The sequence below is a fragment of the Bidens hawaiensis genome, unplaced genomic scaffold (assembly GCF_021521415.1).
Source record: "Bidens hawaiensis isolate Kalapana, Puna unplaced genomic scaffold, B.hawaiensis_p1.1 tig00040114_1, whole genome shotgun sequence".
In the NCBI taxonomy this organism is placed as follows: domain Eukaryota; kingdom Viridiplantae; phylum Streptophyta; class Magnoliopsida; order Asterales; family Asteraceae; genus Bidens; species Bidens hawaiensis.
This window is the reverse complement of record NW_027505650.1, coordinates 93,055-165,143: the sequence shown is the minus strand read 5'-3', so window position 1 is coordinate 165,143 and position 72,089 is coordinate 93,055. Positions and strand designations below refer to the sequence as shown.

The 72,089-nt window shown below is 36.8% G+C and overlaps 1 protein-coding gene and 1 pseudogene across 2 annotated transcripts; one reads left to right on the top strand and one right to left on the bottom strand.

Moving 5' to 3' along the window:
• Nucleotides 1-42,840: 42,840 nt before the first annotated feature.
• On the top strand, nucleotides 42,841-50,758 carry LOC143614511 (uncharacterized; annotated as a pseudogene). The gene is made up of 20 exons (XR_013150301.1): nucleotides 42,841-43,173; nucleotides 44,316-44,555; nucleotides 44,701-44,720; nucleotides 44,887-44,910; nucleotides 45,065-45,096; nucleotides 45,289-45,418; nucleotides 45,570-45,711; nucleotides 46,291-46,532; nucleotides 46,631-46,715; nucleotides 47,475-47,577; nucleotides 47,683-47,808; nucleotides 48,162-48,275; nucleotides 48,366-48,484; nucleotides 48,567-48,648; nucleotides 48,729-48,821; nucleotides 49,636-49,725; nucleotides 49,817-49,936; nucleotides 50,173-50,264; nucleotides 50,510-50,567; nucleotides 50,640-50,758. The product of XR_013150301.1 is annotated as an uncharacterized LOC143614511 (transcript).
• A 5,632-nt stretch (nucleotides 50,759-56,390) lies between these two features.
• LOC143614513 (protein tesmin/TSO1-like CXC 2) lies at nucleotides 56,391-61,381 on the bottom strand. Its single transcript, XM_077087929.1, has 10 exons — nucleotides 61,188-61,381; nucleotides 60,229-60,389; nucleotides 59,200-59,785; nucleotides 58,406-58,851; nucleotides 58,218-58,289; nucleotides 57,946-58,120; nucleotides 57,774-57,869; nucleotides 57,042-57,108; nucleotides 56,825-56,951; nucleotides 56,391-56,759 (listed from the first exon to the last, which is right to left on the bottom strand). Exons 1-10 carry the CDS (start codon nucleotides 61,278-61,280, stop codon nucleotides 56,429-56,431), a joined length of 2,154 nt encoding a protein of 717 aa, XP_076944044.1. The 5' UTR covers nucleotides 61,281-61,381; the 3' UTR covers nucleotides 56,391-56,428.
• Between the last annotated feature and the right edge of the window lie 10,708 nt (nucleotides 61,382-72,089).

Here is a 72,089-nt window from a genome sequence, read left to right as displayed (position 1 = left end):
CACTAATCTAATCTAATCGAATCACAATTCTAATCGAATCGATTCTGAAATTGTAATCAAATCAACTCTCAGTTCAGTTGGATTTGTTTCCATTTGATTCAAATCTTTTTCATTAGATTCGATTCAATTCATTTCTCTAGAACCCGATTCAAACTTGGTTTATTTGTATATTTTCTTCCTAATCACATCTTTTCATCCCGTTATGCCTGTTTTAATGATCAAACGAGTTTTGAGCCATAACAAGTGTGTTTTTGTAATTTAACTTGGTCCAAACGTCACCCGTATTACCCTTTTTCATTCCAAACAACTTGTTTATGCTCAAGTTTAAAGTTTTCTCACATAATAAGGTCCGATTTACTATCCTACCAAGTTTCATGAAAATCCGCCTTCGTTTACCCGTCCTTTTCACGAACCGAACACTACTCGTTTTACACGAAACGAATCAACTAACCCGTTTACTAGAAAGTTAATTACTTTATCGATAATGTGGCCTGTTCTATAATTCTGCCACTTTTCAAGCAAATCCTTACACGAAAAGCAAAAACATTTTTAACAAAAATGTACATTTGAGGTTTATGTTTGAAATCACTCGAATAGACCAAAACCATATCAAATGAACTCGGAATTGAGTAATTCAAGCGGCCACAGAACCGTCTCACCTCGATCTAAAAATCCATCAGCTCTCCGTGGCCAAAAAATGCTGCTACAATGGCCATAGAAGCTTAACAGTTTCCAGAAAATTCCATTTTCCACTATTATGATTTGCTTGATAAAAAACTGGAATTCCCGACCTTTGATCAAGGATCTGATTAGTGGGAATCTTCGTTTCCATGTCATGAACACCCGGTAAAAATTTGAGATCGATCTGATAGTTAGATCTACGGGAATTGTCGGGTCTTTGTGGGTGGTTTTCTCAAAAAAGGGAATTGGGTTAAGAATGAAGAAGTGTGTGTTTCCTTGGGGTGTGGAGGCTATGATGGAAATGAAATGAGATGGTGGCTATTCTTATAAGATAGGTTTAGGGTTTCATGTTTAACTTTCCATCTAATGACGCTTATTACTCTCATACTTTAGATAATGACATTTATCCTTTATAATTCATTTAAACCTCGATTTATTTAAAATTTCAAACGAAATTTGGGATGTTACAGTGTCTAATACTACCTTGTATCAAAACGTTTTAGAGGATTTGAACAAACCCTCATGTAGATACTTTTCTAACTCTTTGCATATGGATAACCCTCCATAATCTAAAGAGTAAATACTTTTAATAAAAGATTGCACATATTCATGATATTAAAAAGATTAGGGGTATTCACGCTATTAAAAAGGTTGGGCGTATTCACATTTTAATAAGCTGTTCAACTTAAAGTTTCTCTGTGATAGATGAATGGTTACCTCAGACATATAGTTTGAGAATAATAGTTTAATAGTTTATCTAGATCAAATGATCTAGCTTTAGACTTTTACTGCAATTTATAGCTTTAAATCTTGATAAAAAATTTCTTTTGATATAAAAGTCATTTTTATTCAAAATGACTACTTTCTTTCGTATGACGTTTGGTGTGGCATACTTTAGCTTAATAGGTTTTTACACTTTCATCAAGCTCTCCAGGAAAGTAAGCGGGTCTCACGGTTGTTTGGACTTATATGAATTATTTTCCTTAGACAAAAGACTCGACTACCGGTATTGTCATCCTTCCGGTTATAAGATGCCCGTCATTATTTATAAATATCTTTTATGTAAAAAAAAATTAATGTCTCTTCCTTTAAAAGAAAGTCAATTGAAAATAACCTTTGTATGAAAAACTTTATGTTTCTTAATAATAAAGAAATGTTTACTTTTATAAACCAATAAAAAGCTAAAATACACCTATAAACTTTCCAAGGTTTAGGATATACTCGCGACTAAGATCTAACCTATGAATTGAATTATCTTAAACATAACTCTTACCTTAAAATGGGTATCACTCTTAAGGACGAACGAGGAATACTTTAACTGTACGTAGGGTGTCTGGTATAAAACGTCAAAACTCTAGAGTGGCGTAGGGACTCCAACTTGATGACACAACTTCGAGAAAGTTAGAAATGTTTGGTGTTCTGGATGCCATAAATAAGTAGCCCATGGCCCCTATTTATAGTCTTTTCATACACAGCCGGTCGGACCATCTCTCGCCACCATTCATTCTTGTGATGACACATGTTCTTTCATGTTAACATGTTGTGACACATGTCAATCCATTATATTAGTTGTTGGACACGTGTTAATTTAACCCGATTAGTTATTGGACACATGTCAATTTCATTTTATTAGTCATCAGACATGCGTCGCTTCATAAGAGTTATATATATATATATATATATATATATATATATATATATATAAATCTATATATATATATATATTAGCTAAATGACTAAAATTGGTCCCTCAAATTTTTAACTTGTCAAAATGGGTATGGAATTTTTTTTGGGATGTTACATCCTCCCTACCTTTAAATTTCTCGTCCTCAGGATTGATCGAATAGATACGGATATTTCTTCTTCATTTCTGACTCTAGTTCCCATGTAAACTCTGGACCACGTCGAGAGTTCCATCGAACCTTTACTAACTTGAGTCGTTTTCACATGAGAAATTTGGCCATACTATCTTCGATTTAAATTGGTTGTTCAACAAATTTGAGATTACTATTGATCTCAACAGAGGTTTGACACATGAAATACATTATGTATGCCTTTCATCTCTTCTAGTAGTTCTAGGCGGTATGCTACTGGTCTCTTGAAAGGTCCAACGAAACATGGACTTAACTTTCCTTTCTTACCAAACCGAACTACAACTTTCCAAGGTGACACCATTAGTAATACGTTATCTCCTTCTAGAAATTCTAATGGTTTGCGGCATAAATCTGCGTAACTCTTTTGCATGTCTGGAACTACTTTTAACCGTTCCCTAATCTGTGTCACGTGGTCAGTTGTTTTCTAAATAATTCCAGGTCCTGACAACTTATTATCTCTGATTTCAGACCAACATATGGGTGTTCAACACTTACGACCGTACAATGCTTCAAATGGTGCCATTTGGATACTTGCGTGATAACGGTTGTTATACGAGAATTCCATTAGGGATAGATGGGTATCCCAACTTCTTTATAGGTCTATTACACAGGCACGAAGCATGTCTTCCAAGGTTTAAATAGTTATTTCATTTTGTCCATCAGTTTGTGGATGATAAGCCGTATATATATTTAAGCGTGCACCCATAACTTTTGGAAACTTTTCCGAAACTTAGACGTGAAACGACAATCTCTGTCAGAAATGATGGATAACGTCACACCATGCATGGATACTATGTTATCAAAATATATATGTGCTAATCTATCCATACTGAATGACTCTTGTATCAGAATAAAATGGGCAGACTTAGTAAGTCTATCTATAATAACCAAGATTGCATCATTTTGACGAGAAGTTTTAGGTAACTTCATAATGAAATCCATGGTTATCATATCCCATTTCCATATTGGTACTTCAGGTTGATGCAACAAACCTGCTGGTTTTTGATGTTCTGCCTTGAATTTTGAGCAAGTCAAGCATTTAGCAATATAGGTGGCAATATCATTCTTCATGCCAATCCACCAATAACCATTTCTTAGGTTTTGGTACATCTTGTCGCTTCCTGGATGCATCAAGTACTTAGATTTATGAGCTTCCTCAAGTATCCTTTCACTTAAGTTTCCAACAATCGATACCCAGATTCTCCTCCCCATTCAGAGAATTCCATTGTTACCTTTGACTAGTTGGTCAATGGTACCATTTCTTTTCTCATTAGTAATTTTTTTTTTCAAGAACTTGTTTTTGAGCATTTTTCAGTTGGTCTATCAAATCAATATGAAGTTCTAACCTTAGAGCACACACTCTTTTAGGTTTCTCATGCTTCTATTGGCTTAATGCATCAGCTACAACGTTTGTCTTACCTTCATTATAAATTATCTCACAGTCATAATCACTTAAGACTTCCATCCAACGTCTTTATCTCATGTTTAGTTCTTTCTGACTAAAGATATACTTTAAGCTATTGGGGTCTGTATAAAGTATGAACCTGACTCCATAAAGATTGTCTCCATACCAACCTAACACACTCGGCCTTAGGGCCCTAGCCGTGTGACCCATAGTTAGTACCATTTGTGTTAATTTATAAAAGTTTGGTTACGCAGCGGAAAATTTTGAATAAAATATTTACTTTTATAACATATGGAATTAAATACACTTTTTAGTTTTACAAAATTACTTGCTTTAAAACAAGTTTTACATATGCCTCGTTTACAAAATTTAGCTGAGTCATTAGCTGTATTCTATGCCTAGTGATCTTCTATCTCCATCGTGCATATCCAGTTCTATACCTTACTCCTGGTTACTTGAAAAAACACTTTTAATAATATGTCAGATACATGCTGGTGAATAACGCCGACTCGATAAGAAGTTTTATAATTTGTTATGATACAATCACCAATAGTGTTCAACGACTCAGTGGGTCTCATTCCTATCTCATCGGAACTAAACATACGCACATACCACTTAGTGGACGGTTACATGCCCTAGAGACAGTTACTTGCCTCATGGTCAGTATGTCCGTAGTGTGCCCATTATAGATCATATATGCAAGGATCCAAACACATGTGTATTTTAGCCTGAGTCTTTAATACTACCTTGTATCAATACGTTTTAAAGGATTTGAACCAACTGTCATGTAAATACTTTTCTAAATCTTTACATGTAACCCTCCATATTCTTAATAAGTAAATACTTTTAAAAAAATATTGAACTATTCACGATATTAAAAATATTATGCGTATTCACGCTATTAAAAAGGTTGGATGTATTCACCTTTTGATAAGTTATTCAACTAATAGTTTCTCTGTGCTTGATGAATGATTACTTCGGACCTGTAGTTTAAGAATAATAGTTTAATAGTTTATTAATATCGAATGATCTGGCTTTAGAATTTTACTCCAATTTATAGCTTTAAACCTTGATAAAACATTTCTTTTGATATAAAAGTCATTTTTATTCAAAATGATTACTTTATGTCGTATGATGTTTGGTGTGGAATACTTTGGCCTAATAGGTTTGAGCAATCTCATCAAGCTCTCCAGGAAGGTAAACGGGTCCCACGGTTGATTGAGGTTTATACGAATTATTTTCCTTAGACAAGATATTCGACTACCGGTATTATCACCCCTCCAGTTATTACATGTCCGTCGTTATTTATAAATATCTTTTATGTAAAAAAAAGTTAATGTTTCTTCATTTAGAAGATAGTCAATTGACAATAACCTTTGTATGCAAAACTTTATGTTTCTTAATAATAAAGAAAAGTTTACTTTTATAAACCAATTAAAAGCTTAATTACATCTATAAACTTTCCAAGGTTTAGGCTATACCCTCGACCAAGTTATAAACTATGAATTGAAATATCGTAAACATAACTCTTACCTTAAAATGGTCATAACTCTTAAGGACGCACGTAGAGTACTTTGACTGTACATAGGGTGTCTGGTATGAAACGTCGAAACTCTAGAGTGACGTCATGACTCCAACTTGATGGCACAACTTCGAGAAAGTGAGAGTGTTTGGTGTTCAGGATGCCATAAATAAGTAGCTCATGGCTCCTATGTGTATTCGTTTCTTGCACCGCTAGTCGGACCGTCTCTCTCCACCATTCATTCTTATTCATTGAACACATGTCAATTTCATCTGATTAGTCATCGAACATGTGTCGCTTTATATATAGGGGTGGGATCAAGAGAGAAATCCTCTTAAAGAGATAACTATAGAACTTCATTATAACCATTGATCTTAAATGATCAAGGGCTTAAAAATAAAGAAGAAAAATTAAAAAAATAAGAGGTTTTTTAAAGAAAGGAGGACAATATTGGAATTTGAGAAAATTGATCTAGTACTAATCATTTCCTTATATCACTCAAATTTATACCGTCTCTCTCAATTCTCTCAATTGGCCATGGAGCAAAAACTAGGGTTTATGAAAATTGACAGTTTAATCTTCTAATTCATCTAATTGACTACAAAATCAAACAAAAATCTGAATAACACAAACATGTATACGATTGTAACCGTTGATTTTCTTATTTTCAGCATCAATTGAGTGTATTAAACACCAATCGATCACAAATCAGATGCAATCACGTTCGATGTGCTCTGTTTTTTTTTTTTTTTGGTTTAATCGAGTAACGATATACATGGTTGAACATTAGTTTGTAGAATGATGCATATATTGACTAATTAATATATTTTACATGATTTTTCAAATACTGCATATATGTATTACCGTTATACTACGTGTATATGCAGTGTTGATGCATTGCGTATATGCATTATATATACATAGTTCTCATTGTCGTTCAATTCACACATTAGCAGTGTTAATTAGGTGCCAGTAGTTCGATCATCGAATTTGTACAATCAATCACGATGAAATCAAGCAGGAAGTTGCAGAATACTAACATGTACGTACTCATAATCGTTGAATTCACACATTATAAGTGTCAATTAGGTGCATTACATGCATATAGTGTGGATGCACTGTTTTTTATGAAAGGTGTGAACGATCGTATATGTATTATCGAATTTTGATATTAGTTTAGATGTCTTACATGATTAGTCGAACATGATATATATGTAGTTCGTAATTGATGTATTTTACTGCACATTTCTAGTTATATTGCATGTATGTAGTGTTGAATGTAGTACTAGAGTGTCAGCGAACATTAATTTGTACATTGATTATGCTATAAACAATGCACATATTGATATCAGATTGATTATTTTACATGATTTGTTAAGTATTATGTATATGAAGAGCATACTCGATGCATCGTTTATCTATTAAGTACATATATTTACAGTTATATTACATATATACAGAACTTATATTATACCCATGCGTAGTCTGTTGTATTACATGTATACAATGCTTATCTATAAAATGCATATGTGGTATTACATATATGTAGCACTTGATATATTACATGTATGTAGTAGTTATCCGTTAAGTATATGTAACACTAATCTATTACCTAAATAACTCGTTTCAGTTATATTGCATATATGATTGTTCAATTTTGGTGCTTAAATGATCACTATAGGCTTAATTAATAATTTGATTCGGTATCCCCTCCAACTGTTCAATGAAATGTCTAAATGAACTCGTTATCATTGGTACTTGAATTATAGCATGTTGAAGGTCTAACAAGCTAATGGATTGAATGATCTCACGACACCGGTATTTAAAGATGACACAACTAAGGTTGCTCAAGAAAGTTAGATCACCTCTCGGTCTCACTAACAAACCATAACTTACACTTAATTGATTTTATGAACAAACCGGGAAACGAAAGCTAAGGTGTTCTAATGTCGACTCTCCTCTCGGTATCACCGACACACGAACCTAATGGAAACTAATACTACGCAACCAAAGACAGAGGAACAATTTGGTTTAACATAAACTAGATCAACTAATCGCTTACAAACCCAAACCCGATAAGAACCGAACCCGCTCTCGCGCAATCCTAATCCTAACAAGTATAAGCTATGAGACGACTTTACTTCCTATTACCTCTTGGTATCTAAGAAGGTGCTTACCCAATGACCTATTTCAATTAACAATCTCAACAAAACTCTACGGTGATCCTACCGTAATCAAATTCTAAACACAAAGTAAAGAATTGAACATACAACTATCAGTCAAAACCAATTCAATTAATCGAAGTATGAGATTATGAGATAAAATCAAAAATATCACAACCACTAAACAAAACCTAATTCAGCATTAAACCAAACTTTCAATAGCAATTCATGTCATATTGATCAAACAATCCATTAAACTCATCAAAACCTAACAATATTCATCTAACCTAGGTAGAACTAACAAGTTTAGCTACTCATAATTTTTAGAAAGCATCAAACACTTAATAAAAACATCATATTAATCACCACAAACATAATTAAAACCATCCAACAATCTATCAAGATCATACACAATTCAATCTTCAATACAATTGCAAAAGAATTCAATTTAAAGACCAAAATCAAAGAGTTATGAACCTTGAACAATAAGGCAAAGTTTATGGATGTTATACTCAAGTATGGGGCTAAGAATAATGATGAGAAACGACCCTAGCTGCTGTCCCGAGTCACCCTTGTTGTCATTCTTCTTCCCTTAGCTCAACAAAAAGCAAAAACGAATTTTCCCATGTTGATGAAGGCTGGCCGGGCGGATTAATGGAGTAGGAGTTAGGTTAATTTTTTCTTTAGTTGTTTCACTTTCTATCTTCTGTGGGATTAATTCCCTGCCACAAACCAAAATCAACTTTGTCTCCTTAAAAGAGACAAGATGTTCTAGTCGTCCCCTCTTGACCAAACAAACAATAATATGAAATGTTATTTTCTTTCTTCCTGATGCAGTCCCGATCTCAACTTTCTACACAAGATTAGGGTTTTTTTTCTTTCTTTTGTTATAATATAATATAGCATGAAAGGCTTTTCTCTAGCGGGCCTTGAGTTTTGTCGTCAAACTTAATCATAAAAGCCTCTTATGTCTTCCAAAACTCGAACCTTTTCTCTTTTAAAACTCATAACCTACACAAAGTAATAAACTTTGTAAGATCAAGTTAAAACGAGTTAAAAACATTATTTATTATATAAATAAGTAATAAAAAGACGATAAAAATGGTGCAGAAAACAAGTGTGTTTTACAACACATCACGACTCGAGACCAAATTGCCCATGCACTGAGGACCATAAATTGCACGTATTATATAGGGCAGACTCAAGATCAGGTAAAATTGTCGGTTCTTCGATTAATTTCAGATCGACCCTATTGTACTAATGTATTACATATATGTAGTACTAGTGTATTACATATATCTTGTACTAGTGTATCATATATGAATGTTAACTGTTAGCTTTTAATTTATAATTAGGTGATGGAGAGCGTAAAGCAAAGGAGGTATAATGGACAAATATCTGGAGTTTATAAGACAAAAGACGTGAAAAAAAAATACAAGCTTTGTAATAGGAACTATTTCGCATCCCCGTCAGCTATTTGTTGGTGTTAACGCGATGTAAAATAAACGATTATATATTGTTAGAAGGTTGGGATTTGGAATCGAACGTGTTAAAATAACATGAATATTATGGTACTTTATATGGTGGTGATAGTTGTTGTGATGGTAATATTAATGCAACATTTGTTTAGTTATGCTACATATATGTCATATAATACATTTGAATGTATGGTTTAGACAAGTTAGGATCACATTACATGTATGCCGTATTGTGATTTCATATATGCAGTACTTCCGTTACATATATTTTTAAATCAATTTAATATGATTGTATTAATTGTATTAGATATATGTAGTCATGGTGTAATACATATATGTAGCACTAACGCAGCAGACATATGTATTACTATTGTATTACATACACGAATTAATATCGTATCACATATTAATACTATTGGTTTGTTTTAACTTATAATTAGGTGTTGACATACGATGTTAAAATGCACCTAAACTATTTAAAGCATACACTACATATGCGTAAATCAAGCATGATGTTGAATATGATTCTGACAATCTCGCTAATTTATTTTCATCATTTTTGGCACATGATCAAATTTGGCATACACACATAAACAAATGAACTCGTTTGGGTAAAAATTACATATAACAAAATGCAACAGTTATGAAATAATAAAAAAAGTGATATTACATCTGCATAATAATTAGACAACATTACATGTACAAAACACTCGGTATTACACGTGTGTAGTACATGACTTTCTTGTTGAACGCCAAGTAATTGCAAGATATTAAAGCACATATATGTATTATATAAAATATGATGCTACCTTGTTGCTCAACATCAAAAATTTGCAAGAGATTACAAGTAGAACTGCTAGAACTTGAAGCAACATCAGTATAGGAGCTCGACTAGGCATCCCGATCAAATTGAACATGGTCTTCAATCTAAGTAATAACTATTAACAAGTGATTTTACCCGTGCTTTGTTGCGCGTGTTCTAATTTTATATGTTGATTGCTATGAAACCAAGACCTACGAACGCTGCAACAAAATTAGAATTTATTTAGTTAAACACAATTGTACAGAGAGACATAACTATATTCGCGTTAAAAGAGAAAATGGCAACCCAACAAAGCAATACACCAAAGAACATAAACAAATAACAAAAATCTATACTACTTTTTTACGCAACTAGAATTCCGAAATAGAAAACAAAGAATTTACTCGAACACCTATTATGCACAAATGTAAAACACACCAAAAAAATCCTATAAGAAACTGGCTACAACAACAAAGAACAACAACTCACTGTCTATAACGTTATACATACATCTACAAAACAATAAAAAGGGTATCGCTAGTTAAAAAAAGCTCTAAAACGCACGCTTCAATAACAAAAAAACCAACTGACGAAACTTGTATACAATCCATAAACTGACTCACTATGTATGATGTTATATGCATAAAACATATATTTTAATACATTAAAAAGCATGCATATGCAAAGTAAGTAAGAATGGCATGGGCGGTCAAAAATAACTCCAAAACGCAGGCTTAATAACAAATAAAAAAATTAACCACCGTAATCGGTAACAACAACTATACACAAATGAAAAAACACATCTTCTAAGCCACTGAAATACATGCATTGACAAAATAAGTAAAAAAAGGCACGTGCAGTTAAAACAACACAAAACTAATGTTCACTAACAAAAAAACCAACCGGACATTTATTCGAACACCTGGTATGTTTTCCGTAAACAAACGTACAACAAACAACATTACACAAAAGAAAAATGCAGCTTATAAACCATTAAAATACATGTATTTGTAACTACAACAAATAAGAACTCATAAAAGAAAGGCAAATCAAATCACTTTACCTTACACAAAACTTGTCATTGACAGTCAAAATTTTTAGACGAATTAAGACTTAATGTAAGTACGGAGTGAGCTCTCATCAAGAATTTGTTTTATAATAGCTTCCAAGGGTTTGCATCTGTTTGCAGCTAATATGTGTTATTGCATACATTATATTGCATATATGTAGTACTTAACATTATATTACATATATGTACCATATAATAAAATATTACCTTGTTGATAAAAACCATAGCAATAGAATACCATTAAAATAGCCAGATAATGAACCAATATCAACAAAGGAATTCTGTTGAGCACTTCGATCAAACAAATTAGGTTCCTTCGTCGAGTAGCAACAGATTTTAACATAGATTCGTGTAATTCTATAATTACAATGTCAATTTTGCCTTTACAAATTTCAGACGAAGCAACACCTAATCGGTTTTGCAATGAAACACAAACAGTAAATTAGTTAAAATCCATGAATGACTAAGGAAGACAACAGGTGGATTACAAATACATGCAATTGACGTGTTAAATGATTGAAATAATCGTTGATTAGGGTTTAGATAATCGATTTGTCATGATTTGGAAGCTGCAGATACTAATTTTTGTTGAACTAGGGTTTCTTTTGACATCATTGAACAGGGGAAGGCAAGGCAAACAGAGAAGACGTGAGCTGTTCTCTATCCAGGCAACTTACAAAAATAACCCTCAACTTAGGAGTTTTCTAGTTCTTTTCAAAACAAGGAGTTCTCTCTTGATCATTTTCATATATATATATATATATATATATTAGCTAAATGACTAATTGCCCTGTTCCACCACTTTTTAAATTGTGAAAATTGGTATAGAAACTTTTTTAGGATGTCACATAAAGAGGGGCTAACCTAAGAGGAATGTGGTCGTTTTAATTTGTAACGTTTTGTTACTTCAGGTGGTGCTTTCTCATTTTTTTTGTTGGTGGTTTTGCTTGTGGCCATTTTGTGGTGTATCTAGCATCTTGATATTTCTTCCTTTTGTAATTAAATTTTTGTTGGTCTTTGAAACAAACAAAAGCTAAAAAGGAGGTTTAATATCGGAATGTGTTCTCTAATCAGATGTTATTATTCCCTATAAACCAATTATAATAATGATTATTGGTCAATAATAATAATAATAATAATAATAATAATAATTTAAAACTAAAATTTTATGTTTATAATATCTTTCAACTCGTGACTAGTATGAGGAACAACTTGGGAAAGCGTGTTTTTTAATGTGATGTAGTACTAGAAAGCTTGAGTTTCTCATTAGAGACTTAGGTTAAATTTTTACATATAATACTTGGATGGGGATATGAGTGACTCAGTGAAGTAAGATTGAGATCTTTTTGATCTCCAGTTTGACCATGAGAGTGTCCGGGTTTTACCATCAGTGGACATTCAGGTGGGTAGGTTTTCCCCGGAACCGTATATAACTAGAAGGATGGCCTCCGTACGACTAGGTTGGGGCCAGCTGGCGTTGGCATTTTGCCATTTGGTTACCCCATATGAAGTATCTAGTCAATTATTTGTTTGTTGACCGCTAAAAAATCTTCGAAAAGGAAATAAATAACTTTTCAAGTGTTTTAGGTTCAAAGAAATATTAATTTGTTGATTTAATAAGAAGTTTAATTTTGTCATAATCATCATCCCCGACAACCAAAAGGACCAAAAGTATGTTCTTCCATTTCTAGATTACCCATAGCATTGTCTAACCAACTCCATCAGGACTTTAACCGACCAGATAATCTGTATGGCCAAAACTGCCAGAGATAGTGTTCAATGATTGAATTAACTCACGGTGGTTAGATTATTATTATTATTATTATTATTATTATTATTATTATTATTGTTGATCTACTGTTGTTGTTGATCTACTTCCTACTTCCTAGCACCAGTAACACTGTACCTTAACAAGTTAACAATATCAGCAGCGCCACATTTATTTTTAAACTTCTCTAACAAACTTTCACTCAGTTTTTCAAAATTCTCAAACCTTCATAAACCACATATTAAAAATATTAAAACAATATATATATATATAATGTATGTGTGTATATATATATATGTACTAAATTTTATTCCACGTATTACGGGGGTTGTTTTACATTATTCAATTATAACATTTATACAATTTTTTTGGATTTTAATTTTTATTATAAGAAAGTTAATAATATACTTTTGATGATGAAAGAAGAGTCACAAACAAATGAGATGTTATAACTCTTTTTAAAAGATAATTGGGTTTAGTAAGAACCATGGCCCGCTTATGTTTTTTTTACTATAAAATTGCGTCTTAATTGCATGTGAGATAGAGAGAGGGTGGCCTCCACTTCCCCGCCCGTCTTCTCGTTGCAGCAACAAACCCTGTTCGTCAGACCTCCCTCCATATCGCTGCCCGTCTGCCACCTCTTCAACAATCCCCTGCAACCTCACTCGGACGACACCCACAACATATGTGTTGTGAGTGGCAGTGCTCTTAGAGCATTCACATCAGGTCCTCTAAAATATTTGTGAGAGAAAATCTCTAAAAAAAATTTAGAGAATGGTAAGTGGTTGTGAGTAGAGGAGAGATAAAATTTAAAGAGATAGGTAAATTTTGAGTAAATTTGGAGAACCACTGTTCATTCTCTATTTATTTTTTAATATATCTGAAAATGGTTGTGAGTGGAGGAGAGAGAAAAGATAATGATAAAAATGTAAAAAATTATTATTTATTTGTATATGAGAGAGAAAACGTAGTGTTTTTTAGTGTAATTATATAGATGGAGATAGAGGATGTGATGTGAATGCTCTTATAGCAATTATATTAGGGTTGCAATTGTATTTCTCTCCCTATATAAAGGTATTGTCATTATTAGTACATATTTGTTGGTTTCACAATCTTTTCAGAAAATGTGTCTTATATGTTTGAAAACATGAAAATTAACAAGTCATTTGTACCATATGGTTTAATAATTTTAGATGAAAAATAACAACATGTTGGTGCCTTGAGGGTATAGAAGAAAAGACAAAATAATGTGTGAAAGCTGAAAGCTGAAAATATCCAGTAACTTATGACAGAAGCAAGTCAGTCGTTTTCACATAATCAACCAAAAGATCTTCACAAACAAACAAGTCCATTGGTAACAAACATCAAAAAACCATACATACTCTTACAACACTCAATGCACATAATCTCAATCTGTATACATTACATAAAATTTAAGAATTTAAATAATTCTATTTTACATAAAAAAAATAAAAATCTAGTATTACCAGTTGTTTCTATGTCTCACATTTACGAAGAAACAAAGTGGAGGGGACCACCTTTCTCTATAGACTACAAAGGGCAAGTCATGCAAGAATTAACAAAATTATGTAACTTAAATTCTCGACCTTTGGGTAAGTAAAGGTAGCCTTTGCAAAAATAAGTTATATGTTTGGCTCTTTTGATAAAATAAGTTGTAAAATTGAGTCAAACTGATGTGGGCCCAAGGATAGAAGATCGGGCTATTATGTTTCCGGAGGCCTACGATCGCGTTTCAAAAGATGCTACACGAAAATGGGCTTAACTTGGGCTACGGGCCTCCGTTTCAGACGTTCTACCATTCAAAACGACCATTGGAACGTGGCCACGTTGTGGTAACCAGCCGTAGGCGGGTTATCCCGTTTATTTTCCGAAATAAGGCCTCTAGATACACTTTTGGACCACTTTTGTGTTTTTCGTCTACTTTTTGTGTTTTGTTTTGGGTTGTTGTTGGTCCTTTGGTTGTTTGTTTCGGCTCAAACCTATTTTGGCTTCTCTATTAATATGCTATGATTGTAACCTAACTGATAATTTATCAGAATTAATAAAAAACTATTGGTTTTTCAAGTTCTTGACTTTTGGGTCGAATTTGAGGGCTTGGGAAGGATCTTCACGAGTATTCCAAGAATCAACGTGACTAGCCTTCGGATTCTCATCGCACGCTGCATCACAAACTAAGTCAATAGAGCCAACTTAATTTTTAATCAAGCTAAGCTCGAGCTTAAGATTTAAATTACATTTTAGTTTTGGGACAAGTAAGCCAACTCGGTATAAAGTTTGAGCCGAGCTCGAGCTAGCATTCGCTCAGCTTAGAATGACTTGGCTCGCTAACAACCTTTAAGTGTTGTTACCTATCGAATCGCACATGCACCCCACTAATGTGTGTGTGTGTAACATTTCGGATCTTTCGTATTTGTGTTCGTATTTGTTTACCCGATTCGAGAACATAATTCGGGTATTTTGAATTAGGAAAAACTTGTATTTATTGATATTTAACTTGGTTTAGCTTATTATATATTTTCATAACGTTCAAAATGGTCAAACAACCCTTATAACCCTTAAAATCACTTAAGACATAAAAATGAATTTTTGGAACATTAGATACCAAAACTGACCAAAACAGAAAGTGCAGACCACCCCCAACGCCACGCCGATGGCCTCACCTAGTCGTGTAGTGTAAGTTCCCAAAACCTCGGAGTCCTACAATTGGTAATCATTCCAAACAAATTAAAATATAAAAGATAAACCGGTTTCATATAATTTAAAAATTCAACATAGAGTATTTTGCGAAAAATTAACAAAACATCCAAATATTATTCTTAAGACGAAAAATGTAAATTATAATTGTCTTAATTATTTAAACGCTAAGGAGCATAGACTAGAACTGCCTCGGGACCTCGGGTAGTCTTAGGCACATACAAGCAGTAATCTCACCCACACTCAACCTGTAATCAATCTAACATACACGCAAAGTCAGCTTGAGCTGAGTGAGTTCATGTTTTTATAAATAAAATCTATTAAAGACCGACTAAGATATTTAATATACAACTTCCATAAAAAAAATATATATAATTTTCCTCTGTTAAGCACGTAACACGGGTCCTCTCAAATCCAAAACACAAAGTCAAGGACCCAAGTAAGCATCCACCCCAAGGACAGATAAATAGTACAGTTCGGGGATTTGTAAACATCCTTTCGCCCCAAGGACAGTCAAACTATCCCGGGACACATCCACCTTAACCCCTAACATGGAAATTAAGGAATTTTAAAACATTCATTCGACCCGTTCACGGCTTAACAAAACATTCACGTTGTGGCCACTCGCACACATCCAAATAAATCAAATATAAATCATGTAAATTTCCAAGCATAGATAGCAAATATAATATGATCCATGCAATATCATCCAAACAATTTAAAAGGGTAAAATGGTCATAAAGCGTGTATGCTAGCCCAAAATGTAAAACTTTTAAAAACGGGAATCATGAAACTCACCTGATATGGATCACACAAATATCACAACTGGATCCTCTAGCTAATCACTCACAATTCACAAGCCTGTCAAGTTAAAGCACATAACAATCACTAACTATACCGTAACGACTCGCTCACTCTATGAGACGTTCCAACGTGATTGGATTGACCCACAGCCTGACGGGTGCATCGGAGTATGACCCGTAAGTGAGCTTAAATGATGTAAAAACCTATGTAGTAAGTGTTAACTTCATGGTACTAGGTAACTACTGTCGCGAGGTTAATTGCAGGCATGGTTGCAAAAGTTGCGAGGCGGACCCTAGGCGGTCGACTTGGGAGTTGGGTGTACTCGAATTACTCGAGAGTACTCAGAGAGTACTCGGACATGGTAAGTATAAATCCAATTAATTTTTGGATATTGTATATATGCCAAATGTCATAAGTTTACTAATATTTATAACAAAATAGGTGAATATTAATATGAATAAGAGAAATACATTTTTAAATACTAAATTATTCTAAAAACTGCTATTCATTAATTACAAAAAATGATATTTGTTCTTTAATATTATATAGATATGAAGTATGTTTTATTTTTTTAAGTCAAAATCGGCATAAGTTCATCGACTATATGCGATTCTGGATGAGGTTGACCACCTTTGATCGATTCTTAGTAACTAGGCAGAGTTAAAGAAACTTGCATCGGCGACATACCTTGAAGCGAGTACTCGGGGAGTACTCGGTCATGTAAACATACTTTTACCACATTGATTGCAGGTTAAAGGGAGGTTCCGGAGCTACTATGGCATACAAGGAGGAAACCGAAGGAACCGGAGAGTCGAGAGGGGCTAAAAGAGACAAAAGAAAGAAGAAAGTGGCTGAAGACCACCGTGGCCCACGGTCTGGATTGTGGGCCAGGGTTAACCTACTCAAAATTGGCCAGAGCTCACCGTACCGTGAGCTCTGGGGGAACCGTGGAGACTACCGTGGCCCACGGTGGTCACCGTGGGCCACGGTCCGTGCTGTAACCGTCAAAATTGAGTGTTTTTATTACGTTTTTCTTGTCTTTTCATCTATCTATAACTTGGGAACGACTTGGGGGCTAAATTTGAAGTAAAAAACAATATTGTGAGTGATTGTAATCAAGTTTTTGGGTTTTTGATTTTTATGATTAACCTAATTGAAGTAATGATAATCTACAAAACCGTGAATGGCTAATTCCATTGGTGATCATCTTGGATGTAAGGTTTAATTGATACACTTTCTTATGCTTAAATTTCTAGAATAATAACTTTGCAATCTTTGTTTGGTTGTTATGATGTTTGAATAGTTGTTTGTAAATTGTTACTTGTGTTTGATCATAATCCAAACCATGCGTTCTTGGTGCTATTGGTAATCGGGATATCATGGGAGGAATTAGGGTTGAATATTAGTTAATTGATCATTGGGTAACAACCTTGCATTATATTAATCCAAGCACTTAGTTCCCTTTTATCTCAAAGAAGTAATCAAACATGAACTATGTCTATGTGGTTCTTTCTAGTAAGCATGAACATTGTGTTGAGTTAAACCTGAAATCTAATATGGTCGCTTGTTTTTAATTAGTTTATTAATCTTAATAATTGCTTGCTAGTTATTTTATTTCTTTTTAGTTATTCAAAAACCAATCAATCAAATCTGAATTTACTTTTTATGCAATTTAGTTTAATCTAATTAATTGTTTGTTAAAGCTACTAATAAACACACATTCCACAAACTCCCTGTGTTCGACACCCACTTACTACTATCTATATAGTTGTAATTGGTTTATTTTTGAGTGAGTCTTCGACCTTATGTAAAACTTTGGCGCCGTTGTCGGGGCGTAGTGCACAACGTGTGTTAACTTGTGTAGTTTTTGTTTGTTATTTTCGGGCATACGCTGGTTTGTTAGTGTGCAAGTACTTACATGTGTATGCATACTAGAGGCTCTAAAAGGTCATCACCACTAGTTTTTTATCCTGAGATTGAACGAACACTTCGAAGAAACAGAGTCTTACTTAGGGAGAACAAGTTTCTTGGTTCTCCAACTGCATCAAATAACACTATGGATTCACTTGTCCCTACTTCGGGTCAAATATTGCCAGCCACACCTCCACCAAATCCACCTCCACCGATTACTACTACCATACCTACTTCATCGAGTGAAGTAAAACCAACCTACACAACCGAGCCTATGAACACTCAATTTACTTACTCAGTATCATCAACATTGCCACCTATTTCCAATCTTTTTCCTACTTTTGATCCATCATCATCCCAACAAAACCAACAACCAACATTTCAACCACCACCTTTTATGCAATACTCAAGAACACAAGGTGACGGTTATGGTGATGGGTATTTTGAGGGGTATTGATGTGTTGCAAAACACATAGCGTTTTATCCCGTTTTTGTGTTGTTTTGTGCGTAAACCGTTAACGAATATAACTTGTTCTTGCATGAAATTAAATGTTTGTGTATATGATAGGTCCCATGTTGAAGAGAGCGAAAAAACAAATTTAATGAAGAAATAATCAGCTCAAACGGGATTCGGATGAAGCCGGTGTGCGCGTTTGAAGATAAACGAGTCAGAAAACGAAGAAACGAGCACCCAGGACCTGGCCACACTACGCGACCAGGTGATGTGTCCATGCCTGCGCTATGCGACGTCCCACATGTCCCAAAGGCTACCAAGGATCAGTTCGTTAAGGTTTCAATTCGTTAAGGATCAGTTCGTTATAAAGGTCCAATTCGTTATGAAAGATGACGAACTAGAATAAAGAATCAGCTAACGAATCAGGACAGCGAAGTGGATAATGAGTTAGAGTGTGATCTGATAACGAACTAGACTTAATTCGTTAGAGCAAATGAGATGGCGAATTAGATAATAATTTAAAATCCTAATGGAAAATGTGATAAGACAATTAATAGAAATAAAATTTTTCCAAGCTGACCTGGCAGCTCGACCCCAGCTAGGGGCTCTGCCCCTTGGACCCTGCTAGGAGCTGCCGCCCCTAGACCCCACTACCAGGGGCGCTGCCCCCGGACCCCCGTTTGTTGTGGGTTATAATTAAGCTTGATATACGATATGAGTAGTAGTAGTTAATTGATACGTGTAACTGCTATACAGTTAGTCGTGCACAACTGAGGAAAGGAATTACAATTAACGGTGAACGTAACCCCAGGTGAGTTTCTAGCCCCATTTCCTTGTTATGTTTTCGGGGCTGTGTGCATACTCGATGTGAAGTGTGAATACACTTACCTTAAGTGGTAAGTGTATGTTATAATGTTGATGTGATATATTTATATATGTTATGAATGGATGTCTGTTAGTACGTGAACGATCTTCGGATATTCCACGTGTAGACAGGGAAGGTAACGTTAGTCGGTGTGCGAACGATCTTCGGATATTGCGCGTACCGTCATTCTGGAACGATCCCCAAGTGGTTATTAGTGTGTGTAAATGTTGTGATGTATCTTGGTTATTATGTAAATGATGTAATGATGTAAAGTGTGTTGTAGACAAGTAGAGGTGGGGCGTGATAGAAGTAGCAAGGGTCTAGTAAGGGTGTTAGTGGTATGACGATAGTACGTGGTAGGGTAAGCCTATACGTGACTTCGTTATTAAAGTGACAAAGTGGCATAACGTTATTCGTTATTAAAGTAGCAAAGTGGCATAACGTTATTCGTTAATAAAGTGGCTAAGCGGTAGGGGTAGAAAGAGGTTAAGTGGAAAGATGAGTAGGTCAGATAGTGGGCTATGTGTCTTCGGATGCGGATATAATGCATGTAGTGGTTGTATGATAAGTTGCTTGATTAACTAGAACTCACTCAGCGTAGCTGAGTTTTAGTATGCACACAAGTGATTTGACCTAAGAGTTAGCATGAGGATGGCACATGGCGTGAATTGAACGGCTGGCATCTGAAGTTGGAAGAAATGATGTTTTAAATATGATGTTTGTGTGTTATGGTATCAAAGAAGAGATTTAATGTTTTGTAACAAATGCTTTAAGTTAACGTTTACGCGAAAGTTTTAATAAACTCTGATTTGTAGAACTGCGTTTATGAGTAAATCCGACGTAAAAGTAGGGCTACTAGGGACGGGGCCTTACAGATTCACTTTGTGTAGAGCCTCCATACCGTTTTGCATATGATCAAATGGGGAAATTCTTAGGGTATAAAGACTTATCGGGAAATATATTAGAGCCAACACCAAAATTGGAATCAATAATGGACGATGTGTTGTTTGCTATTGAGAATGATTCAGTATATGTTCCACGTTCACCTCTTATTCAAACGATTATTGAACCCCTTAGTGAGTTTGAGGATACTAGAATGGAGGAGCAAATAGAGGTGGAGTATGTTCCCTCTTGGGAGGAAGAATTTAAGGATGAGTTTGGTGAAGAGTTGATGGACTTTGCTATTACGGATGAAGGATAGTTTGACCCACTTGGTGATCTAAATCTGCTTGAATATTTAATATATAACGAGCCAAGTGTGGGGATCGAGAAAGAGCTTTGTAAGGAGAGCCATGAAGTAGTTAGTGATTCAGTCCTTCCGACACTTCACCTCGATTATTAAAAACCAAAACACGAACCCTACTCAATCTCCATTTGGGACGTGTTAAGGTTTAAAAATTTGGCTAAAAGAATTAGAAGGAGGATTTCTGGGTGAAGAAATCGTAATGTGATGAAGAGATTGACTTCCCCGTTTCACTTCATTGAACCATTTTTCAGGAATTCAAGAGTTGGTGGGTCGAGTTTAATTCATATGGTCGGGCCCATGAGAGTCGTGCAATTGGTTTCTTCCCGACCAATTGTAAAAGGATAGTGCTGAGGAGCATCAATGGGAAGAGGATAAAGGAGAAGCCTCCTGATTGAGGTTTCGGGAGCGAGTCCGGCTGAAGACTATTCAATAAACATAGCGCTTCCCGGGAGAAAACCCGGTAATATCTTTCCTTATTATTTTATCTTCATTTTTATTTTTATTTCCGAGTTTTTCTGGGTTGTTTCTTCTCTTACTTGCAGGTTATTCCTTGGTTAGTTGATGACGGTTCATGAACTAGAGTTTAAAACAAGTGTGGGGATGCAGTTTGCTTAAGGATTACTGCTTTCGTTCGTTAGTGATAGCTTGATAGAGAGCACTGGAGTTTTAAGCTTGCGTTCGAATAGGAGGGCGAGGAACATGATTCACCGCACAGTTGCATGATCACATATACCAGGGGAGTCTGCTCCAATTTATTTTTCTTTATGTTTAGTTTTGTCTTTTCCGTGTCTCACATTGAGGACAACGTGAAATTTAATGGGGATGAGGAACTGATGTTTTCATTTTTAAGAAAAATAAAAGAATATTGAAAATCTTTGGAGTTAATATTTTTAAAAAAATATTATTTCGCTGAAAATTATGTCGGTTACTCAAGTTTGAGGGACATATACTTGTATGTGTTTGGACCTGTTATCTACTTGTAGACATACGGGATAGCCAATGACCCAAAAACTGAAGTGACTGGGGCGACTGAATTTGAAAAAAAAATAATAATAATAAAAAAATAAAAAAATTTAAAGAAAAATGTCCCAAAAATTTAATGAATATTTTTGCAAATAATGGAAGATGATAGTAAAATCGGAAATTGGTTTTTCAAACTACTAATAATATGAGATAATATAAAAGAAAAGGCACTTAAATTGGGATGTGTCGGTAGGCTCAGCCTTGAGAATGAAAGGGCAATTTGATAAAATGGTAAACGGAAATCTTTTGTGAGTAAAGCGTTTTGTCCGTGGAAGATAAGTAATGAAAGGTCGGGCCATACTCAAGCCTCAATTTTGGTATGAAATGTGAATGTTAAAACTATTATGAATTTTAAAGTTGAATACGTTATCATATGATGCTTGGGCAGGTTTAACGTTAGAGTATGCCATGTAGCCGGTGATATAAATCTTAAAGTGCTTAGTTTTAGTGTTTTACACTTCATTGGCGTATGGTTTTATAACCTTAATTATTGTATTGATGGGATGCTTTGGGTCTGGAGACCGTGGGTCTGTATGCAATCTATTCATTTGGGCATTTACAATTCCTAAGTGGGATTGTGAATATTTAAGATAGAGCTAAAAAAGAGCAAACCCGCAGTTTTCTGCCACATAAGTCAATAAACATGATCACTACGTACTAAAAGTACAAATACACTACTGACTTGATCATCCACGTTGTTAGCTATGTGGGGTCTCCTTGCTCGTGTCTCATTACCATTAAGAAACGGACCACAGGGGACACGCTACATGTAAACCCTACAGATGAAATTTTGCACGCTCACCTGGGGTATTGCTTGATAACAGGGGTATGTCATGTTATGGGGAACACTAGCTAATTAATTAATTATACCTTAATCGTATCTAATGGATGCTTGGTAGACTTTGATGATTTAGCTTAGGTGGATAAACAATACCCTTGATCGTCTTAACTGTTCATGAAAAAAAAACAAAGAGAGAGAGCAACAAAAATTTTAAAGCTTCTGATATTGAGGTTTAATTCAAGTTAGGGTGGTCTAGTCCAGTAAAAGCTGAAAATAAGCGGGTCTTAATTTTGTAAACCACTGAGTAATATAAATTGTTGGATCTAATTTGTCCCGGTAAAGATCAAGGCATGGGTTTAAGTAGACAACAATATCGGCAATTGCGGTTTTTGCATTTCTCTGAACTTTAAAATAATCTACATGTTTTTAAGATCAGTTTTCCGATTATGGTTCCATTGCATAAATCTTTTTCAGGGACGAAAAAGGTTCAAGTGTGGGAATATTTGATGTGATGCAAAACACATAGCGTTTTATCCCGTTTTTGTGTTGCTTTGTGCGTAAACCGTTAACGAATATAACTTGTTCTTGCATGAAATTAAATGTTTGTTCATATGATAGGTCCCATGTTGAAGAGAGAGAAAAAACGAGTTCAATGAAGAAATAATCAGCTACGGGATTCGGATGAAGCCAGTATGCGTGTTTGAAGATAAACGAGTCAGAAAACAAAGAAACGAGCACCCAGGACCTGGCCACGCTACGCGACCAGGTGATGCGTTCATGCCCGCGCTATGCGACGTCCCACATGTCCCAAAGGCGGCCAAAAATGTTCAGGAATCAGCTACCCCATCTCTATTTTCTTCTAGTGGGCCTTGTGGGCTTGTTTTAACCTATTTTATATTAGGAATGAGGTGTTTAAACATATATATATATATATATATATATATATATATATATATATATATATAAAGGGATAATACCCTATGAACGAATTTACATTTTATTTTCCAGCTACCACACCTGATCTATAGGAGAAACCAAGGATGACAAACTTACGATTCTATCTTTTATCCTTCGGTTGTCGGTTTTGACTATTTTAACGTTTGTAAGTTTGTTTTTGGTTTTTAATCATTCAAACCTTTTGTAATCAGATTTATATGAACATGTTTATCATTTATATCTATTTTATCTACTATTCATTGATTATGATTGACTAAACCTCTTTGTTCTACCTAGGTTAGATGATTATTGTTCGGTTTTGATGATCTAAATGGATTGTTTGATTAATATGACTTGAATTACTATTGAAAGTTTGGATTAAAATTATGAATAAGGTTGTGTTTAGTGGCTGCCATATTATTGATATTATCTCATAATCTCGTGCTTCGATTAATTGAATTGGTTTTGATAGATAGTTGTATGTTCAATTCTTTACTTTGTGTTTAGAGTTTGATTGCGGTAGGTACAACCGTAGGGTTTTATTGAGATTATTGATTAATATAATTTAGCGGGTTAAGCATATTCTTAGAGACCTAGAGGTAATAGGAAGTAAAGTCATCTCATTGCTTTTACTTGTTATGATTAGGATCACGGGAGAGCGGGTTCGGTTCTGTTGGGTTTGGGTTCGTGAGGGATTAGTTGGTCTTGTTTATGTTAAACCAAATTGCTCCTCTATCCTTGGTTGCGCAGTATTCGTTTCCATTAGGTTCGTGTGTCGGTGAGTCCGAGAGGAGAGTCTGCATTAGAACACCTTAGCATTCGTTTCCCGGTTTGTTCTTAAAATCAATTTAGTGTAAGTTAGGGTTTGTTAGTGGGACCGAGAGGTGATCTAGCTTTCTTGAGCGAGCCTTAGTTGTGTCATCTTTAGATACCGGTGTCGTGAGATCATTCAATCCATTAGCTTGTTAGACCTTTAATTTGATTCTTACCTAGGTAGACGTTTTCTCCATTGTTTCTAAGTTTCATTAAGTGTTTCATCAAGTTAAGTATGTCTAGTTAATTAATTTAGTTAAAGTAATTTAAGTCAAGTAGTTTAATTATTAAAAATCAATTTAAAAAATATTATTCTTAGGAAGGTCTTGTCTAGGGTTTAGTGATCATAGGCGTTCTCACGTGTCCTTGTGTTCGATACTCAGACTTCTTAGGTCTACGCTACTTTTGATCGGTACACTTGTCGGTTGTGTGTGATGTCATTAGGAGTTTAGTTTTAAATTTAAAGCTTAGTTGTGAGTTCCATAGAAATAACATTCGTTAGACACACATCAGGTATGAAGTGGAAGGTTACTACACGGGGGGTGATGGAAGTCAAAGGGTGAATTAAGAAAACTTTGCCTATGCTCAAGGGCAACAAACGGAACCGTTGCAAAAATTCAATAGACAACCACCACCGGTTGTTCAACAACAAGTTCAACCACAACCGCTTATTAAACAACAACAAGTTCCACAACAAGTTCATCCACAAGAGCAACAACAAATTCCCCAACCACAATTTCAACAATTAGCACCCCAAGGCCCATACAAAGGCAAATGGGTCAACCAAGAGTAAGATTGGGGGTACCAATAAGACATGCAAGAGAAATGGTAAGGGTATTGAAGCTCATTTTTCGACCAGTCATCACTAATAATCCGTCTCCGGTGGTTATTCCTCAAAATCAACAAGGAAGGACATTTGAGGTTAATAAACAATTCACTCCAAAGTCTACCAAAGTATAAAAGTTTAGAAATGGAAGAACCTTACTTTCACTTGGAGGCATATGACTCTATTTGCAAAACGATTGGGGTCAAGTTTTTTCATCGAATGAGGTTAAGTTGGTCTTATTTCAATTTTCGTTGGAAGAAAAGGTGAAAAGATGGTTTTACACATTGCCTTCCGCGTCAGTTTATACTTGGGCAGAGATGCAACAAGGGTTTTTGGAAGAGTTTTATACGACTCAAAAGACCAATGATGCATGAAGGAGTTTGAAAACTTTCCAACAACAATCGGGTGAGATGTTTCATGAAGAATTTGAAAGGTTTAATATGATGATCAGAAATTGTCCTCACCATGGTATTGCTCTTTGGGAGTTGTTGAATGCTTTTCATGAGTGGATGAATACAGAAGATGAGCGGGATTTGATGTCAATTACAACGGGTACATTTGGCACTAATTTTGAGCAATATGATTGGGCGTTTTTGGAGAAAATGTCGGTCACATCAAACAGAAAGGTTCAAACCACAAGAAGAGCAAGACCGGCAATTGGAAGACCACAAGTACGTGTTGTGAAAGATGTAAACCCAATTACCAAAACTATGCTATCAACCAAAGACAACCTGATCCAACCTTCTCAAAAAAGAAACCTTACTACGATCCTTACCCGTTATGCTCCATTTATAATCATTAACATCCAAATAACTATCCATGCCGCCTTTGAACCCAATGTAACCGTTACGGTCACCTTACTAATAATTGTCGTGTGCTACCTGGTGCACACGCCGTCCCACAACGGTCAGTGCCACCTACTCAACCAAAATGCGACTAATATGCGTGCTTGTTACAATTGTGGAGACCCCAATCATCTCTACAACAGGTGTCCACATCTTGTCCACGCTCACCAATCCATACATGCACCCTACTACACTACCTACCAATTTCAAACCTATCAACGCCACATCCTTCAAGCTCCTCCCGTCAATCAAGATCATCCTTACCTAGCCCAACCCTATCAAATTCCATACCCACAAGCTCAAGCTTATCAAACATACTCTAACCAAATCCCACTCGTGCAACCTGTTCAAGCTCTACCTATTCAAGCGATTCCAAATCAATCGTCCTCGACCACTCAAGTTCTTACTGATCCAACCCATCAAGGTGCTCCAAGTCATGTGAATCAAGTAAAGCGTAACTAAACTTCTCAAAGACCCTGAAGACTCTGGTTGCCTGCGTTATTTCTATATTAAGTTATTTTGTCTTTTCGAGTCATGTATTGTAACAAACCCTTACTTCACTATGGTATTGAATAATTTCAATTTGAATTAATTATTCTTTGCGTGTTCTTATCTCATGAATAAAGTTTATTTATTTAAGATAGCATACCCTTATCTTGTGTTCTTATTCTCACTCATCACAACCCATTTTAATCTCAACTTCAAGTAATTCATTCCTTTCAATTTTCAAGATTTATACATTTACATCAATAGGTGTTTTAGAAATTTGATAGAACCTAAGATCTCAGATCTAAGATCCAAATACGATTAATAGGATCTAGTTCATAATTACTCTTAATTATACGTTATATTAGATGTAGATATGTGTATATATAATAGTAATACGTTAGATATAGGAAGCTTTGACGAAGAGAGAGAATGGACAACAATTCAATATGTTAATCTCAAAACTTAAATTAACAGAGCTGTTTACCTCTATATATAGAAGATGGAGTCTAGTTCGTTGCACATTCCGTAATGAACTAGCTCCACTTCGTTACATTACATCTGAATAAATAAACACTAACGAACTGCCTCCTAATTCGTTAAACATCCTTAACGAATTAAGAGGGAACATAACTTAAACGTCTAGTTCATTAAACATCCTTAATGAACTATACTATCTTAACGAACTAGACTTAATATAATAATAGTTCTTTCATTAATTAATACAAAAGATAAATACAAAGACTCGAGACGCAAAACCGTGCACTAACAGACACCCCCTCGTCTTGATCTATTTGTATTTAAATTATTTGAAGCGGTTGGACTGCCAGTCTCTGCAGCTGTGAATCCCATGCTGATGACACACACGAACAAAACGTTGAAATTGCATTGCTCGGGCATAGTCTTCACGACGCTCTATTAATATCTTATTCTTGAACAGCACATCATTGTCGGTCTCTGTCAAGTTCACGAGCCACATCGGATTAATAATCTTAATTAACTCGGTCTTTAAACCCTTACCCAGAATGTTAACGACCTCGCCAGTTCGATTGTCATAATACCACCGGTTGAAAGATAAATACATATGTTGATTCAGCGTCTTGACTGGTACACGCTTCATTTTTTTCGGCGGTTTAACTTTAAGCACGAGCTTCCTCCAACCCGTTCTTGGATCTATCTCATCAATACGCTTACGAATTGGGATTTGCAGCTTAAAGAATTTAAAACCGTGATTGACCTCGAAAAGCAACTGCTGATGGAGCCATTCTGCTTGACGATTTCCCCCATGATTAATAAAAGGATGGTACACAAGAGTCTGTACATCCCATCTTGGTAATGAGAGAACGTCAGTAATCTTTTCATAATACTGAACACCATTTTCCCATTTGATGATACAAACTTTTAACTCAAAATCGAAAAGCCATGAAATAATAACACCTCGAACTTTTGACACGGGCTTGAAAGAAGTCATCTGATTGGCTTTGGCACGTGCAACAGCTTCCATTTTCAACTCTTGATCAACGTATCTGTATGCATCGTTATTCTTACGAGCTCTCTTGTCTCTGTACGCAAACCAACTGTCACACCCCGACCAAAGGCGGTGGAACATGCCGAGGTGTAATGATTTCCCATAAGCACATGACACTATTAAAGCGACAATATTTAATAAACTCATTTCATTTCACAACATTGAAAATGTCACATAACAATATTCTTAACAAGTCTCAACAAAATATAACAAAATGTAGCAAATCAAATATTGTTCATTTTTGCTAATATCCTAATGGTATTCGTGATGTTTTCTTCAAGCATTCAAAATCAACCAAGATGTAAACCTGTAACATTTCATAAAATAAAGTTTGTCAACACAAAGGTTGGTGAGCAATTCATAAGTTTGAGCAATAATAGTATATAGTAGGAAAAGCCATAAAGCTAGTATACGAAACATTAAATAAGAGCTATAAACTTGGACAAAATAGTTATCGCTAACAAGTTAGCGACACCCAACTATAAGGGGTTGCCAAATAGTTTAGGATTTTTATAGTTATCGTTAATTGCGTTACGTTAACGACACCTTGCAATGAGGGGTTGCCAAATGGTCTAGGATTTATAGTTCCACCATCCAAAAGTGATAAACACATAGGCAAATAAGCATAGAACACCAAATCGAGCAATTATTCAAGTAAAGTATACAACAACGTCTGTGGTTTAAGACCCAAGTATGAAACATTTAGTTTAGATAAGATGAAATGTCACCCCCAAAACAAAAGATAGAAAACGGGGTATGAAGTTACTCATGTTCAAGTAATAAACTTGAAAGATTGATTATTTGGAGATTTGCCGGAACGACGAGTTTAACGTATGAAGCCAAAATAAAAGAAAGTCTTGGATGTAGAAAGGTTGTCTTGAAGATCTTTAAATAAAATATTTGTTGCAAAAAGTAAATAATTAAAGTTCAAGGTTTAAAATGTAACTATTTAAGAATTTATAATAATAACCCTTTTAAATATGTAAGTTTTCTCGAAACCGGGTTAAAGTATCTAACCTTAATATTTACTTAACCAATGTTAAGTAACAAGGTGGGGAAAATGCTAAAATGCAAGTTCCGTTGGGCTAAAGATACTAAAACGGGTCTTTAACGAGTGTTCGAGTTGTTGGTTCGGGTCTTGACGAATGGTCAAACCCAAAGTCAACTTTCCAAAATATTAATTGTTATGAGATAACTCACAAAAACTTTATAAAGCTTAACCAAGTATGTAGATCTATTGTTTAGAACTAACAACGTACGTTAAGCGAGTGTTCGGTTTTGTCGGATAAAACTTTGTTATGAGATCAAGTAGGATCCAACATTTCCAAGTACTTAAGAAAATAATAAAATCAGTTTGTAAACTATTTTTAAAGAAATATAAAAATCTTGATAGCTAAAAACACACTTGTGTGTCTTAAGCGAGTAAAAATAGGATCGGTTCGGTTTCCATCTCACAACAAGTTCATAGATGGATTTCACATACCCATATATCATAGATCTTGTATAATAATGTACAAATGAAAATATATAAGTTCTAAAACTAAAAAGTCAACAACAAGTCTTTTTAACAAATGTTCGGGTTCCATCTCACAATGAGTTCATCGATGGTCTCCACATACCCAAGGCTTGTAAATGTCACTTACAAACTAAAATGAGTAGAAGTTAGGCATAAATAATATGTATAAATAAGTTATGTGTGTGTGTATATATATATCAAGAACTCGAAGTCCTTCATGAAGCCTTGCCTTATGACGTTCGAAACTTAACCAACCGGAGTCGGTGAAGTAAGTAACAAAGGTAAGAAGGGGTGTGTATTATATATTTTTTGTACCACCATATTCAAGTGTTAGTAATGTTAGATGAACAAGTTTGAATGAAAGACTATAGTTAGTTTGACTTGAGAAGTCAAACCTTCAAGAATACATAAATAGACAACCTTGAATCTATGGAGGATTTGAGAGAGAATTTGGAGTAAGAGCAAGTGTAAAATGAAGAAGATGAGTGTGTATATATATGGTAAGGGTCAAAGCTTATTTACAAGATTCTCTTTTATGTTTTGCATGAAAATAGGTTGGTTAAACAAACAAGCAAATCACAAAACAACAAACAAAAACGAAATGGTGTACAGGGGGCCCTAGACGCCTCACGGCCACATCCTAGCCCTCTGGTCGCGCGGAGCGGCGTGCCCGGGGGGGGGGGGGGGGCTGGCCTAGCTCGTCTGGTGGTTCGTTTCGCGTTCAGAAGTTCATTTTCGACGTAATTTGCTCGTTTTAAGTTCGTTTTCGAATCCGTATAAGAGGTTTTACAAATTAAACAAATGGGAACAATTTGGTAACATGCAAATCCAATATTTTATTTATCATGAGTTTCGGTTTACAAAACGGGTCGGTTTACAACGTAAAACAATGCATAAACGAATACAAACATGACCCGAAATTGACGAATGTCACAGTGTTCCCTACTTTAGGAAATTTCGTCCCGAAACTAAGATGAAGACAACGATGCAAACAAATGTTTATACTTCTCTTTCATTGTCTCTTCTCGTTCCCAAGTAAATTCCGCGCCACGCCATGATTCCCATCGAACTTTGACTAACCGAATACGACTACGCTTGGTTTTCTTCTCGTTGCGATCCATGATCTCAACGGGTCATTCAACCATGATCATCGACTCATCGACATGTACTTCGTCGAGAGGTATATGGAGATTACCCTCGGTTAGACACTTTTTGAGATTTGAAACATGAAATGTCGAATGAACACCGGCAAGTTCTTGCGGTAGATCGAGTCGATAAGCTACTTTCCCAACACGCCCAAAAATTTTGAAAGGACCAACGAAACGAGGAGCTAGCTTACCGTTCTTTCTGAAACGGACTACCCCCTTCCAAGGAGATACTTTTAGAAGGACAAGATCGTCAATATTAAATTCGATCGGTTTTCGCCGTTTGTCGGCGTAACTCTTTTGACGACTTCTAGCGGCTAAGAGGTTCTTACGGATTTGATTAATGACATCGGTAGCTTCTTGGACCATTTCGGGTCCCGTGATTTGAGCTTCACCGATTTCGTTCCAACTAATCGAGGAACGACATTTACGACCGTAAAGAGCTTGAAACAGAGCCACATCAATGCTAGAATGGTTGCTATTGTTATAGGAGAACTCGATGAACGGAAGATGAGAATCCTAATTCCCACCGAAATCAAGAACACACACTCGTAGCATATCCTCGAGTGTTTAGATTGTACGTTCGGATTGACCGTCCGTTTGAGGATGATAAGTAGTGCTAAGATTGAGACGTGTTCCCAAAGCTTCTTGAAGAGATCGCCAAAAATGAGAGGTAAAACGGGCATCGCGATCGGAGATGATAGACAATGGCAAACTGTGTAGGCACACGATTTCCCGAACATAGATTTGAGCAAGCTGCTCGACAGAATACTTCTCTCGGATCGGAATGAAATGAGCAGATTTGGTCAAACGATCGATGATCACCCAAATGCTATCGTTGACTTTTTGAGTGTTGGTTAATTTGGTGATAAAGTCCATAGCAATGTCTTCCCATTTCCAAACGGGAATCGGTGGTTTCTCCAGTAGGCCAAAAGGTCTTTGATGTTTGGCTTTGAATTTTGAGCAAGTAAGACATTTAGATACAAACAACGCTACGTCCTTTTTCATACCCGACCACCAAAAGGTAGCACGAAGATCGAAATACATCTTATCCGCACCGGGATGAACGTAATATTGGGAATTGTGAGCTTCGTCGAGTATACAAGTACGAAGGTCATCGCGATTAGGAACCCACAAACGATTGAGAAAATACAAAAGACCATCGGGTTTGGTTTCGAGTTAAAGTTCGGCTCCACATGACATTTCGTCGTACATGTTACCTTCTTCAACGAAGGTACGTTGAGCTTGAAAGATACGAGTTTGAAGGTCAGTTTGAACAATGACGCTTAGAAGCAGAATGGATTTAACATTAACCTTTCGACTTAGGGCGTCGGCGACAACATTCGCTTTACCGTGGTGGTAGCGAATCTCACAGTCGTAATCACTAAGTAATTCGGCCAATCGTCGTTGTCTCATGTTGAGATCTTTTTGGTCATAAATGTGTTGAAGGCTTTTATGATCGGTAAAAACCACACATTTTGTTCCATAAAGGTAAGGCCTTCAGATTTTGAGAGCGAAAACGACGGAACCAAGTTCGAGATCATGAGTCGTATAGTTCTTCTCATTGACCTTAAGTTTCCTTGATGCATATGCGATGACTTGACCTCGTTGCATGAGAACGCAACCAAGGCCTTGGTGGGAGGCATTGTAAAATACAACAAAATCGTCATTTCCATCGGGAAGGGTTAGAACGGGAGCATTGCAAAGCATTTCCTTGATATTACAAAAGGCTTCTTCTTGCTTCGAACCCCAATCAAAAGGTGTTCCTTTATGGGTGAGAGAGGTAATAGGTAAAGAGATCTTAAAAAAGTTTCGAATGAAACGCCGATAATATCTGGCCAAACCGAGGAAGGATCGAATTTCTATGGGAGTCGTTGGAGTTTTCCAATCCTTAACGGCCTCAATTTTAGCGAGATCAACATGAATACCTTTGTTGTTTACGATATGTCCCAAAAATTGAACTTCTTCGAGCCAAAATTCACATTTGGAGAACTTGGCATAGAGTTGTTCGTTTCTAAGGAGCTAGAGAATGGAACGCAAATGATGTTCATGTTCGACTTTGGTTTTAGAAAAGATAAGGATGTCATCAATAAAGACAATAAAGATTTTATCAAGGAATGGTTTGCAAACGCGGTTCATGAGGTCCATAAATACCGCGGGTGCATTTGTTAACCCGAAGGGCATAACCAAAAATTCGAAATGTCCATATCGAGTACGGAAAGCGGTTTTAGGAATGTCTTCTTCGCGAACACGCAATTGATGATAACCCGATCGAAGATCTATTTTGGAAAAAGAAGTTGCGCCTTGGAGTTGGTCGAATAGGTCGTCGATACATGGCAAAGGATAATGATTTTTAATGGTGAGTTTGTTAAGTTCTCGCTAATCGATGCACATACAAAACGAACCATCCTTCTTTTTTACGAATAAGATGGGAGCGCCCCAAGGAGAAGATCTTGGACGAATGAAACCTTTATCAGAAAGTTCTTCGAGTTGATTTGATAGTTCTTGCATTTCCGACGGGGCTAAAAGGTATGGAGCCTTGGCCACGGGCGTCACGCCGGGCACATGACCGATTTGGAATTAAATCGGACGAACGGGAGGAAGACCGGTAACATCATCGGGAAAGACATCGGGGAAATCACGAACAATGGAAATATCTTGGATTTTCCTTTCTTTTTTGTCTCTTGTCACCGAGAGAGCTAGAAACGGAACGTACTTTTTGCGTAAGTACTTTTGCGATTGAGAGCACGACATAAGATTTAGTCTTCTAGAATTAGCGTTTCCAAATACTTTTAGAATTTTGCCATTTACTAACGGAATGCGAATGAATTTATCAAAACAAACGACTTCGGCACTATGCAAAGATAACCAATCCATGGCTACTATGACATCGAAGCTACCCATTTGCATCGGGATGAGATCGATGGAGAATTTATGCTTAGAAAGAATAAGAGAACAATCGCGGACGATGGAATCGATGGTAATAGAATTGCCATTGGCGACATCAACAAAGAACGGTCGGGAAAGCTTAGTTCGAGGCATCGCAAGTTTCGACTCAAATTTCAAGGAAATAAAACTTCTATCGGCACCGGTATCAAATAAAATAGAAGCCAAATGATAGTTCACCAAAAACATACCGTTTATGACATCGTTTGCCACTTGAGCTTGATTCGCGTTCATCATAAACGCTCGCCCTTGATTACCATGGTTGACTTGAGGTGCTTGTTGTGGAGGTGGAGGTGGTGCTTGGATTGCTTGGATGGGTTGGATGAGTGGTGCATTGAGTTGGGGTGGTTGGGGTTAATAGGTTTGAACTTGGAAATCTTGTGTTTGGTAGTATGGTATGGTTACGGTTTGAGGTTGGTTGGAAAAGGTTAAACGAGGGTAATTGTATCGGAAATGGTTTGGATTGCCACAATTAAAGCAAGCTCGGGGTTGTTGGGGTTGGTTTGGTGGGTAGGGTGCATAGCGGTTTTGGGCATTTTGGGGAAAATTTCTCGGTTGGTTTGGTTGGTTAGGTTGGTTGAGTTGGTTTCGTTGGGTAGATCGGCATGTGTTAGGGAAATGACCAAATCGGTCATTTTCTTAATGGTGAGGGTACCCGCTTTCACGTGATTTTCCGACAGCGCGCTGGCCAAAGTGATGGCATCCTCGAGGGTCACGGTTTGCTACTCATAACAGAGTCCCAGATTTGCATTGGTAAACCCTTGCAGTCAAGGTAATTCTTGAAGGTACACGTTCCAATTGGACCTCCAGCTTGGTTCTGGACATGTGCGGCTAGAGCGGCCGCCGCGTGGTCATTCAGCAGAGTTTGGAGTTCTGCTGCAGTCAGGTTGATGTTACCACGTCCGTGTCCAGCGTTTCTTCCTGCCATTTCCTAGAATCACAGCATAAAATGTTAAACATGAATTTTTCTTTCATATGCAACACGCCATACATGTAATAAAAAGATATGTAAGAAAGAAATAAGAATCAAACATCACATCACAACCATATATTAATCCAAATAATAATTCATGATTAAAACCATTGTATTCGCTACAAAGTATTTAAAACCAATCCTTAAAATCATAGAAAATAATAGTTTGGATGGAGACAACCCCTCCATCTAGGTGTTATCATCACTAGATGTCATCATCTGAGGACACCTCTGAGTGTGCCTCCTCCTCAGCCGGTTCTTCCTCCGGTTCTTCTTCAGGTTCCTCCTCGGGATCTTCCTCGGGATCCTCTTCAGGCTCTGCCTCAGGCTCTGCCTCAGGTTCGGCTGCGTTCTGAGCAATTTGCATTTGTAAGACATCGCAACGCTCTAAAGCTATCTCGGTTCGAGTCCTTGCTACTTGGAGTTGCTCTTGCAAGTCTATCATCTCGGCTTGCATCTTTCTCATAATCTTCATCTGTTGATTACTAGCCTCTTGCATTTCCTTCATTGCCGCTGTCATGCGGGAAATTTCCTCTTTAGTTTTGGTTCCATCTTTTAACAGTCCGGATATGTTCGCTCTCGTATAGCGCATGTAACCAACATCACGCTCCAAACAAGAAACAACAGCTGCAAGCACACGCTCTACAGGTTCGGTTATAGGTGGTAGGGTGTTGGGGTAAGCAGGATGGTTCGGGTGAGGTAGCGGGGGAACTTGTTCACGGTAGACCATACGTCTGATCATATTAGGGTACCAATCCCAGCTAACTTTGTTTTCGTACATGCCTCCGGATAAGCGATACCTCTTTGGTGCGGGAGCTTCGAGTTCCGGGACTACACGGGGGTGGCGATGAGGTAGGTAGCTGCGGCTCCTTCCCATGAGCATGAGTCATCTGATCGGATGATGATGATGGTAGCGTCGACATCCCTACAGGTAAGCCGTGTATGCGCGCGCGTATGAGTGAAAGAGGTAAAGAAATAAGATAACAAAGACTACACAAACATATGCAGTGCGTATCATTATAACTAATAGGTCGTCGCGGTTATAGTCTAGTACGCATGCAATTTCTAGTTCGCTATAACCAATGGCTCTGATACCAATCTGTCACACCCTCAAAATCCACTAACGGAGTTTTACCGTCAGAGGGTGTGAACTAACAGGATCGGAATCATTAGTTATAATTGACATAACACTATCTGGTAACGCAAAACGCTGAACACAAAACGCTGAACGCAAAACGCTAAACGCAAAACGCTAAACGCAAACGCTAAACGCTTTATTTTAGATAAACTTGTGAACTCACCAACCTCGTGTTGACACTTTTAGTATGTTATTCTCAGGTAGCCGAGGCGGGCGCGCGGTATAGGATCATGCATTGTTTGAAATGCTTTTGTTTATGCAACCTGATTTTAAACTGTTATTATGGGGTTTTGAGTCGTCCTGCGTGACGCAACTTTTATCTTTTGGTTTTTACGCTTCCGCACTTATTTTCATTTAAACGTTTTTTATGGTTTGATTATAACTAATGATTCCGATCCTGTTAGTTCACACCCTCTGACGGTAAAACTCCGTTAGTGGATTTTGAGGGTATGACATGATCGAATGCAGGATTGATTGTGGGGTTGATGGATGTGCACCATGCTTTGTACTTACATACACGCAAACTTGCGCGCTTTTATAAATTAACTATTTTTTTGTGTATGTGAGCTAAACTCACGAAAACACCAACTTCTTAGTTGACACTTTTTAGCATGTATTCAGGTACTATGGGGATTAGCAATTTGGGTTAGCTTTGTAATGAGAATGCTTAAGGATAGAGGTGTATGCCGAACATGAACAATGAAGATTAGATGCCAAGAAGATTAGTAGAACCAACCACAGGATTGTAGCAGTGTCAGAGAAGAGATAGTTGTGTAGTTACACCTTGTTATAAATACTTAGCGCAAACACTATAACTTATTTTTATCAATAATATTCCGCTGCTTACATTTAGTACCAATTTGTCAAATGAAACGCCCAGGCCCCCTTGGTAGGGTGTGACAACTGATGCTGGGGATTTCAGATTCAGGATAGCTTGTGTCTGCTCTGGACTTGCTTCTATCCCCCTCTTGGTGACCATGTATCCCAAGAATTTGCCAGCCTTCACTCCGAAATGGCACTTCGCAGGATTCAGCTTCATGTTATATTTGTCGAGGATATCGAATGCAGTCTTGAGATCCTGGAGGTGATCCTCAGCTTTCTTGGAATTCACCACCATATCATCGGTATAGACTTCCATCGTGTCCCCCAATTGCTCTTTGAACATCATGTTGACTAACCTCTGATAGGTTACACCTGCATTTCTAAGTCCAATGGGCATAGCAATATAACAATAAATACCTGTGGGAGTCATGAAGGCCGTGTCTTCTTGATCTGAGGGCTCCATTTGGATTTGCTGAAATCCTGAGGATGCGTCCATAAACGTTAGCATCTCGTGACCGGCTGTAGCATCTACCATTGAATCGATGTGTGGTAGAGGAAATGGATCTTTAGGACAGGCTTTATTCAAGTCTGTAAAATCCACACAAACTCTCCATTTTCCATTCTTTTTCTGCACCACTACTACATTTGCTAACCATCGGGGATATTGAACTTCCCTGATCATATTTGCCTTCAAAAGTCTTTCAACTTCTTCTTGGATAATTATGTTTCTCTCAGGTGCAAACTTTCTTCTCTTTTGATGGATTGGCCTGATAGAATTATCAATTCCAAGTTTATGTATTATAATATCTTTGGAAATACCTGACATATCTTCATGTTTCCATGCGAATGTCGACATTCTTGACTTGAGAAAATCAAGCAATTTTGACTCAATATCCTCAGGATTGCTGGTTCCCATCAGCACTTTGACTTCAGGGTCCTCGGGATAAGGGAGTACTTCTTTGATTTTTTGTTCCCTGGCCTCCATTACGTATCTTGCTGGTTTCTGTAATTGCTATGCCTGCTGGGGTTTGGTAGTACACTTCATAGAGGATTTGTAGCAATTTTTTGCATCTTGTTGATCGCTGATGACTTTGATGACTCCCCACGGACTTGGGAGTTTCACACATTGGTGATAGGTGGAGGGGACTGCTTTCATGTCGTGTATCCAGGGCCTGCCTATTATAATATTGCAACAAGACAAACAGTCGATAACACAAAATTTTTGTATTTTATTTACCCCTTCGACGTATACTGGGAGCTTTATTTCCCCAATATTGTTCTTAGTCTCTCCGCTGAATCCAACCAATACTGAGGAACTGGGAACGATCTCATCCTCAGGAAAATTCATTTTTCTCAGCACATCTAATTGAATAATGTTGACAGAGCTTCCACCATCTACGAGGATCCTGCGCACATAATGGTTAGCTACATATAATGTTATTACCAAACTATCATGGTGGGGATCCTGGATGTTGACTCTATCACTTTCATCGAAGGTCATGGTCTTTGTTTGAGTGAGAACGGATGTTTTTTGTTGGTCTGTCAGCCACTTATAACTTCCTCTTATCAGCATTTCTTTTTGCAGCAGAATAAGAGGTTCCACATATGTCGGATCCTCCGGATATGAACATGATTGTTTTTGCATCCGTTGGTGGAGGAGTTGGTTATTCAGGAACATTCTCAGGATTCTGCTCTCTTCCCTTTTTCCTGCCAAGTAATTCTTTCAAGTGGCCTTTGCTGAGAAGATAGCTAATTTCTCTTCTGAGAGCAATGCAATCATCAGTCAAGTGTCCAAAGTCTTCGTGGAAGGCACACCACTTTGATTTGTCTTTGTAGACTCCTTGTTTTTCCACCTTCTTTGGCCACCTGGGTATTTCACCTAAATCCTGCATGACACACATTAATCCACCAATATCAACAGAAAAACAATATTCAGGGATTTTAGGATATTCTTCATCATTTTCCTCATCTACTGCATTAATCCTGGGGTTATCAAGCTTGTAGTAAGGTTTTGCTCGATATGATTTTCCCGGGGATTCGGATTTCCTGTTCGTCTGATCATACTTCGGGATATCGACCTTAGAGTTTTTCTTGTCGTCTTCTAGCCTGATAAACCTCAGAGCTCTGCTTCTTGCTTTGTCTAATGACCTGCACGAAGTCATAACGAGATCATCATAGAAAGAGGAGCCTTTTTCCAACCCCAGCTTAAGAGCTTCCACTGCTGAAGCCGGGTTTAGATTTGGAATTTCCAACGACTCCTTGCTAAACCTGGTAATAAAATCTCTCAAGGATTCCCCAGGATTTTGGGTAACCCTGTAAAGATCACCTGTCATTTTCTCAAATGTTCTACTGCAAGAAAACTGGTTATTGAACAAGTTAATTAAGTGAGAAAAAGAAGTGATAGTATTAGGAAGAATACTCGGTAGCCATTTCATGGCTGCTCCAGTTAAGGTGGACCCAAACCCTTTGCAAAGACATGCTTCCTTGATTTTCATAGGGATTGGGTTGATCTCCATACGCTCTCTATACTGTGCGACGTGTTCCTCGGGATCCGTTTAACCATCGTACGGTTTCATATTTGGGGTTTGAAACCGTTTTAGGATTTGTACGTCACCAATTGATGGCACAAATCGGGATATTCTGTGGCTATTAGTGGGAACTTCAGCTATGGGACGGGTAACGCCAGGAACATTTGATATCATGTCCTTAAGCTTCTGTAATTCTCGGGCTAAACTTGAACTTATGCCTGCATCCTGCAAAAATCCTTGATTAGCATTAAAAGGAATTGTATTGAAAGTGTTACCCTGATTGATATTCTGAGGAACGGTTTGGGTGTTGTAGCTGGCATTCCCAAACATAGTATTTCCTGGAGTGACAGATGGAGTGGCCGAAGTTTTATCCTGCATCGGGATGAAGTCTCCCTGGTGCATCTCGAAGGACCCTGCAAATTGCTGAGTCTGAGCAAATGGCTGTTGAGGATTAAAGAACCTTGATGGAGGTACTCCTGAGAATCCTGCCTGTTGCGGAAATCCTGAGGATACCACCTGCTGATAAGGACCTGAGGATCCTCCCTGCTACGACAATCCTGAGAATCCTGCATGTTGAAACGGCCCAGCAAATGATGCATGCAAGTATCCTTGGGATCCAGATGAGTACAATCCCGCAGACCCTGAGTGCCGGAAGTGAGAGGATCCAGGGTTGTACGCCGTGGTTGACTCCGGACGCACCAATCCTGAGGATCCTGGAGGAGTGAAATCCAGAGATCTCGGGATTAATGGCGTGAATCTTCCGCCGGCTTCTTGGCTTTTCTGATATCTTTCAGTTCCTTCACCAGCATCTGGTTGGTCTTGTTCTGGCGATCCATCTGTTCCTGTAACCTCTTATAAATAGACAAAAGTTCATTATTAGATACCATAACGGGATCCTGGGGAGACGGTCTCGATCCCGAAAATACTGGAGTAGTAGTTTTCTTCTGAATGTTGTCAGGTTTCTTCGGATTAACAGCAACAGAAGGAGGAGGAGGCATGGAAGGTTTCCCGGAGGAATCTGAGGCTGCGGCAGAAGAGGAAACAATCTTCGGTTGGGAAGACATGTTGTGGTTATTGAGAGTAGGGTTTAGTTTGAGAGTTGATAATGATCAAAGCACCGTTTGCCCCACGATGGACGCCAAATGGTTTCGGTCAAAAATTGGCAAAACAACTTTTGATCAAATTAGTGCGTGAGGTGAAGTGCTTGTTGATAATAAGATCGAACATAAAGATATGATTACGAGAGAAAAAACCCTTGATCACAATAATCTTACGTCGGTCAAGAATTAGCTACGTAATCTTTGGTCGAATTGCTTCGGTCAAAGATTAAGAACGTAATTTTTGGTTGGATTCGTATATGATTATGGTAATCTCCGGCACAAAGAACCCCCGGACGGTGAAAACTATCACCGTCGATATTATTAATAACGAAAATAGGTGATTACAAGTGTTGGAGCCGATAAGTGATCGAATGCTAATTGTTACAGAGAATGCTAGTAGCTAGGTAAGTGAATTGTGTGTGTGGCCTAATGATATTATCATCTCATATATATAAGAAGAGATTACAACTGTTATCCCGAAATAACCGGAAACCCTAGACTATTTCCTTCATAATCCGTTGCTTGCCCACGTTCCATTTGACGAAGTCCAAGCATTAGCCGTTGTAAATCCACGTTCGTTTTAACATATTTAACACGTGATCTTATCTGCAAAACAAATAAAAATAATATAGGACAATTGAATAAGTCAAAGTACCTTCCTCAGAATATTAACATTGACAGGATAGCTCAAAACCCTTGAACCGCAGCTCATCCTGAGGATAGAAAATCTACACCCAACACTCTTATTATCCGATCATGCATTCGGAGAGATGTAAGTGTAACAAAACCCAATAAATTGACGTTAAAATCTAGAAACATGGTAAAATTTCAACTCTCAACTTACACATTATCATATGTATGTAAATATGTAGTCTGAGAAGAGTTCAAGTTTCCTTAATTCATCCTTCAAAATCCTAGCTTAGTCGACATGAACTTCTCAAACTCCATAACATAGTACATAACCCACTTTCTTTCCACTACATGGGCATGGATTGGGTGGTGAGGAGAGTGTGTGACCAAGAATGGTTTATGAGGTAGGAAGAAAAAATTGTAAGATGGAAGAGACAGAAAGGAGTCTAGTTCTCGCTTGGTTCCCATACATTCTCACCATTAGCGGATCCATCAACAACTTGTATATTCGGGATTTGACTATGTATGATTGTTGAAGCTACTAGTGACATATCAAAAAGTTGGCATACTGCCTCCATAATATAATGAGGTATGCACTTATTATTATTTTTTTTTGTGTACCTATTTTGCAACTCAATTAGTATTCTTGTTAAATGAAACTGTTTCATTATATCTAATACATAGTTTTAAATAAAATGTGGCTATATAAAGTATTAAATATGAAGATTACATTGAGATAAGAAAGGATGACAACTTTTTTTGGAATGAGGTGGCTTACGGTTTTGATAACCTAAAGTACTAAACCATAAGTAGAGAAGTAAATAAAGGAGATAATAATGGTATGTTGATTGCTATTGAGTGCAAGACTTACCAATGCAGTTATTGTTCTTTATATCTCCATTGAATTGGAGAAAAATGATAGGTTTAATATGTTGAACTTGATTCTAGTCTCCTAGAAGAAAATGGATCTGTTCTGTGTGTTCAAAGATGAGAAAGTGTATATTGGGTGATCACACATTAAAGCTTATATGCTAAACTTTTCATATATACTTTATTTTGCTTAAGTTAATATAAAAACTACATAGCTTTGAATAATTAGATTCAAGCTACCTTAAGAAATTCACTCCACATTCTAAACAAAGTAATTGAAAAAAGAGGTTATTGAAATCTACGATAATAGTGCCATGATAGAATTTAATTGAGAAAAATAGGATATAATTAAAATATTAATTAAATTTACGATGATAAATAGACTTTAACCAACATGGCTTACAAAAAAAACAAAATATTTTATTTTAATAAATACTTTATAATTGAATTTATCACATCTTCTCCGTAGTAAATTTATCTTGACTATATTTGTTTTTTTTAACTATTAAGGGTTTATACAAATAATTAAAACCGCATAGTTTTGATGTTAATTAAAATTTAAATATAACAACATAGTTTTAAAAAGTTTCGCATGTAAATTAAGCTTCATGACAACCCATATTCATCTATATAGCGTTTTTTTAAGAACCAATAATACGGTGAGAACTACAGATAAACACATAATACACTTGTACATGATACGTTGAATATAAATTTGTAATACATAAGACCAGAGATGAAGCTTAACTAGTCCACCCCCCCCCCCCCCGGTTTTTTGCGCGATTGTGTAAATTAACCCCTTTTTCGCCCGAAAATTTGTATATGTAGCGTAAATTTACCCGTTTTCGGCCGAAAATTTGAGCCCCCCGAGTTTATGATTTTTACAATACATTTTGAGTCTGGCCCCCTGACAAACTCGTTCAAGCTTCGCTACTACATAAGACAGTTACGTAACCTTTAGACTTTTTATCTCAAACAACTTTAATTATCTTCAATAAACTATGTAAAAATACACTGCTCATACCTCTTTCCTTTTTCAACACGTTTGTTTAAACTTCCTATTTTCAACTTTCTTAATTAAAATTTATTTAGCAGTTAAAGTGCATATTCCATTTCTTTAGCTTGTAATATAACCAACACATTTTGTGTCTTTCATATTCATATACCTGCCAAACCGTCTCAAGATCCACGCCCCCAAATTACCGTTAACAATAATAATATTATCATTCACATTCACATTCACATTCACATTCACTAACAAACTTTTCAACTCAGATCCCTAAATCCCGTCTGCAAACACGGACACAATATTATTATTCCGATGGGAGCATTGCCGTCAACGCCGCGCTTGGGCGGCGACGTGTCACCGGACACGGCGGAGTATCTAATCGGAACATTCGTCGGAGATAAATCGTTTCCGCTTAATTCGGATTACTGGAATAAGTTACTCGAGCTTCCGTTTGATCTCCATTGGCCGGCTAATCGTGTTCAACAAGCTTGCCAGACATTAGGTGAGCTATTTGCTGTTAATATTATCAAATTAGGTTGAAACTGATAGGTTTTGTTTAGGGAATAGTGTTTGGTTAATGAATTGAGATGCATTGATGTATTATAGTTTGAGTTTGAGCTGGAATTAAGCTGCATTTGATGTATTTGTTGATTATTAGTTCAATTGACATGGTAATACGGGGGATTTTGGTGTTGATTTTTAAATTAGGGTTTAAATTAGGTTGAAACTGGCAGGTTTTGTTTGATTAATAGTGTTTGGTTTACGAATTGAGATGCGATGATGCGTTGCAAGTGTTGTTAGTTTAGGTTTGAGCTGGAATTAAGTTGCATTTGATGTATTTGTTGATTATTAATTCAATTTGCATGGTAATTTTGGTGTTGGTTTTTTAAATTAGGGTTTAAATGATGTTGAATTTTGCAGGTTTTGTTTGGTTAATAGTGTTTGGTTTATGAATTGAGATGTAATGATGTGTTACGAGTGATGTTAGTTTAGATTTAAGCCGGAATTAAGCTGCATTTGATGTATTTGCTGCATTTGTTGATTATTCATTCAGTTTACATGGTATTTTTGGGGAGTCTGTTGTTAATTATCAAATTGGGGTTTAAATGAGGTTTAATTATACAGGTTTTGTTTTATTAACAGTGTTTGGTTCATGAATTAAGATGCAATGATGCGTTAGCAGTGATGTTAGTTTAGGACTTTAGGTTTGAGCTGGAATTAAGCTGCATTTGGTGTATCTGTTTATTATTGGTTCAGTTAACATGGTGATTTGGGGATGTTGTTGTTACTTTCCAAATTGGGGTTTAATTGAGGTTGAATTTGCAGGTTTTGTTTGATTAATAGTATCTTCCTCATAAAATTGAGATGCGTTGATACATTATAGTTTGAGTTTGTGCTGAAGTTAAGCTGCATTTGATGTATTTGTTTATTGTTAATTCAATTAACATGGTAATTTGGGAGATTTTGTTGGTACTTTTCAAATTAGGGTTAAAATGTGGTTGATCTTTCTAGGTTTTGTTTAATTAATAGTGTTTGCTTTATTGAGATGCAATGATGCATTACAAGTGATGTTAATTTAGGTTTCAGCTGGAATTAAGCTGCAATTTGTGTATTTGTTGATTATTGATTTATGGATTTGTGCAGCACAAAACAATAGTTCTACAAGGCACCTTGCAAAGATCTTAATTCACTTAACATGGTGTTTGCAAGAGTCTGTTACTAATCCAGATGTGACATCAGCTGCTTCAATGAAAGCTGTAAATGCATCTTACATTTCATCTGTATTTTTAAAGTATTTAATTGAAAATTTGAATAGTGAAAACCTTGAAGATTTGTTTCTATCTCTAGACGAGAGTGAGCCAGTACCAAACAATATCCATAAAGGTAATTAATATAACGTTCTGATATATTTCCCTGTTACTGTAGTACAACTTTCAGATTTCTAGCGATTTTGTTTAATGGATTATCTGTAATGGCAGTGTAGTTTTATCAACTAAACTGGTGTATTATTGTTTTATGTTGACCACAGACGAGAGCATTATAAATATGGTTAAATAAAGTAAAGGGGTTTTTGATTGGTCCGGGAATCCCATTTTGGATTCAGTATGGATAAAAGATGTTCGTATGTTATACTATTCAATTCTCGACGACGAATTAATTTAATAGCTCAGATATTGTTATTCATGATATTGATCCGAGTCAAGATCATCGATAGGTAATGCATTCATTGAATTGACAGGTGAAAGATTTATCATCTCTATGGGATTAAATCCTGAGTTATTTTGAAAAAAAAAACGATGAGATTATGGAAGTAAATATTCTTGCATTTATTGCTACTGCACTGTTCATTTTAATTCCTACTGCTTTTCTACTTATAATTTACGTAAATACAGCCAGTTAGCTATATTGGCAGAGTGGATGTAAGGTATATTTCAGGTTATTAAGCAAGCTTATTTTTAGGCTCAAGCTCATTTAAGCTCGACGTGATTCGAGTTTTTAACTAGTCGATCTCGAGTAGCTCACTAGCAGCTTGGCTCGTTTTAGTCGTTTACACCATGCCACCACTAGTAGTAGGATTTATGGTTTATTTTCTAATTTTCTATATATAAATACTCAGTCCAAAGACGTATCTTCTACATCATGAACTGCTGAACTTCATGCTCATTGCTATGTCTACTCAGCTTCTTTCCGGACCATCACCTGGACCAAATGATGTTCACCCTTTCATTGATGCAGCAATGAGTCAGGTAACCAGTTAACCACCAGGTCACTAACAATGTGATGGTGTATTTTATGTTATCAAAGATATATTATAACAGAATATTATATAACTAAACGAGCCGTCCTCATTTAATGAAATCTACAACAATGATGAAAGAAACAAAATATAATTTGCAGGAGTCTTCTCTGGTAGGTTTGGTTGTTCATAAACTGCTGCTTAATTACATTTCACGCCCACGATCCAAAAATAGCGCGTCATATACGTTAATATCTGAAGAAAATCAGCTTGGTGTACTGAAGAGAGTTGGTTCTGCTGCTGGTATATTAGACTTGGCTTCTTACATTGTTTTTTCAGTTGGACATAGGCTTGTAAACGAACTGAACGAACCCGAACGGGGAATGTTCATGTTTGTCGTTTAACCATAACCGAGCAAACGATCAAACACGAACAGTTAAATGAACGAGATTTTGTTCATTTTTGTTCGTTAAGAAAATGACTGTTTGTGTTCGTTGACAGTATAAACGAACAGTTCACGAACATAACTTAATATAGATGAGCGAACATAACTAATCAAAAACCAGTTAAAAGCAATGCGAAGAACAATTTGTTGGGCCAAGTTACTCAAATAGACTAAGTTGTATGGGCCAAAAAATTTCAAATGAATAGTTAACAAATGTAAAGTAACAAACTTAAACAAACATAAACTAACGAACATAAATGAACTTAAACGAGCAAATATGAATGAATGAAAAAGACGTGTTCATGTTCTTTCATTGAACTAAATGAACATTTTTTTTTGTCCATGTTTGTTTGTCTGTTAACTTATAGCAGTAAGTCAGTAACTTTTGTATATGTATGATTGTATCTAATAAAATGTTGTTTATATTTTACTTGCAGCAAATATAGTGTTACTTCCATTTAGTTACTTTGTGAATTCAAGTTTTGAAGCTCTAGAAGTCAACTGGCTGACAGCAGTATCAACATATTACTTATTCTAATTCATTATAGAAAATGTATACTTGTAGAATCTGTGAAAAACAGCAATGTTAATGTTGATTCTGAATCTGTTTTGAAAGATGAAACTTATTTTGCTGAAAATCCTTATAATAAAGCATTGGAAAACGTTAGGGATGTTGAGTGTAAGATCCTTTTACCCTTTTATTTTTTTCTTTCTTGTTATTCTTTTATTTTCTTTCTTTTTAATTATTGTATTTAACTTTTGTATCCAATATTGCAGTTGACCGTGTGGATATTGAGGGAAACGCATATAGTGGTCCACTTGTGAGATTGGCTTTTCCTTCTCTTTTTGATACACTTGGAATGTAAGATCTCGGCTTAATTTATTTTGTTTGTGGCTATTGTATTTTGACCATTATACACACACTAAAAGGAAAACTTTGATTGTGAGTGAAATTGTGAAAAACACATTTACTTCTTACAAGTTTAAAGCATGGATTTTCAAGTTACAAAAAGGCCCCTCTAAACTTACTATTTACAAAAAGGTCCCTCTAAACTTACTAATCATGTTACGCCACATGACCACTAAATTTTTTTTTGTTTTGTTATTCTCTTATAACTTTTAAGATACAATTTTTTGTAAAGTTTCGAATATGGCGTTGCGACATGCTTATTTTGATCAACGTATTGATATAAATTTTGTTCAAAACCGCGTTGTTAGTGTTAGTGGTAATGTACAAGTGATATTAGCACAAATTACACGTCATTAAGACTATGTTATATTTTACTTATATTGTGATTGTAAGGTGACGTCATTTACCCTTTTCGCCAGTCTAATTATACAATATAGTGGTTATAAATTACGAATATACTGTTGCGACGTGTTTACCCCCCCCCCCCCCCCCTCATGTCAGCATAAACTTAATTTAGTTTTTTGTTTTTAACGTTTATTCCCCGCAAACGCAACACATGGGTTAGGCTTTGCTTCTTTTTTTTCCCATATAAAGTTTGGAGGTGGTTAAAGTTTTTTGTGGTTTAACGCGCGGGTCAAGTTATTAGTATATATCTAATAGTTGGCTTTAAAAAACTTTATTAAAAATGAAATGTTTGATTAACCTTTGCAGGTGCTTGACTGATGAAACTGCAGTTTTGTTATTGTATGCGTTGGTTCACGGGAATTCAGCCTTTTTGGAATATGTTTTGGTTCGAACGGATATAGATACATCGGTATGAATCAAATCAGTATTTTTACCAGTTTTATTTTTTATAAAAGGAAAAAAGAAAACACTATTTTTTGTTGATTTTCTTACATATTCAATGTTGAATGTTCAGTTGATGCCTTTGTTGGAGACACTTTATGATACTTCAAGGAGAACATCAAATCAAATATATATGGTGCTGATTATACTGCTTATACTTAGTCAAGATGCTTCTTTTAATGCTACCATTCACAAGCTGGTAACTAACTTCATATAAATATTAAATTCTTTTGTTTTTTATATCAGTGAGAATTTCATATAGGGTGATAAGCTTTGTGAAATATCATTCATTCAACTGTTAGATCCATTAAAAGTGTTCAGATCCTGGCGCATTTTTTTGTTAGTAGGTAAATATGTAATTTTAAGGTTAAAAATTGAAGGAAAATCCCAATTTTATATAAAAAAAACTAAGGTTAAAGCAGACATATTCTGAATTGATTCTAATGAAGTGTGTAAATCTGATATTTTAATTAGTTGTTAAGGGTATATATGATGTTTCAGAAGTTTGTATATATGAGATAATTATTTTTATGTACCGGTGTCTTTTATTAGATTCTGCCTTCGGTTCCATGGTATCAAGAACGTCTTCTGCATCAAACATCTCTGGGTTCACTTATGGTCATTATTCTAATTAGGACAATGAAGTATAACATGTCAAAGATGCGTGTAAGCCAACATCCCAACATATGATTTAACATCTATCCATGATATATTCTCACATATGATGTTAACTTTTTACATGTGAAATGTGAACAGGATGTTTATCTACACACCAATTGCCTTGCAGCTTTGGCTAACATGGCGCCACATGTGCATCGGTTAAGCTCTTACGCCTCACAACGCCTCGTGAGCCTTTTTGAAACCTTGGCACGCAAGTATGCATTTTTTGTCATCTTTTTTGGGCCTTATTATTATTATTTTTTCATTCTCAAGTCTCTGATTACTGTTTATATTTAGATATGCAAAACTAGCAGAGGTTAAGAATTATAAAATGCAAATGAGTGACCCCAAGGATGATGATAAACTTCCTGAAGATACGGTAATTAAACAAATCTTGTTATTACTTCACGTATGCTGTTTTGATTATATAATATACTATATTATATTGCTTTGTTTCAGTCAGCAGAGTTGCATATATATACCGACTTCCTCAGGATTGTTTTAGAAATACTTAATGCGATCTTGACCTATGCGCTACCGAGGAACCCAGAGGTACATAATCAAAATTATTAGTTACAGGTGGGAAGATGGGTGGGCCCACAGGATGGGTTATGGGTAGGATGTAAACAAGCTGAGCCTGATCTCATCTGGGCTTGAGCCCAGCATGTTTTGAGCTCTAGTTCTAAAGCTTTATCTCGTCTCGTGGGTACTTTTTCAAGCTCAATTTTGGCTTAGGCTCTGGCTTGGCTCGTTTATTATTTATTAATTAATCTGTATACATATATAAATATATTTTGATATATTTTAGCGTAAGTTTTTGTAACAATTTTTATTTAGTTATTGTTATCATATTATATAATGCTATTTAGTATAAAGATACATATAAAATGAAAATTATATAAACAATAGGCTCGTTTAGGTTCACGAGGTAGATAGAACTCAATAAGTAAAGCTCGGGCAACGGCTCGTTTTTTAAACAAGCTTAATTTAGGCTCAAACTCATGTAAGCTCGGCTAGATTCGATCTTTACGCGAGCCGATCTTGAGTAGCTTATGAGCAGTTTGGCTTGCTTACACACCCTAGTCATGGTAAGGGTTGAAACTGGATTTGGTGGACCTGTACATCGTTTTTTTCAATCTTTTCATGTTTGTAGAAATAAATGGTGCATCCGTATGATAAAAAAAAAGTGCAAGATTTATCTGCATCTTTGTATAAAATGATAATTTTTCATGTATGCGTTAAAATCATACCTCCCATTTCAGCTATAGTCAACACGTTTGATATAAAATCAAATCCGAACTGACCCCTTAATAATATAATAGGTAAATGTTTACATTATGACGCCTTGACTCTCTAAATGTGGCAGGTGATTTATGCAATTATGCACAGGCAAGAGGTTTTTCAGCCTTTCAGGAATCATCCACGCTTAAATGAGTTGCTTGAAAATATCTTTTCTGTATGTAACAAAAATCAAGATTTTTAAGCCTTTAATCTAATAATTTTTGAATCTTGATTTGAAGTATTGTAATTATGTTGTGGCATTTTAGGTCTTGGATTTTTTCAATAGCCGCATGGACGCACAGAAGTTGGATGGCCAATGGTCAGTTGAGAAAGTGCTTCAAGTTATTAATTTAAATTGTAGATTTTGGTGAGGAGACGGGATGAAGGTAATAATAAATATTTGCCCTGCGTGTAAAACAATTTTATAAACTTAAGGAAGTTTGGATTTGTCTTCGTTAACCTTAATTTTATCAGACTTTTGTTTCTGTTTACATACCAAATAGGCAAACAACTTTTTTCACAAAAATATAAATTTTGGTAGTTTGATATAATTAAGGTTAAAGTTACGGTTTATAATTTAAATATTGTATTAATGTAAGTTCATTCCTGGTTTTTAATTTAGATGTTCACTCAACTACGATTCACGTACGAGCAAGAAAGCCATCCTGAAGAATTCTTCATTCCATATGTGTGGCAGTTAGTAATCTCTCGCAGGTATATACAAGACATGTAATATGATTGTATAGATTTATGCTGCATTTTTTAACGGGTCGAACGGGTATAGAATAAAGTCAATATATAGAACATGCTACATCTTTTTAACTAAAAAGTTCGATTATTGTTGGTATAATGTATTATTTATAACAATTGACCCACTTGATTTGACCCGTACAGAAATTTACCCGTTTGACTATGAGTTTGTCCCGTTCATTATGTTCATCATCCACTTTGTTATGCAGTGGTTTCAGTTTCAGTCCCAGTAGCATAAACTTATTTTCTATTGAGCTGCCTGTAGAGGTTTGTTTATTATTTTTACTTTTTTTTTTCTTTTAATAAAGAAATATATGTTTTACACTTATACGATTGCAGGTTAGCTATGCTCTTGGGGAGACAAATAATGACGAGAATATGAAGTTAAATGCAAAGGAGGCCGTGGAATCATCGGTGTGATAGAACGCAACTGTTTTATGTAAATAACTAAATACACAAGAGAGAAAAGCAAATGCTTATAAATAAATAAATAAATGTATACGAAAAATGATTTTCTAACAGAAGTTTTTGACAAGGTAGGTGTAATTCTTGTAGCAAAAACATTAAAGTTGTAATAGTATTGACTATTGAGGAGTTTGATTATTATATCATTCTTACCTTACAAACTTAGATGTGTGCTCTATAGTGTTCTTGATAAGAGTGTGCTGCAGAAGTAGTATATACTATATAGTGATTGTAGGTGGTTTGTATTATTTGTATATTTGAGTTGAACATTTTTAAGTTCGGTTTATAACTTGTTTATATCTGGAAAGTCAAAAGTTGTGCCAACGAAATTAATGATAGTAGATGGATAAATACTTAATCTGAAACTTATAATAAATATAGTAAGTCAATTATTTGACATAAATAAAACTAATTACAATTAACTCTTGCAGTTAAACTGCTTAATAATATCCATAATTTTTTTATAAGGCCATGGGGTATACTCTAACCTCTACATGGGTTAACATGACATGGCACTTTAAAGATAGATTAAACCACTCCTCACTTATGTTAAGTGTGTTAAAATGGCCCATGGATTATTCTTCTAACGGGTTAAAATGAACAATATGCATTAAATATGTATTAATTACTAATTGTTTAGTTATTATTTATTTTGGTAATTAAACTAAATGTTTGATTTTAAATTAAATATTAATAGGAGAGAGATGGGGTTAAATGAGTTAAACCATTTCCTTTGGATGACATGGAGTGAAAGAGAAAAAATGAGTGATGTGGAGCTTATGTGGAGTTAGAATAGGTTAGAGTATACCTCATGGCCTAACAATAATCCAGCTACCTGGCTTAACACAATGGTAAAATGCGAACTCATACGTCCGCGATCGCAGACAGTGCTGGATAGCCCATGCTCACCATCTTCTATTCCAGGGAAAACCTGTCGCACGAAGGATCACTGCGGAAAATTTCGATTGTGATCGGATTCGAACTTGATTTAGTCTCAAGCCCAAATCTTCATTTTTGATTTTTTTTCCCTTCAGTGTCATTTGAGCTTAATCTTATTGGCTAATAATATTCTTAATGGTAGTTAAAGAACAGAAATTGAACATTAAACCTCATTTAGCGGGCTCAAATAAATTTGGTCTGGCATTCGGGTGTATATGTCATGAACACATACGAGTTCGACTTCCCAAGGTATATAAAATTTGTTTGAGTTAACACAAATGATAAAACTATATAGACGTCAACCATGGTAGGACTTTACCTATTTGCCATGTCCAGCCATTCAAGTCATTTATTTGTCTTCATTAACGGCCAAGATCACTTCTTACACTATGTAGTCTATTTCCACACTCAAACATGAAGCGGAAAAATCGGTACAAATATGGATATTTATCAAGTTTTTACAATAGTTAAGATTAAGGTGTTAAGAAAGATCATAAATAATAAATGGTTAAAAGGGGAAAAAGGAAAAACCTTCAATTATTAAACTTTTTTGGGGGGTTAAATTTAGTTCCACCTAAAATCAAATAATTCATGTACTTGATTATTTTTAAAATAATAATAATTAAAAGAATCAAGAATTTTACTATCGTTAATTTGAGTAGAATATTTCTATATTTTTCACATGACTAAAAAAACATTGATGGTTAGTGATATATGCTACATAATTACAATGTAAATGTTGTTCAATTCATATGTTGATTTTAGCATTGTGTTACTGTATACTTATGGCGGGTAATTATGTGGACACATATACCTAGCCCAAATTGTTATGTAGTAAATAATAGAGGGACTAAACTGTAAATGTTAGATAGTGCAGGGTTATAGTTGTAATATGTTCATATACATAAGCAGGAGTCGTGAATGAGAATAGTAGTTATTGATTTGAGAGTTTTAACTCCTTCTGTGATTCTTCTTATCGTCTTTAGCTCGTTTACCCGTTTTGATACATAACAAAAATGCACATATCCCGTCACTAGCGACTCCCTTCATACAAAAAAACTTCCCACATGAACCGATTTCTCTAGAACCAACAAACTTTAGTCCCGCTTTATGTAACCTATTTGCGTAATTAATGAGCGTAATTAAACTGCTTAACTGTACCCATAACGGTAATAAAAAAAAACAAAACTGAACATTAAACCTCAATTAAGCCGCTTAATGTTGTCAACAAAAAAACTAATTAGAGTTTAATGCTTTCCAGTTACATAATATTGTGCTTCTAACACTCATAATCATAATAATCATAATCATAAGAGAAATCTGCATTGTCTCCCTGGAAAATAACATCGCGAGATGGAATAACCACTGAAAAAGAATTTGCGAACTTTGTGCCTCTGCAAAATTTTGGCGGGGCAGTATGTGCCCTTCCGTCAGTTGACCAAGCGTTGACCTGTTAAAAAATGTTGAAATTACGTTTTTACCCCTAAGCCTTTAATTCATTTTAAAAATAATTATCCAAAACATGTAAATGCTAGGATTCGAACCCGAGACCTCCTGTTTAACAACCCACCAAAACTACCAGTTGAACTAAGTTAATGTTTGGTATAACTATACAACATAAACTATATATTATCCTTTATCACTTCATCTTTTCCAATTATAATTAGGGTTCCTAATGTTTTATATGGGCATTTCTCTTTGGGTTCGGAGTCAATGTCCTTCCATTTCTCTTTGGGTGGATTTTTTATATGGGCAGTCGGCTAGGTTATATGTGGGTGATACTTTCATTAAATCCACCACTGGGGTTCAACAGGGGGACCCTCTTGGGCCTCTCCTTTTTGCCTTAGCTTTGCACCCACTTGTTCACCAAATCAGAGATTGGTGCAAGCTTCTCTTTCATGCTTGGTACTTGGATGATGGCACGATTATCGGGGATACTAGAGAGGTAGCCAAAGCATTAGATATTATCAGGTCTGAGGGGCCTCGTTTGGGTCTTGAATTAAACGTTAAGAAAACAGAGTTATTTTGGCCAACATGCAATGGGGTGAAGGTACAGGAGGGGTTGTTCCCTTGCGGGATTGGAAGGCCGGTGCTTGGCGTGAAACTCCTTGGTGGTGCTGTAAGCCAGGATGCGGGGTTTATCAGCAGTTTGGCTATGAAAAGGGCATCTAGCGCTGTGGAACTGATGAGCTGTCTCCCAAGACTTCGGGATCCTCAATGCGAGCTTCTTTTGCTTCGCTCATGTATGGGAGTCGCCAAGCTTTTGTTCGGTTTGAGAACATGCCAACCTATGTATGTGGGGGAAGCTGTTTCTATATTTGACAATGGTCTTCGAAGGGCGATTGAGGACATCGTGGTTTGTGGAGGTCCGTTCTTTGGGGATCTCCAATGGAGGTTGGCGTCACTTCCGATCCGTTATGGGGGGTTGGGTCTCTGTTCGGCCGAGGATGTATCTACATATGCTTTTTTGGCTTCGAGAGCACAGTCGTGGTGTTTGCAAGACCATATTCTTCGGGGTTGTGATATTCATAGGTTGGACTCTGATTATGGGTGTGCGATGGATCGTTTACGTACTTCACTTCCAGATTTTGATCTTAGCGGGTTCTCTAATAAGGACACCGCCCCCCCTAAAGCCCAACATGTTGTGGCGAGTGCCTTATTTAGTGGAATCGTCAAGAGTTTAGAAGTGAAGTTTGATCTATCCCCTCGCCAAAAGGCGGTGTTTGAATGCCTTCGGGCTCCTCGGGCTCAGGATTTTCTAACGGCTATCCCCATTGAAGGATTAGGCCAACGTATGTCGGGTTTGGAGTATCGGGCTATCCTTAAGTACCGGTTAATGATCCATATGTTCCCGACGGATGAACCTTGCCCAATTTGTCGCAAGGTCTGTTTGGATTCTTTTGGTGACCATGCGGTGCATTGCAAAGAATTTCCTGGCTTTAAATACAGACATGATCTGGTTAGGGATGTTCTGTGTGATGTTCTTAAACGGGCAGGGATTTCTGCTAAAAAGGAGGCCCCTGTTAACTTTCTCACGGATCCTATTGAAGGGAGGTCTACTTTACGACCAGCTGATATTCTTGTGTTCGGGTGGGCAGGGGGGAAACACGCCTGTGTGGATCTTACAGGAGTGTCTCCTCTTGTTGGGCTCAGGGACCGTGGGTTTGTTGTGGGTCAGGCTGCGTTGAAGGCTGAATCGGGCAAAGTTGTTAAACACGAGAAAGCTTGTTTAGATAATCAACATGTCTTTCTACCATTTGCCTTTGATACATTTGGTTTTCTGGCTCCAGAGGCTGTGAAATTTTTGAGTAGGGTTCAGCGCGTCGTACACGGGACCTCTTCAGCTTCTAGGTCTCAAAGCTTCGTTTTTAGCAGGATTGGCTTTGCTGTTCAAAAGGGGGTTGCGGCGCAGCTTGTTGCCCGTTTGCCTGCCACTTTATTGTAATCGTTTTATAGTAAATTATATAAAACTTCGATTATTTATATAAAAAAAAAAAAATGTTTTAATTCCTGATAATTCATCTTCACCCACCCATACCTGCACATACTTTTCAATTCAAGGTTGTATGATGTTTCTATTAATCTACTGATTACCAAACCAAATCAAATCATAACAAGCACTCATGATCAGAAGAAAGTTGATTATTAGTATTATTACGATGCGGTAGCGAGGCTCGTCCGGCGCCGGTCCGATCGGATCTCCGGCGACGGTCTTCGGTCGTCGCATGACTGACTGTTTCCTGGTAGATCTGATCTTTATATTATGATTATTAGATAGATCGTGTGAATATGAATATTATTGATTCATATCTATTAGAAACCAATAATAATAATAATAAAATCTATCATTTTGATGATTTGATTTTCTTCTGACCTGGGTTTGTTTTGTTTGATGGGTTTGGTTTGGTTTGGTTTGGATGGATTGGATAACAAAGGTAACAAAGGTAATTGAATATTATATGAATATTAATGGAATAGATCGTGCAACAAAGGTCTTCTGACCTGGGTTTATATGAATATTATTATTATTATTAACAAAGGTAATTGGGTATATAAGAATGGGCAATTGAATTGAGAAATGGGTTCTTATGATTGATTGAAAGAAGGATTGATTTGAATGATGATATTGAGAGGGATTACTTGGTGGTGGGTTTGAGGATTTGAGGTTGTTAATGATGAAGATGAGATGATGAAGCTAATGATGTTATGAAGATGATGTTATTATTATTTCTATTATATTTATTATTTATTAGAAGATTATTAAAATACCCTTAATATGTTGGTATTATTACTAAAATACCTACGGTCAACTAACGGTCAAATGACGGTAGAAGTCAGAAGAACCCGCCGGAGTAACACAGGGAGTCAAAGTTCGCAAATTCTTTTTCAGTGGTTATTCCATCTCGCGACGTTATTTTCCAGGGAGACAAAATGCAGATTTCTCTAATCATAATCATAATCACAACAGCAACAGCAATAATAAAAACAAAAAAAGTGTGGGTCTAAGAAGAGGTTTATGATAAACAAACAACTAAGAACATTATTATTTTACAAGCAAGAGACTTATAAGTTGAAAGAAGTAAACCTTACAACTACTCATCAAAAAAGAATACAAAAAACTACACATTAACTATTTAAAAAAAAAAAAAACCATAATCCATATCCATCCATACATCATCATCATCATCATCATCATCATCATCATCCATATTGATTTGCATATCTCATTGATTTGGGTTGGGAGTGAGACATGGAAAAGAAGGAATAGATTGCAATATTAACTTCCTGCTGCTTCTTTGTCCCATGACTGAGTTGTGTGGAGGTGACACCCTCTTGCTGTTTGGTGAGCTAGATTTTACACCACTGATTGGAGAACCATTGTTCTCTTCAAAAACATCCGCTACCTCGTTTTCTCCCACTGTTTGTAGCGCCTTACTCCCGCCCATTTTAAAAGAATTCAGCTTTCCAAATCTTGGGTTAGAGGATGATCCGACGGCTAGAAATGATCGCGGCGGCTTGCCCTTTGTGTTCAGCAACGTATTAGATTTCCTCGTGCTACAAAAATAAAAACATACTTAATTAAAATTAAAATAAGCACTTTAATAACACATGTTTTATACCTGCCAAAACGCGAAGGAGTTGCAGGAGTAGCAGAAACCAGCTCGGCTTCAATATGTAATCCAGTCTGTAAGCTTCCATCACTCCCATTCTCGTCACACTCATTGACTTCAAGATCCATTTCCGAACCTATAAAATGCATTGACATAACACAAATTAAATCTTTTTGTTTTCAAAGAAAATGTTAATCTCGTCCTGTGTTACAAAATGCGCACTTACCGTCCTTGCGACCAAATGTATTTTTACACCCTTCACATCTGCAGTTGATAGAGCATCCGACACCACCCTTTACAAAGAAACCATATAACCAAAATCATTAATTATAAAAACATGTCAAGCTCAATCTTTTAGAACTACTCACGAGTAGAAACTTGAGGTTTAAACATAAAGCTAGAAACGAGTTGAGCTCAAGCCCTCTTTAAGTTAAACAATCCGAGCTAAGTCTTGGCCCGTTTAAACCCTTAGTTATCTCTACCCAACAGGGTGCATGAAACCAAAATAACTGACCTGTAACACAATAACCGCCCCCAACCCAAAACGAGCGGTTTGGTTTTATGTTTTAGAAAAACCAATTTCCAGTTCGGCTTCGGTTTGCTTCACTGAAAACTGTAAAAACCAAACAGAGCCCGTAAAATCGAAAAAACCCGACTAATTTATTATAAATTATAACGTTTATTTATGAACGTGTAAGTGATTTATAACAATGAAAATAAATAGTGTAAGACTAATATTTTAAGCTCAAATGTGTAATAATCAATTAACTATTAAGCAATAGACAAACTTTAGACCCAAAAGTTTCAGGCCCAAATTCATACTTTTGGGCCAAATTTTTTCGGCCTAAGAATTTCAAGCCCAAATGGCAAAACCGAAACCGAACCAAACTCATTGTGAAAACCAAAAACCGAAAAAACCGAAACAAACATCAACACAAGAACAGCAAGAGAGAAGAACCTGATAGCATTCACAGTATTTCTTGAGGCAACCAGATTTTTTGCAATTGCACCCTCGTTTGTGTCGAGCTGAAGCCGGAGTGTTGCTAGACTCGTCCTGCATAAAAAAAATTGAAGAAATTTTATTATACACATTTTTAAATTCACTAATGTACTCGGTGTGTGACCCTAACCTCTTGCATATGATCAGAGGTTTTAATAACTTTAGGAGCAAACGCAAGAGGGTTGCGGGACTCAATCTGCTTGCGAGTTGCAAGCACCGTGCCTTCATGTATGGGCTTGTTGAAACATTCGAGACACGAGCACGGCTCCACACAGTAAACGCCCGCAGCAAAGCATTCACAATAACTGAAATCAGTATTTCACATGTGAAAAATCAGAATTTACGAAATTACCCCTGTAATCATAGGCGCAATCAACTTATATAAGGATTTATAGAACATACAGCTTCAAACACTTGGATTTTTTACAGTTACACCGCTTACACGCCTCCACCTCAGCATTTTCCGCTCTACGCCTGTGAAAGTCAATTAAAAAGTCAAACACGTCAAATCAATGACAATTAGTCAATTACCGATTGCAGCTATTATAATAAAACTATTCAAATAGCACTATAACGATTCAGTAACTTGCCTCTTCTTTCTTGGGCTAGTTTGACTTAGACTTAACTCATCATTAAGTACAAAGCCTTTAGAAGCATCTTCAGCAACATTAACCACAGGCCCGAGATTATCCTCGAAAGAGGGTGCATCAGACAATGATGTCATCAAATCTTGACCCGAACCAATGGAATGATAAGAAACCGGAGGTGAAATAATAAGTTGTCTACCGGAGCCCGAGCTTTCCAGGTTCACAACTTTATGGTCCACTAAATTTGAAGCGATAGCGTTTAAATGCAAACCGATTCCAGGTAAAATACATCTAGAGGAATTATTATCATTGGGAGCAACGGTTTGATTGGATTCTGAAACATTTGCAGAGTTAACGTTTGAGATGTCTTCTAAGTGCTTTCTTCGAGACCCCGTCATCTCAAAAAGTAGACAACGCCTTCTTATGCCACGGTATAAATTAGATCCACCCTAAATAAATATATAAACATGTTAACCGATGTAACCGAACCAAAAAACCAACTCTAAAGATATGATTCTACTTGGATATGTTTTTGACACGCTTAATTTATGTAAAAGATTTTGTGTACGTTAATTATACAACAAGTTTAAATTTTAAACATTGTAGAAATGATGTGAAATAATTTAAAGATTTATATGCTAAACTAGCCTTATAAAGTTACTTCCAAACGGTTTTCAATAACACAAAACCAAAGCCCAAAACCGACTAAAGCCAACCCGTAGAATTAAAACAGAACCCAAATCGACTCGTTTAAAATCAAACGGGCCCAAAACATATTTACTCGTGTAAATTCTCACCTCATTATCGGCATCCTCCACCGGCTCTCCAACTTCAATACTATTTAAAGATATATTAGCAACCGTTACACGGTTATCAACCGCCCCTATTAAACCTTCATTATCTTCTGAAATATTATCACCATTAGGATGTAACGTGTTTTGACCGGGACCCGCATAGGGAACCGTATCACTTGGTGAGTTAAAATTAAGCATCTCTGAATCATCAGATATCAAACTGTCCCAATCACATGTTGAAACTTCTTTATTATTAGAAAGTTCATTTGTCCCTTCAACATTTGTTTCAATATTAAACGGACCGTTTTCAAAGCGGTTGTTGACGAATGGAACGGATGATGTTGATGGGCCCACCGTTTTTACCAAGTTTGTGTCTAGACGTACGGGTTCGTAGCTTAATTTTCTTGACTCAAGATTTGAGCAAACGTTTGATGGTAATACAGAAGTGTTGGTTATTGAGTTGCAGGAATTGAAATCCGGTTGCTGGTTTAACGGGTTTTGGGTGGCGTTTAAATTAACGTCACTGGTTTCTGCTTTCTTTAAATCATCTGAAGAAAGTTCGGGTTTTGATGATTCAGAAAACTGGTGCCTGAAAATTTAAAATTTAGTTAGCGAGAATATTAAATAAAACTAGATTTGGTACCCGTTAAAACAACCGGGCCGGATTGACCCACGACACATTCTGTCCAAAAGTTTCCAACTTTAAAATAAATAATTAAGGTGGCAAAATGGGCTCAAACAGGTTGGTAAGAGGTCAAAACAAACGACCCGGGTCGACCCACAATACTTTTTGTCCAAATTTTCAATTTTTTAAAAAATATGTAATTCGATAACGATTAATTTTTTTTGGATAACATGCTTTTATAGTATGTAGGGTTACAAACTTGAAATAAACAAAAATACATTTAAGGCGAGTTTTGACTCATTTGACAAGTTTCTTTTTAAGCTAACATTTTCTTTGTTACCCGTTTGACGCATTAAATGAGATTAACCAAAATCCCAAAAAACGCATTCACAAATTTGTCGTGTTACCTTTTAAGGAACTTTGAATCTTTGAGGGTACTGACATGAGGCGAAGTGAAAACAGTGGGAAGTGATGCAAAGCTTAGAGTGCTAAACGTCTGAGTAAAGTGCACGGATTTAACGGGTTGGATAGGTGAAAGACTGTTGATATAGTTAAACACAGGGGAGTCCTGCAAAAAACATACAACAAAATGTTTCAATATGATTAGTTATAAGTTATTATAAAGAATCTTGAATCTTTTAAAGTTTAGCAAAACTGATTATCATTAATTATGGTCAGTTTTAAGTTTACCAAATCTTGAATCTTTAATATAACCAGTTATATATTAGGAACCTTGAATCTTTGAATGCTTACTAAAACTGATTATCATTTATTATGGTCAAAATAACTAAATCTGGACATAAAAACTGGTCAAAAAAACTAATATTAATAATAATAATAATAATAATAATAATAATAATAATAATAAAATTAAAAAAAAGTTAATGATTATACTTATGACTTGCTAAAAACTGGTCAAAAAAATAATATTAATAATAATTATAACAAAATAAAAAAAATACTGATTATACTTATGACTTGCCAAATTGGACTTTATAATCAACTTTTTACAAGACACTCTTTCATGATTCATTTAAATTCATTACTTTGATCCTAAAAAGCAACATTTATAAACTGTTTTACCCAAACAATCTAAATTGATAAACAAAATCACAAATTCAAAAACTGCATAAATCTTTTTAAAAAAAAAGAGTAATTGCAATATATTAAACCCCAAATCAAGAAACAAACCCTAACCCTAAAGATAGAATCAGATCCCTCAAATTAACACTAAATCCGCCATAAAACCCTAAAAAAAACTCAAACCCACAAAAACCCAAATCAAGAAAACACTAAATTCACCAAATTGAGTCTCCAATTTGCCCAAATCAACATAAAATCAAAAACCCAGAAAGACCCAATTCACCTCGAACTTAGAAACCGGAGCAGCGATCTGGGTCCTCTCCGGAGTATCCATTACAATCCCCATTTCTTTATCCGGATCTTTCTCATGACCCATTTGACCAAAATTGTTGCTTTTTGTGGTGAGTAAACAAGATGATGAGATAATAATAATATTCAAGAATAAGAATAAGCGGGAAGGGCGGGAAGCAAGTTTTTATTTTTTGGAGTGATAGTGATGGAAATTATAATACAAGAACCCCACATTCACTCACTTGAGTATTATTATTATTATTATTATTATTATTATTATTATTATTATTATTATTATTATTGTATATATAGATATATAGATATAGGAAACAATGTTTGGGAAAGTAAAAGGTAACGTAAACTAATGATGATTTGTAAATAAGGGTGTCAGAGATTAAATAATAATAATTATAATAATAATAATAATAATAATAATAATAATAAGAAACCTTAATGTTTTGATTATGTTTTTTTGTCTTGTTATTTTTTGTTTAGTAGATTCTTGTTTCTTCTATTGTGTGTAATTTACTTGGGTTATTGTGATTGTCTAGTAATGCATTGACATAACACTATATTATTCTATTAGTTAACTACTACTAGAGTGTTTACCTTGGTTCAACTTTTTATTGTTAAGTGTTTATTTTTTTACTTTTGTTTTTGTTACTTGTTTATTTTTGTAGATTAGTATATCTTAGTAGTGGGAATATGACAAAACTCAATATATAAATTGATTAAAAAATGCATGTGAGTATTAGTATGTTTTTAGATTTATTGTTAAATATATGGTATTGATAGCATTTCGTTTAAATACATATGAATGTGTTACAGTTTAAATAAAATTCAGGAAAGAACGTATAAAACTGGTGGTTGCTATCTCTAGATACTTATCACTACATTGATCAGTTCTTCTTCTTTGCTTGTCGTCGTGTATGACGCAACGGCACTACATATACACCTCTCCCTTGTTGCACTACACTTTTTTGGACTAGCCACTCTCCCCTTCATTGCACTACATTGTCGCCCCTTTGTTATTGCTTGTTGGCACTCTTATCACATTTCACCTTGTTTGCTACCCCAATAGCTATGCATGGTTGTCGTGCGTTATGTGTTGTTGAATGAAAAGGTAGGTAGTTTCGACATGTATTGCATTTAAGACTCCACATTGTGATCCTTAATTTCATGTCATAAAAGGATATTTCATTAAATGATACAAAATTTATGGTGTCTCAGGGAGACGCGAGTGGCACCCATCGTGATGGCACGTTGGGATTGCCTTGGATGCAAATGGAATAGTCTAGTGGCGACCACCATGGTGCTCTCATACCTTTCTTCACGACAAAGACATTTTCAAAGGTGCAAGAACTAATACGTGCCCAAGCGGGCAAGCTCACGGTGCAGTCCTTAGCCATTAGTTTCCTTTATATTCGCTTGTTATTTGAGTCGTATCTATTTATATAGTTAGTGAGTAGTTTCACTGTTAGTAGCAACATGTCAGTTTGTAAGAGACTATAAATATAGTCTCAATCAGTTTATCTCATGTATGTTCGAATCGCTCTCAATGGATCTCTCGTGACTGCCCATATGAGAAGAACATGTATGAGTTATTCGAAAATTGATCTAAATATCTTCTCTATATATTCTCTAGTTCTTAAGTGATTAGACATCTCGAATTAGCTTCTTCACAAAGATATACTCACATTCGGGAGGAGTATGGTTTCAAAACATAATGCCATTGGCAAAACACCATGTGGTTTATTGCTTAGCAAACTCACCACTTCTAACATAGTTTTACTAGACAATAAACAATGTAAGTATTTCATTTAACATAACAAGTTTAACAACAATACATCTAAAAGTACTCTCTATCATCATCAAAGCATCTATAACATTAGTGTACGATGCAAACTTATAAGAAAAGTTTAACACCTTTCTCCACATCTAAATTTAACTTTCCTATAACTAATAAGGTAAACACGTTGAATATGCAGGGCATGCATTCTTAATCTTAATAGCATACACTCCAGATCATGGTTAAGTATCATTGGTTACTTGACTTCTTCGTTAGTATGTTAATAACCGATGATTGTATTTTGAATTATTAAAATCCAATTTATCAAAATAAAATGTAGCATTAATAAAAGAGATTAACTATTTTAATGATACTATTGCAACCATATTGAATATACTAGTTCTTGTCAAATTTCAAAATTATGATTAAAAAAACATCATTGAGTTTAACTTGATTGTTTGCCATGTAACCCCTTCACTTTTCCCACATGTTGTACTTGTCTAACATTCTCTTTACTATATGATAGAATAAAATACTTTTTGTCGTCACTTTTCTTTTTCCTGAATATAGTATTTTTATAATTTAAAAAGAAATTATTTAAATCAATAAGTTAAAGTATGTTGTAATTCACGTTGTATTTAATTAATATTATGTTAAAAGATGGTTTATAAAAGGTTAGTTAATTAATGGCTAATTTGAATCCTATTTAACGACATGCTACATTGTTTTAATTATAAAAATATCATGATACCATAGGTTTTACTAAATAGTTAATACAAAAGTTTTGTTAGAAAACTAGTACAAAAGTGTTTGGTGAGCCAACTTAACTCATTCGACTCACCCGACTCAAACAAACATGATGTTTGACCCGTCGAGTTTTAGAAGTAATGTAAATTTTTACGAAGTTACTTTTATAATAAAATAATAAAATATTCATCTAAATACATATATATTAATTGATTATAACTTTCAAGTAACTAAGATATCGTTTTAGACTCAATATTGAAGAAAAAAGTAGGAAAATAATTAGATAACAAAAGAGCATATAAAATCTTCATATAATCTCACAAAAGTATAATATCAACTTTATTGAGAATCTCTCACGTTAATATTTTTATATTTGACCTTTACTATTATTTATTATTATTATTATAATTATAGTTCAATGGTTTACTTTTACGAAAATAATTTGTTCTATTTATTGTAACTAACCGGTTGTTTTTATATAATTCATCAATTTGGATTTCTTCTTAATTTATATATGGATATTTTGCATTTGTTGGATTTTGTATATTATGCCGATGGCAACAACAATGATCCAAAAATGTAATCAAGAAGTTTGACATTTTCTTCTTGGACCATCAAGTATTTGAATTTCTCTTCATAATTTTAAATTTTATAAGAAAAGTCTTATGATTTCAAAATTTGGCATGTGAATTTGGTTTGTTAGGTACCAAATATAAAGTTCTCCACGAAACTAGATGGGATGATCCAACTTGTTGTTTGTAAAGTAATTTTTTTTTGGAACAAAGTAAAAGGTTTCATATATTACATAAAATATCTAATTACAATAGAGAACTGGGTAAGCGGGCAACAAGTTGCGCCACCACTCCCTTTTGAATAGCAAACTTGATCCTACTAAAAACAAAGTTATCGTTCTCTGGCGTCGATAAGGTGAACGACCCGTTAATCTCTTTTAAGAAACGTAATAGCTTCGAGGGCAAGTGACCCAAATGTATCAAAAGCAAAAGGAATGAACACGTGCTGATTCTCGACACATGCTTTCTCATGCTTATCAATTTTTCATGATTTCGCCTTCAACACAGCTTGCCTAACAACAAATACGGTATCCCTAAGCCCTCCAGTAAGATCAATGCAAGCGTGCTTCCCTCTGTCCATCCGAACACAAGAACGTCTGCTGGTCGAAGAGTAGACCTTCACTCAAGGGGATCTGACAGGGAATTCACAGGAGCTTCTTTTTTTTTGCCGAGATCCCCGCTCGTTTCAACACATCGCAAAGGACATTCTCTGACCAAATCATGTCTATATTTAAAACCCGGAAGCTCCTTGCAATGAACGGCATGCTCACCAAAATTATCCAAACAAACAAATGAGAAATCATGAAAATAATCATTTTTTGGTGTGTTATATTTCTATGATAATCCGAGAACTATTTGACACCTTACAATCATGACTTACGTGACAATACGATCTCATATAACATATACTCGTGCATCATCTCTTACTTCTGATAATGATACATAAAATCAAACGCAAAGCAAATGTTATGCAGATAATATCAGATATTTACATCACTTGTGTATTATCAAGAAAAGTTTGGGTATATGCCCAAACGGTTCATTACATAACAGTCACATTCCTAAACTAATAAAGATTATTTTCACAATATTTTGATATTTGGATTCCATTTTCTTATGGCACTTATGAAAATACGCATGTAGAACAAAAATAATGGCTGTTGCGTATGTATCTATGTCCAAGTCATGTTATATACGATAAAAACATACATATGTACAAATTTATCAATGCACCATTGATACTTATGTAACATATGTTTCTCTACTATTATTAGACATAAAGAATGCAAGCTATTAATTTGATGTTGTAAATGAAAATTCTATTATCAAGTTATATATAGGAGAAGTCTATTATTACTTCTTTGAATCATATGTGATTGAAAATGATATATGTGAAACTTACACGCATGCATAATATATTATAGTTAACATGTCACGGGTGTTACACACTTATACATGACAACAAAACATGGTAGGTACATTCATAAAAAAGTCAATAAATGTTGAAGAAAAAGAGGCTTTTCTAATAAAAAAAAAGCCTAGCAACTTATGACATTTATTGTAATGTTGATATGAACACTAAATAATTAATTGAAAGTAACGACCAAATTCAATCCTAAACCTAATCGAGGCGATGTTGTGGGTTATATAATAATAATAATAATCTAAATATAGTTTAATTTGATCTCACAACCAATCAAATATTAAAGTGACCCATTGATATAATTACACCATGTGTAATACTTTGGTATTCTAAAAACGTGAATTTCAAAAGCTTTTCCCTGAAAAAATCATCTTATTATGACTAAAAATTATACCTATAGTGATTAGATCTGATTGGATGGTACTCATATTATTCATATTTCATAGCTATGAACAATTATGAAACTCATCATTATCCATTGTCCAAATCATATCATCTCACTATAACACAAGTCCATAAATATGCTTAGGAATTATGTTTTTTACTTTTACAAGATCACTATCATCTACACAGTACCACACATTATCTTGTATCTTCATTTTAGAGGCGACTCAGCATTATCTTGTATCTTCATTTTAGAGACGACCGCAAATTTAAAGCAAAGTTAAAACAAAAAAGTAGTTAAAGCATTCGACAAATATATATAAAATTTGATCTTATCAAAGTTATACCAAAAAAAGAACACAAGTAAAACACATGTCGATATCTTTTAGGTATATCACGACTTTAATTTATGGGTTACACGAGGCAATTCATTGAAGGTAATGCTAGTGAACTTTGTGACCAAACTTGGTGGTTTGTACTTCAAATCTTGCTAGATTAATGTAAACATATTCGTTAATAAGACTACATGCTACAAATATAACGCCTATTCGACTATTCGTTACAATACAACCTCTCACAACGCGTGGAGACGTTTGCTAGTTAATAACTATATTCCCCATAATACGAGTGTTTTATTACCTTTTGTTTTAGGGTGGAAGGGTGCAACCCATTTGAACCCAAAGGTATCCAAACCACTATCCAATGATATTCCACCTCAATAGACCCAAAGTGAAGAAACACTAACCGGACCCCTGACAGATTACTGGTAACCTTGGGGTTGGAGAGATGTTTCCCACGAGGGGTTAGACCCTTGGAAGATGGTTCTTCTGATAACCTGCAAAACAGACACCGTGAGCTCGTCACTGAGAAGGGGGGGGTTCCTCCTTGTGACCACCCTCCGGCGTGAGAATCAGACTAGATTGCTCTTTAAATATAAAAGTATATTAAGAGATTGCTAGAGCAGATATCAGGTATATTCTGATGATAATGTGATAATGTAATAATGTGTTGAGATGATCATACCATTTGGGGTATTTATAGCCGAAGGTAGGTTTCCAAGGAGGTATGGCCGGCTGCAACAGTGTTCCTGTTCATCAACAGTAGCCTACGCACGTGCCCTGCTGGTAGTTGGTGGGTAGGCAGCGGCTGATAGTGACCAGGCCTGCTGTATACTATTCCCTTTCCACCAACTGCCGGCTACGCACGTGGTATGACAGTAGTTGGTGAGTAGGCAGCGGCTAATAGTGATACAGTACAGGAGCATGCTGCTCGCCATACTGTATCAGTGAGCTGTCGTATCTCTGATCAGATCTTTCGCCCATACCTCGTCAGGTACAGTAAAAGATCATTCAGTATACAGACTGGCTTATTTGGGCGGGAGTATTCCCCCTCCCGCCTCTGTGCGGGATTGCTCCCGGCTTTGCTCATTCCTTCAGGTGACACTGAATAATCGAGAGCTAAGTACCTTGTGCGTGTAGCCATGCTGCGCGGGTGGCCTTCCCTCATGGCTTGTATCCGAGGCTGCGGGAACAGGCGGAGTCCTTCACCATGGGAGGCATTTCCTGCGGGAACAGCTTGCGTACTGCGCGTAAGGACGTCACGTCTCTGAGCATGGTTGGTCCTGCGGATCCAGTTGGTCTCTGCGCAGACGTCCCTGTTTAAGGTGAGTCTTGCGGGTCCAACTGGGCTCTGCTGGGACCTACCTCTTCAAGTCCCCCCAGTCCAATGTTCTTCTCATGCGTGTTTAATAAAGTGAGGTGAACTTTTGGACTTAAGCAAAGGGTTTTGAAAAGGGTTTTGTAAGGTTTTCCATGGGGATTCTTTCCGCGGAAGTCCTTGTCACTTGCAGAAATGCCCGAGTTTCCTGCTTGGTCTTTGGGTATGATGCGGGTAGGTCTGTAACCTCCTCGCAAGTCAGGAGCATTGAGTCCCAGTTGTATGGATTTTCCATGAGGTTTTGGTAGTTTTGAACATAGTGATCAATTATGTTAAGACCACCAATTCCGTCCTGGAGCTTCAAACAACGTAGTTCTCGACGTTCCCGCTATGCGGGGATGTTATTTCCGTTTCCGCAAGCATTGCCCAGAAGATCCTTCTTGGTTTCAATTCCCAGCGGAGCGCTAGGTATGTGAAGGGTTTTGCCTTGACACTGTACCTGCGCTCGTCTTACGGTTACTTTACTTCCAAGGTATTCCTGGCGTCAATTCCCTGCGGGTGCTAGGTATGTGAAGGGTTTTGCCTTTACACTGTACCCACACCCGTCTTATAGTTACTTGGTTGCCGAGGAATACTTGGCTTCAATTCCCTGCGGGTGCTAGGTATGTGAAGGGTTTTCCCTTAACACTGTACCCGCGGCCGTCTTACGGTTACTTGTTCGCCAAGATTTTCTTGGCTTCAATTCCCTGCGGGTGCTAGGTATGTGAAGGGTTTTGCCTTAACACTGTACCCGCATCCGTCTTACGGTTACTTGTTTGCCAAGGTTCTTGGCTTCAATTCCCTGCGGGTGCTAGGTATGTGAAGGGTTTCGCCTTAACACTGTACCCGCATCCGTCTTACGGTTACTTGTTTGCCAAGGTTTTCTTGGCTTCAATTCCCTGCGGATGCTAGGTATGTGAAGGGTTTCGCCTTAACACTGTACCCGCATCCGTCTTACGGTTACTTGTTTGCCAAGGTAAGGGGGGATTTTCCCGCTTACTTTTTAATATTTTCGAATTTTGAATTTTGAAATTCGAAGAGTTGGTGAAAAGATAAGAACAGTCCAAACCTCTGAAACGTTGTGCGACGGTTTCTTCTGACTGTGTCAGGACGTGCAGGAAGTTATGGTGACGTGACAGAATATGGTCATTCCAGACGCTTTTTCATGCGCGTGGGCTCGATATTTCGGGCGCGTGGCCGCGAAATTACTGGCATACGTCCTTTCAACAGCTGTTGCCAGCTTGCTTTTTGCCACGTGTCATAGTTTCATTGCACATTCGATTTCTCTCTCCTCCGCATTAAATTCACCGCATTAATTGCGATTACTATATAAAGGGGGAGAGGGTTATTTGTAATCCATAATTTTCACTCTTCTCTTCATCTTTAAGGCGATTTCCGGCCAATACTCTTTTATTCAATCGAGCATTCTCTCGAAATCGTTCTCTTCTTCCTCTTCAAGATGTCTTCTCGTGATGCTGAAGCTATAGCTGACGACAGGGGTACTGCTGGTGAGTGCCAGTGTGCTCTGCCCGGCGATCAGTACCGGTATGTTGTCAGGAAGTTCATGCTCGATCATCTCGAGCCTGAGTTTCCTGAATCCCACCAGACCGTGTACGATGCCCCCAGTGGCAAGATCGGGGTTTATGCTGCATTTTTTGTCTATGGGAATCTTAGATTCCCATTGACAAAATTTGTTTACCGTGTCCTTGAGAGGCACGGTGTCCATTTGACCGAGCTGCACCCCATGGCGATCGCCAAGATTCGCCATTTTGAGTGGGTGTGCCGGATTTTGGGCATCGAGCCCCATGTGGACCGCCTGATGACCTTCTATACCTGGAGGTGCATCCAAGGGTGGTACACCCTGACGACCCGTATTAAGGGTCTGAAGATTTGCGACACCGAGCGCAGTCTTCGCGCGTGGAAGCAGGAATTCTTCTACATTTCTGCCCGCGCCATCCCCCTTGCCATGAAGTTTAAAAATGGCCAAGCGATACCGAGCCTTCACGCCCCCAACTACCAGGAGGCGGAATGGTTTTCGAAGATATCCCGGATCCAATCTCCGGTTTACCGGTTTGCGGAGTCCGGGATGGTTATGCTAGGGATGAGCCGGGTGTGGAAAGATGCGTCTCTGGTTCCCATCCTCCTCGAATACGGTTTGAACTCTATTCCCTATGGTATGTCTTGTTTTTCTTTTTTGATACAAGTTTGTCTTCTAACTGTTTCTTTTCTTTCAGAGGGAAATGATTTGGAGTCGCTTCTATTTCCGCGGGAAGCCAAAGGTCCCGCGCGGATGGGTACTCGTGCTTTGGACGAGGGCGAGTTGCCCATCCTGGAGCAAACAGCGGATCGGTTTGTGGAGGTCTATCCGCTGGGCCACGAGATCCTGAGCCACCGGCGGCCAGGTAAAGCGATATTCTTTCCTCAACCCCTTAATGCTGTACCCGCTGTTGGAATTCTTGACCCGTCTTCTTCTGAGGAATCCTCAGATGCTCCTCCGTTGGTGCGGAAGAAGAAGGCTGCTGCCGGCGTGAAGGGGAAGGAGAAGGCCTCCACAGCTGATCCAGTGGTTCTATCTGACTCGGAGTCAGATAGTGAAGAGGTGGCGGGGAAGCCCGGTGGTGAGAAGACCACTGTTCCGGAGGCTACGATCGTTACCTCCGGAGAACCAACGAAGACGACGGTGACCGGTACCAAGAGGCCGGCTCCATCGGGTTCCTCCCCGCCCGTCCGTACATTCAGGGTCAAGAAAACCCGTAAGTACAATCATAATGTCTTTGCAGATTTATTACTTCTTAAATTTAACACTTTCTTCTTTGTGCAGGCGTGGATGTTGACGCATTCCGGGGTGAAGCGCAGGGGAGTACCTCCCCGCCAATGACGGTAGGCTCGGTCAGCCTTCCTGAGGCGTCGACCCAGGCGCCTGCGCCTGCATCCGCTGGTCCAGTTGCTCGTTCCTTTGAGCCAACTGTTCCGGCCGAGATGACGTCACCGCCGGCCGTGAGTGCGATTTTTACAGCATCCTTCACGGAGCCGGCGGTTACTGCTGCTGCTGAGGAGGCGGCGACCGCGGCGGCGACCACGGCGGCTGCCACCATGCCCGCGCCACCGGCACCGACGGCCGGACCATCAGGTACGCGCAGGGCTTCCCGCCGATCTTTGCCACCTTCCCGTCTGCCTGACCTGTTGGATGGATTTCCTTTAGGTTCAGGTGATGGGTTTGGCGGCTATCGGCCTGTCATTGACCCTACAGGTGCGTAGGGTTCCTTTCTTTTTCCTTTATGTTTTTTATCATCTTTTCCTTACTGCCTTTGCTTCTTTTGCAGTGTCGGATTCCAATGAAGTGTATGTTCCACGATGGAACATCCGCCGAGGAACAACCCTTCGCACACCTGTGGAGTGCGTGGACTGGGCTCGCCACGCTGCTCCCCCGGGTGCGTTGGGGGAAGCCATGGTTAGCTACCAGGAGGGTAGGCTAACCAATGAGCTTCGGGTTCTCCAGGCCCGGATGCAGCCGCGCGTCGAGCTGCTTTGTCGTGAAAACGACAAGTTGAAAGCAGCTCGCGCCAAGGACGTATCTGAGGCGCGTGCTCTTCGGGAGGAGAACCAACAGCTGGCGGCAGCTGCCGCCGCCAAGGAGAAGGCCTTCAAGGCCCTCGAGGTTGAAGTTCAGGCGCGACTCGAGGCCCGTTCCAAGGCTGCCCAAGCTGTGAATGAACAGCTACGGCTGGCCAGGGAGACTGCGCGAAACGCAACCGAGAGGGCTGCCCAGGCTGAAGCCGTTGCTGAGCCTTTGCGTGTGGAGAATGAGGAGCTGAAAGGCAAATTAGAGGCTCTCCAACGCGCTCATGATGCCTTGGCAATGGAAGATGCCAAGAAACTCCAGGAAATCCTGGACCAGAGGGGGGTGCTTGACCAGACCGAGCGGAAGCTTAAGGGCGTCGAAGAGGCTGCCGCTAAGGAAGTTTTACTTGCCAACCTTAACAAGAGCGAAGCCGAACGCGCCCATAACGAAGCTCAAGCTGCCCTCCAATGGCTTCTTCGAGAAGCGTTGCCTCAGGTATGTTTAGCTTTATCTTCACGCTTTTCTTTTGTAAGAAAAGGTTCTAATACTTGTATTTTTTTTTTTTTTTTTTGTAGGTTGTGCGTCGGGTCTTTTCAGAGACCTCTTACGATGATGCTATGAGCGCAGCCCTCAACGCTTCTCATGAGGATGGGGAAAAGGCCGGCTTCTTGCTTGGTCTAGGGTTTGTTGAGAAAGGCATCCCGCCTTCCAACTTCCCTTTG

Coding starts and splice junctions, on each gene's coding strand:
- LOC143614513 (XM_077087929.1), bottom strand. CDS start 61,280: ATGGGTCATGAGAAAGATCCGGATAAAGAAATGGGGATTGTAATGGAT. Junction 59,786..60,228: donor GATTCAAAGTTCCTTAAAAG/GTAACACGACAA, acceptor TTAAATTTTCAG/GCACCAGTTTTCTGAATCAT. Junction 58,290..58,405: donor ACTAGCCCAAGAAAGAAGAG/GCAAGTTACTGA, acceptor TGACTTTCACAG/GCGTAGAGCGGAAAATGCTG.